At 44.3% G+C, this 72089-nt stretch overlaps 1 protein-coding gene across 1 annotated transcript; it reads left to right on the plus strand.

The window, feature by feature from the left end:
* The first annotated feature begins 9319 nt into the window (after nucleotides 1–9319).
* TRAPPC3 (trafficking protein particle complex subunit 3) lies at nucleotides 9320–45084 on the plus strand. Its single transcript, XM_073665930.1, has 5 exons — nucleotides 9320–9520; nucleotides 11798–11895; nucleotides 20362–20461; nucleotides 36529–36711; nucleotides 44087–45084. The coding sequence occupies exons 1-5, from the start codon at nucleotides 9359–9361 to the stop codon at nucleotides 44204–44206; spliced, it is 663 nt and encodes a 220-aa protein (XP_073522031.1). The 5' UTR covers nucleotides 9320–9358; the 3' UTR covers nucleotides 44207–45084.
* Nucleotides 45085–72089: the final 27005 nt, after the last annotated feature.

A 72089-nucleotide genomic window follows, 5' to 3' on the forward strand; every position in this document is an offset into this window, starting at 1 on the left:
CCGATTTACCGTATTTTTTGGACTATAAGACGCACCTAGGTTTTAGAGGAGGAAAATAGGAAAAAAAATATTTAGGCAAAAAATGTGGTCATGATGCCCTGTTATAGGGGAGGGTATCTGCTGCTGACACTGGTATTGGGGTAATGTCCCCAATTCTGTTAATATCCTCCATACTGGTATGTATGGCCCCTCCTTCCTGGTATACATGGCCCCCATCCCATCTTGGCATACGAGGCCCTCATCCCCATCCTGGATTGCATAGCACCCCTTGATCCCCTATCCTGGTATTCATGGAACCCCTTTGATCTACCATCCTGGTATGCATGGCACCCCCTGATCACCTATCCTGGTATGCATGACAGCCCTTGATCCCCCATTCTGGTATGTATGGCACCCCTTGATCACATATCCTGGTTTGTATGGCCCCCCTCATCCCCATCCTGGTATGCATGGCACCCCTTGATTCGCCCATCCTGGTATGCATGGCACCCCTTGATACCCCATCCTGGTATGCATGGCACCCCCCTGATCCCCATCCTGGTATGTATGGTGTGGTGCCCCTGAGGGTTCAGTCGCCACAGAGGTACTGCACCTCACCCAGAGGTGTGGCGTCTCCTTTCTCAGGTAAGGAGGGAGTGCTGCCCGGGACCCCAACACCCGCATTCAACACTACACTACTCCAGGCCGGCTGGAAGGGCATTATGCACTACTTCTGCTGCCCTGTCCCTGGCTGGAGTGGGGGGAACCAAAGAGAGGGGGAACCAGTAGTGGGTGTGGGTGGAGGATGCACCATGATAGGAGGTATATATAGGGAAGCTATCTTAGAGTAGAGAGTGAAGTTCAGTCAGTGAGTAGTAAGGAGAGGAGGGGAGCAGAGTCTCTTCAGGAGTTCTGCTCCATGACTGGGGCCTAGTAAGAGAGGCCCAAGAGGGGAGCAGAGGAGAAAGGCTCCGGTAACGTAAGAGATCCCAGGGGTACGGAAGGAGCAGGAAGCCACCCGTACGCCCGAGTCTGCCAAGTGTCAGAGAGATCAGGCCGCAAGAAGGGAACCGGTCCCTGGACCAGTCGTGTTACTCCAGGTCTCGGCTGGAAAAACCGGAGGCTTCTGCACTTCCATGGTGCAGTTGCTACAACATCCCCCTAGCCGCCGTGAAGGGCACCAAATAGGTCCGGGAACTCCATGTTACCCAGAGGGACTTCAGAGTACCCGATCGGGACTTTGTGTGGGGAAGCGCAGGGCAGGAGGGAGAAGACCCGGCGCGAGAAGTCGGTCTAGTAAGGAACATAAAGAAAGCGAGGTTCCGTCAAGCGCTCCTGATATACTTGAGAAAGTGCTGAACCCCTTGTCTGGTAGATGCAGTGCAACGTGGGAGGCAGAAACCCGTACAGTGTACCTGAGGAACTTGAACAGAACTGTGAGTAAACTCGGATGACTGCACTCCCCTGCCTCCGTCAGTTATTTCCGCTGCGCCATCCCTCTCTTCTGCACTGCAACGCCCAGCAACACCATCTGCACCTACACTGCCCCGAGGGCCCGCTCCGCCTGTGGGGAGCAGAAACATATCAGCTGCCATCCCATCACCCCCGGAGGTCTGCAGCAGCACCGGTAACCGTTACCGGGAACCAAAGGTGGCGTCACGAGACAAACTGTACACTAAAACCCCCTTTTCAAGAGAGACCCCAGAGTACGGGCCCGGGAGCCGACTGCCGTGACATCCTAAACAAGGTAAAAGGCCCGGGTACCGAGTCCCCTATATCCCCCTGGGCGAGACAGTCTCTTCCTGGCGTCACGAACAGGATTTCGTGCCCGTTATCACCGGGTACTGTGTGCCGTATTTGAACTGTATTTCTTCACTGAATGTGGCGCCCGCCCCAGAAGAACGGGTGCCATTATGTGCGTGATCAAAGACAACAATATGGAACCTCCCATCATGGGCCGGGTCCCAGAATGGCGCCAAAAACACAACCCGCCCCTTGCAACTGTGACCGTCCGCATAGATGTGTCCGTCAAGGCGGGGAGGACGTCCCTGGGAGTAACCAACAGCAGGCTGCCATGGAACCGCCCCCAAAAAGGGAGGGGAGGAAGAGAGAAGAAATGGAGACAGGGTGTGGTCTTAACCAGTCTAGACAGACCGCACCCGGCAGCCAGAATGGAAGGAGGTCAGGACCAAACCTCCGCCTCTGGCCTGCAAGAGCTGGCGACCCCCCTCACCCTGGAGGGAGCGACAAGCAAGCTGTCCCCAGAGGATGCCGAATTCTTCCACGCAGAGGTGCAGGAGCTGAGCCGCAGAGTCGAGGAGGAAAAGGACATGCCCCCGCAGTTCATGACTGATGACCCGGCTGGGTCAGCCAGCAAAAATCAGGAGTACCCCCGGCGGGAATATCACCACTAAGCAAAAGTGAGTGGACACACTGTAAAATAGTTACCCGTAAGGGTACAACCAGTTATTAGTGTGAAAACTGAAAAATTATGTGTGCATTTGGTTACCCGTGAGGGTATACAGACTGCAGGCTGAGGACTGTGAGCAGCCAAAAACTTTCCAATGTATATAGTTGCACTTATTAAAGTGCCCTCTATTGGTCTTATATTTGCAACCAACCGACCTCAGAACAAAAACCCGTTGGGCGTGGCCGAAAACGTGGTCCAGCACCAGGATCACTTAAGCCCTGCAGCCACGCCCAGGGCCTACGTGGAGGGTTTTCGGACAGGTCCCTCATGCTGCTAAAAATGTTGAAAATGTTTTACATGAGAAAATATGTATAGGCAAGTGAAAAGTTTTATATTGTTGTTGCTAATGTTAACCTGTAACGTTTAAGAAATGTGCCTCCCATAAAGGGAAGTAAAAGTTTTATAATCTTCTAAGTGATGCATCTGAAAATTTTGTATGTCTAAAATACCGTGTTTTTGCTCAGTTCCAGCCCGCGGACGTGCTGTGTTTTACCAGGGGGGAGTGTGGCGCCCCTGAGTGTTCAGTCGCCACAGAGGTACTGCACCTCACCCAGAGGTGTGGCGTCTCCTTTCTCAGGTAAGGAGGGAGTGCTGCCCGGGACCCCAACACTCGCATTCAACATTACACTACTCCAGGCCGGCTGGAAGGGCGTTATGCACTTCTTCTGCTGCCCTGTCCCTGGCTGGAGTGGGGGGAACCAAAGAGAGGGGGAACCAGTAGTGGGTGTGGGTGGAGGATGTAGAATAGAGGAGCACCATTATAGGAGGTATATATAGGGAAGCTATCTTAGAGTAGAGAGTGAAGTTCAGTCAGTGAATAGTAAGGAGAGGAGGGGAGCAGAGTCTCTTCAGGAGCTCTGCTCCATGACTGGGGCCTAGTAAGAGAGGCCCAGGAGGGGAGCAGAGGAGAAAGGCTCCAGTAACGTAAGACATCCCAGGGGTACGGAAGGAGCAGCAAGCCACCCGTACGCCCAAGTCTGCCAAGTGTCAGAGGGATCAGGCCGCAAGAAGGGAACCGGTCCCTGGACCAGCCGTGTTACTCCAGGTCTCGGCTGGAAAAACCGGAGGCTTCTGCACTTCCATGGTGCAGTTGCCACAACCTCACCCTAGCCGCCGTGAAGGGCACCAAATAGGTACGGGAACTCCACGTTACCCAGAGGGACTTCAGAGTACCTGATCGGGACTTTGTGTGGGGAAGCGCAGGGCAGGAGGGAGAAGACCTGGCACGAGAAGTCGGTCTAGTAAGGAACATAAAGAAAGCGGTGTTCCGTCAAGCGCTCCTGATATACTTGAGAAAGTGCTGAACCCCTTGTCTGGTAGACGCAGTGCAACGTGGGAGGCTGACACCCATACAGTGTACCTGAGGAACTTGAACAGAACTGTGAGTAAACTCGGATGACTGCACTCCCCTGCCACTTCAGTTATTTCCGCTGCGCCATCTCTCTCTTCTGCACTGCAACGCCCAGCATCACCATCTGCACCAAAACTGTCCCGGGGGCCCGCTCCGCCTGTGGGGAGCAGAAACATCCCAGCTGCCATCCCATCACCCCCGAAGGTCTGCAGCAGAGCGGGTAACCGTTACCGGGAACCACAGGTGGCGTCACGAGACAAACTGTACACTAAAACCCCCTTTTCAAGAGAGACCCCAGAGTACGGGCCCGGGAGCCGACTGCCGTGACATCCTAAACAAGGTAAAAGGCTGGGTATCGAGTCCCCTATATCCCCCTGGGCGAGACATATGGCACCCCTTGATCACCCATCCTGGTATGTATGGCACCCCTTGAGCTCCCATCCTGGTATGCATGGCACCCTTGAGCCCCCATCCTGGTATGTATGGCACCCCTTGAGCCCCCATCCTGGTATGCTTGGCACCCCTTGAGCCCCCATCCTGGTATGCATAGTACCCCTTAATCCCCATCCTGGTATGCATGGCACCCCTTGAGCCCCCATCCTGGTATGTATGGCACCCCTTGATTCCCCCATCCTGGTATTCATGGCACCCCTTGAGCCCCCATCCTGGCATGCTTGGCACCCCTTGAGCCCCCATCCTGGTATGCTATGCTTGGCACCCCTTGAGCCCCCATCCTGGTATGCATGGCACCCCTTGATCACCCATCCTGGTATGCATGGCACCCCTTGAGCCCCCATCCTGGTATGCTTGGCACCCCTTGAGCCCCCATCCTGGTATGCTTGGCACCCCTTGAGCCCCCATCCTGGTATGCTTGGCACCCCTTGAGCCCCCATCCTGGTATGCATGGTACCCCTCAATCCCCATCCTGGTATGCATAGCACCCCTTGAGCCCCCATCCTGGTATGTATGGCACCCCTTGATTCCCCCATTCTGGTATTCATGGCACCCCTTGAGCCCCCATCCTGGCATGCTTGGCACCCCTTGAGCCCCCATCCTGGTATGCTATGCTTGGCACCCCTTGAGCCCCCATCCTGGTATGCTTGGCACCCCTTGATCACCCATCCTGGTATGCTTGGCACCCCTTGAGCCCCCATCCTGGTATGCTTGGCACCCCTTGAGCCCCCATCCTGGTATGCTTGGCACCCCTTGAGCCCCCATCCTGGTATGCTTGGCACCCCTTGATCACCCATCCTGGCATGATTGACACCCCTTGAGCCCCCATCCTGCTGCTCACAAAAAAAAATAAACAATCATACTTACCTCCTCTCTCCTCCAGCGCTGTCCCGCTCTGCTGCTGACACTCTCACTGTGTGCGCCGCACATGGCAGGGCACGCATGGCGTCCCTGCCAAGCGCCCTCACACAATGTGAGAGCGCGCACACTGTACCGCAGCGCGGCTCCTGCTGCGCTCTGCAGTCTGTGTGCCTGCTATTAAAGACCATGGATATTCACTACAACCCATGGGAGTGGGCTGTAGGGAATATTCATGAGCTTTAATAGCGGGCACACAGACCGCAGAGCGCCGCAGGAGCCGCGCTGCGGTACATTGTGATGGCTAGTAAGGAAAATAAATGGGCGTGGGGAGCAGGGAATCTTCGCTTTCTTTAGTAGCGGGCACAGCACAGGCTGCAGCAGTCGGCTGCTGCCTCCTGTGCCCCACTGATCCCCCGCTGCTGCTCCCCCAGACCTCCTACCACACAGAGCCACAGTATGTACAGGGAGATAGTATTCGGACTATAAGACGCACCCCCCACTTTCCTCCAAAATTTTGGAGGAAATAAGTGCATCTGAGGCTAAGTGCCCACGTTGCGGAACTGAAGCATATTTTTTACGCTTCTCCCTGGCGGGAAAATCGCATGCGGATTTTACATGCGGTTTTCCCGCCAGGTAGAAGCGTTTGTGAGGCGTCTTTGCATGCATTTCCGCATGCGGGTTATCAAGCACTTCTCCAAGTGATTTAAGCATCACTTGGAAAAGTGCTTGACAACTTGTTCACACTATATAAATCCATGCAACCGGCATGGATTTATATAGTGTGACCAAGTAATAGTTAAAAAAAATGAATCAGAATGGTAAAAAATAAAAAAAATAAAGTTTATACTCACCTTCCGATGCATTCTCTGCCCAGTCCGGAGTCTTGAGCGGCTCACGCTGTTGTGTGCAGGACCAACAGTGAAGTCATTGAGTCATGTGATGGGTCACATGACTCAATGACGTGGCAGGTCCTTCACACAACAGCGCGACGGAGGGAAAACATCAGAAGATAAGTATAAACTTTATTTTATTCTTTTTTTTACAGGTTCTTTGGTACCCAGGTCTGGATGAGAGTCTCCTCTCATCCAGACTTGGGTACCATCCGCACATTGATTCCGCTGCGCTTCCGCAAAATTAATGAACATGCTGCGGATTTTTGACCGCAGCATATACGCTGCGGAGAAATCCGCAGCATGGGCATTGACATTGCGGAATGCCATTGGGGACCATGGGGTGCGGATATACATGTGTTTTACAAGCGTTTACGCTGCGGAAATTCCGCAGCATATACGCTTGTAATACGCAACGTGGGCACGCAGCCTTATACTCCGAAAAATACGGCATGTAGCAGCTGAGAAAGGTCAGGAATCAGCCCAGAACTACACGGGAGGACCAGGTCAAGGACCTGAAGAGAGCTGGGTCCACAGTCTCAAACATTATCATTAGTAACACACTATGCTGTCATGGATTAAAAACTTGCAGGGCACACAAGGACCCCTGCTCACGCCACATGTCCAGGTCCATTTGAAGTTCGCCAATGACCATCGGGATGATCCAGAGGAGGCATGGGAGAAGGTCATGTGGTCAGATGAGACCAAAATAGACTTTTTTGGTATCAACTCCACTCGCCATGTTTGGAGGAAGAAGAAGGGTGAGTACAACCCCAAGAACACCGTCCCGACCATGAAGCATGGTGGGGGAAACATCATACTTTGGGAGTGCTTTTTTGCAAAGGGGACAGGACGACTGCACCGTATTGAAGGGAGGGTGGATGGAGGGCATGTATTGCGAGATTTTGGCCAATAACCTCCTTACCTCAGTAAGAGCATTGAAGATGGGTCATTGCTGGGTCTTCCAGCATGAAAGATCTGGAGAAGATCTGTATGGAGGAGTGGGCCAAAATCCCTGCTGAAGTGTGCAAACATGGTCAAGAATTACAGGAAATGTCTGACCTCTGTAATTGCAAACAAAGGTTTCTGCACCAAATATTTAAGGGAATCTGTCACCCCCTATTTGACCAAGAAGGAGAGTGATGGGGTGCTACGCCAGATGACCTGGCCTCCACAGTCACCAGACCTGAACCCAATTGAGATGGTTTGGGGTGAGCTGGACCGCAGAGTGAAGGCAAAAGGGCCAACAAGTGCTAAGCTCCTCTGGGAACTCCTTCAAGATTGTTGGAAAACCATTTCCGGTGACTACCTCTTGCAGCTCATCAAGAGAATGCCAAGAGTGTGCAAAGCAGTCATCAAAGCAAAAGGTGGCTACTTTGAAGAATCTAGAATATAAGACATATTTTCAGTTGTTTCACACTTTTTTGTTAAGTATATAATTCCACATGTGATAATTCATAGTTTTGATGCCTTCAGTGTGAATGTACAATTTTCAAAGGCATGAAAATACAGAAAAATCTTTAAATGAGGTGTGTCCAAACTTTTGGTCTGTACTGTATATATATGTATATATATATATATATATATATAATGTGCATCTACATGTTATTGCTTCATCCCTCTAGACCAGGGGTCTCAAACACGCGGCCCACGGGCCGCATGCGGCCCCTGAGGCTGCTTTATGCGGCCCGCAGGCACAGACCCCTTGACGATCCCGACCTGGTCCAGGAGGAGCCGCCGACAGCAGCGCTGAATTGCCACACAGAGACTGTTTCCCAGCACTGCATTTCCAATGCCAGCCGCTGGCCAATCAGAGGCCAGCAGCTGATATCTGCGTGTCGGCGCAGCGAGTATGACGTCATTGCCATATGCAGATGTCAGCTGCTGGCCTCTGATTGGCCAGCGGCTGACATTGAAAATGCTGTGCTGGGAGACGGTCTCTGTGCGGCAATGCAGCGCTGCTGTCGGCGGCTCCTCCTGGACCAGGTCGGGATCGTCAAGGGGTCGGACTCTGTGGTGCCTGCGGGCCACATCTGCAGGAAGGCCGCCGAGGGAACGGAGGACAGGTGAGAATCATCTTTTTTTTTTTCTATTTTATGTGTGTGAAGAACAGCACAGGGGGCACATAGCCACAAGAGGGGACCTGGATGGGGCACATAGCCACAAGAGGGGACCTGGATGGGGCACATAGCCACAAGAGGGGACCTGGATGGGGCACATAGCCACAGGATGGGGACCTGGATGGGGCACAGAGCCTCAAGATGTGGACCTGGATGGGGCACAGAGCCACAAGATGGGGACCTGGATGGGGAACATTGCCACAGGATGGGGACCTGGATGGGGCACATAGCCCCAAGATGGGGACCTGGATGAGGCACATTAGTACAAGATGGGCGCCAGGATGGGGAACGTTGCCACAGGATGGGGACCTGGATGGGGCACATAGCCACAAGATGGGGACCTGGATGGGGCACAGAGCCACAAGATGGGGACCTGGATGGGGCACAGAGCCACAAGATGGGGACCAGAGCCACAAGATGGGGACCAGAGCCACAAGATAGGGACCTGGATGGGGAACATTGCCACAGGATGGGGACCTGGATGGGGCACATAGCCCCAAGATGGGGACCTGGATGAGGCACATTAGTACAAGATGGGCGCCAGGATGGGGAACGTTGCCACAGGATGGGGACCTGGATGGGGCACATAGCCACAGGATGGGGACCTGGATAGGGCACATTAGTACAAGATGGGGACTTGGATGGAGAACATTACTACAAGATGTTTTCCATTATTACTATATGATGCTAATTGTAAGACAATATTACTGTATGTGGCCAATTGGGGGAAATAAAATTGTAAAAAAAATAAAAAATAAAATAAAGCATGAAAAAATATTGGGCACTAAAAATGCTGTTTTATATGTAAACTAAAGTAAACACAAAAAAGTGCACGTTTATTATCGCCACATCCATAACGACACAAGCCATAAAAAAATAAACACGGCAAAAATGGTATCACTAAAAATGTCACATTGAACAAAGAATGCGGCCCCCCAAATTCAAATTTTTTCCATGTGCGGCCCATATACCCAGCCGAGTTTGAGACCCCTGCTCTAGACTATAAAAGGCCTGTAATATTTCCTCCTGCGCCTCAGTATGAGCCATCTCCAGCAGTGAGGAGACAGAATGCAGTTTCCACGAGCAGCCTCGGTCCACACTGAGCTGCTTTGCACATCGCAGTTGCTGAGGGAGGAGCTCACAGGGACAGCTACATTCTAGTCTCTTCCTGACCCGGAAGCAAGAGCTTCCATCTCATAATCGCGGAGGTTACAACCCTCACGTGACTGATCACATGACCGTGACATCACCAAAGGTCCTTCAGCTCCAGGCTCCGGACGCTCCTGACTCTGCGCTGTTTTTCTGGCTGACATCTGTTATTTCCTTTGGCGGAGGATCCTGGGAGACGAGCACAATGTCGCGACAGACCAACAGAGGGACCGAGAGCAAGAAGATGGTGAGGGGGTGCGGGCGGCTTATGGCGGTGCCAGGCCCCAGAGGTTGTCACCGTGGTGACTGTGTGTCAGGCACAGGCTGAGGAGTGGACTGCCAGTGAGCCTGCTGTGTATAGCGTCTGTGGATGCTGCAGATAGGACACGCCATTTCTTACTGCTTGTGGTAGTCTGCCCACTGCGCCCCAATTATGTGCCCTACTGCACCCAGTGGATTAGGAATTTACAGGGTTAACTTTACTAACGTGCGCATCCCCAGTACTGTGGCTCCATGTTTGCTGGGTAGTGGACTGTATGAAACGCACCTAACAGTTGGCAATGTGATAACATATGAACATCTAGGTAATCAATAGAAAATATCACAAAAGAGGAGCAAGTAACTCACAGGGAAAGATGTATAGGATGTGGGTGTAATAGATGGTACTATCCCTAATATAAGATAAATAGTACATTATGAGTATAGCAATAGAGGTGTAAAACAAGTATTATATTGTCATATACATCCAAGTGGATTTAAAAAATGTCATTGTATATAAATAAACACACCAGCAAATACGTCATACATAGTACCAACAAATAAATAGGAAGGATTTTAGTTAGTATTAATACCCTGCAGCTCCAACGTACTTTTCGCCAGGTGGCTTTCTCAAGGAGTATGCGCCATTCTAGTGGTCCCTGCAGCTCCTCATGTGCCGGCCATCGTCCGTGGGGCCTGTGCCGCCCATCACTGCGGTCACATGCTGTCCTAATCTGCATCATCACGGACACCAGTGATTGGCAGCAGCAGTCCTGTGAACGATGTATGTGCTGGTCCAGCACAGACTATAGGAGCGGCGACTGATAGTAATTTTCTTATGTTATCACAGTGCCATTTGTTCTGCAGGAGTCATTTAATCCTGAAAAAAAAAAAACTTTAAAGGGGCTTTCCACTAGGTACTCCTCGGGGTACTAGGTGTCAGGCCCTCACCAATAGGATTTCAGCTGTTTAGTCCTGTACAGTAACATGGCCAAGAAATCTGAAGGAGGGAACGTGTTTACCCTGCTGTAACTTCTTTCTGCGTATGGCACACCTTGGCCGTGTTCTAGTTTCCAGTGCGCTGCTTGTGCGTGAAGCATGTTTTTGTGATTTTCTGCTGTTTCATCTCATGTTGCTTCTCTATGAGCATTGCACTTCCGGGCTCCACCTTGCTGGCTGTTTCTATTACGGACATTAGACCTAACTCGCCTAACCACTGTTTTCCTCTTTCCATCTGCCCACTGCACTCATTGTATAGTATTGGTATTTGCCATTCATTTCACCTACTGCATCTCTGCATCTCATGGTACGTGTCTGCATACACTTTATCCCACTACTTATCGCATATTTCTATTTCTTTCACATCTGTGCTTTTAATGCAGTTTTCAAAAGTCATCATATTCATATTCCCTGATTTGGTGTATTATTTTTTTTTTTTCTTTCATTTGACTTTTAGATTTTTTCAGATTATACTTTGATTCTTTGCTTGGCCCTGCATTTGTAGCATTCAACGTTGTTTTTCTTTATAACTTTATTTTTCTGGGTTCACTTGACTATTTTCGATGGTGTTTCTTTGCATATCTATGGGATGCCAGCTGTGTTAGAGTCAATGACAAGCCTATCACATGCAGCGCCTACATCACTATTAAAGCGGTTGTCTTTTAAAGTCAACGCTTGTTCATATACTCCATTTTGACAGACCTGTCCCATTACATGCACAACCATTGATTTGAATGGCTCAATTGTATTGATAAATGTTGCCTGTGCCAGATGTGACTTTCCCCAGTGATACAGACGATCACAATGCTGCTTTGTTTTAAACAGGGTTTGTCTTGATAAGACAAATGCCTAAATATTAATACAGATGAGCTGGGAAGAGTGGGCCGCCAGATTGTGCCCTTCTTATGCAATCTTTAATGGTTAATGAGTAGGTTTATCAATTTCCCAAGTTTATTTTACATAAGCAGATAGACATCAAATTCTACCATATACACCGCATCCAACGGTCTGCCGTAAATGCCGCAGTTTCTGCAATGAGACGGTCTGTCGGTACCTATTAGCAGGTTTATAGAATACCTGTTCCCCTGGTTTAGTACACTCTTGGCTCTATACTTTTTCTTCCATCCTTTTTTCCTCTTTTATGATTTATTTGCATGCATCCTGGCCTTCCTAATTTACTGTAACCTTCTTTATTGCATGTGTATGTGATGTGGCTACACTGAAACACTTGATTTTATTAATTGGATATTTGTTTTGTCCCCACTAGAATTCTGAACTTTTCAATTTGACCTATGGATCCCTTGTTGCACAGCTATGTAAAGACTATGAAAATGATGAAGATGTCAATAAACAGTTAGAGAAAATGTAAGTAACTTTGGTAAGTCTTTATAACATTGACATCTATGACTTAACTTGCTTTCCAAAAATGTATTTCCATAACATAAACGGAAGTCTTGGGGATCATTTTCTATTCTGCATATAAAATTTATTTTTGGTAGTATATCAGTACAAAACTTGGCATGGCCAAACATTTCAGAGCAGCCCCTCACTTTCTTGTTTGACAGAGATGTCAGTCAAGCGAGAGGTAGGCAGAGATAAATGGATAACAAGTAGGTGCAATGGAGCACTGAGCTGCTTGGCCACAGCCTGGGTGCACAGAGCACTTGTGCTTGGTTTCAACAATCATTTTATGCCAACAGACTTTTTTTTAACGGATAAAATAGACTAGTATGATTACACTCGCTTTGCGTTTGGACTCCATGCTCAAATTATATGTCAGGAACTATACAAAAATACACATTTGTAATCTGAATTTGCCTAGAGGGGCACACCAGGAAATTAGTCTACCTCATTTAATTCATTGTAGTAGCGGTATGTGCAAAATAACAACAGATGTTAGTTCGTGACTCCACCCAATAGACAATACAGTGGTGGCCAAAAGTATTGGCACCCCTGCAATTCTGTCAGATAATACTCAGTTTCTTCCTGAAAATGATTGCAATCACAAATTCTTTGGTATTATTATCTTCATTTAATTTGTCTTCAATGAAAAAACACACAAAGAATTGTCCTAAAGCCAAATTGGATACAATTCCACACCAAACCTAAAAAAGGGGGTGGACAAAAGTATTGGCACTGTTTGAAAAATCATGTGATGCTTCTCTAATTTGTGTAATTAACAGCACCTGTAACTTACCTGTGGCACCTAACAGGTGTTGGCAATAACTAAATCACACTTGCAGCCAGTTAACATGGATTAAAGTTGACTCAACCTCTGTCCTGTGTCCTTGTGTGTACCACATTGAGCATGGAGAAAAGAAAGAAGACCAAAGAACTGTCTGAGGACTTGAGAAACCAAATTGTGAGGAAGCATGAGCAATCTCAAGGCTACAAGTCCATCTCCAAAGACCTGAATGTTCCTGTGTCTTCCATGCGCAGTGTCATCAAGAAGTTTAAAGCCCATGGCACTGTGGCTAACCTCCCTAGATGTGGACGGAAAAGAAAAATTGACGAGAGATTTCAACGCAAGATTGTGCGGATGGTGGATAAAGAACCTCGACTAACATCCAAACAAGTTCAAGCTGCCCTGCAGTCCGAGGGTACAACAGTGTCAGCCCGTACTATCCGTCGGCGTCTGAATGAAAAGGGACTGTATGGTAGGATACCCAGGAAGACCCCACTTCTTACCCCGAGACATAAAAAAGCCAGGCTGGAGTTTGCCAAAACTTACCTGCGAAAGCCTAAAACATTTTGGAAGAATGTTCTCTGGTCAGATGAGACAAAAGTAGAGCTTTTTGGGAAAAAGCATCAACATAGAGTGTACAGCAAAAAAAAAAGAGGCATTCAAAGAAAAGAACACGGTCCCTACAGACAAACATGGCGGAGGTTCCCTGATGTTTTGGGGTTGCTTTGCTGCCTCTGGCACTGGACTGCTTGACCGTGTGCATGGCATTATGAAGTCTGAAGACTACCAACAAATTTTGCAGCATAATGTAGGGCCCAGTGTGAGAAAGCTGGGTCTCCGTCAGAGGTCATGGGTCTTCCAGCAGGGCAATGACCCAAAACACACTTCCAAAAGCACTACAAAATGGTTTGAGAGAAAGCACTGGAGACTTCTAAGGTGGCCAGCAATGAGTCCAGACCTGAATCCCATAGAACACCTGTGGAGAGATCTCAAAATGGCAGTTTGGAGAAGGCATCCTTCAAATATCAGGGACTTGGAGCAGTTGTAATACTTCAATAACTTTTTTTATTTTTTACCATTCTTTCGGTCACAGTATATAAATCCATGCCGTTTGCATGGATTTATATAGTGTGACCAAGTTGTCAAGCACTTTCCAAGTGATGCTAAAATCACATGGAAAGCGCTTGACAACCCGCATGTGGAAATGCCAGTGAAGAACGCTTCACATCCGCATGTATTTGGCAGGAAAAACGCATGTACAATCCGCATGCGTTTTTTCTGCCAGGGAGATGCAGAAATTTTCTGCATCGTGGGCACATAGCCTTACACAAGACAAAGGGCGGCTCACACAGGAGACGGCACTGATAAGTCTGTATTATAGAACATCTAAAAAAGGGGTATGAATAGGTTGTGCACCCAAGATGATGAGGCTAGGATAATGGGCCAGCTTCCATCATAGTGCAAAATAACTGCGTGTGTCAATCCTGTAGGGCAGTGAAGGACAAGCAGCTAGACTGAACACAACCTAAATGCGGTGCACTTGGGAACAAAAGACGGAAGTACGGCTCAATGTGTGGAGGATAGAACAGATCAGTAATATGGTAATGACAAACTTACCTAAGGAAAGAAAATACTGATCAAAGAAAAGTTAGTTCATAGCCATGTCAGAGTCTTCTGCTGGGATGGCCCCCACCCCAATATCAATTGCCATATTGCAAAGTTTTGCAGGGAGGGTAATCTATTTATAAAGATATTGAGATTAATATAAGGCCTCATTCACTTGTCCATGTTGGATTTATCTGTTTTTTTCATGAATACCACACATACCTATTATAATCTATGCTGCTGTTCACATGTCTGTTTTTTTTCTCAGACTGCGTGTCTGTGCAAACGACACGGAGACATGTCCTTTTTTTCCGCAGCACGGGCAATACAAGTCTACAGATCCATGAAAAACACGTACATCACATGGATGGCATGTTTGTGATTTATTTCTTTATCCATCCGTGAAAGACTGATGACACACTCATGGTAAAAACGGACTCCCTGATGACACCGGTACCATTTTTTGATTTACGTGTTTAAACATGGATGTGTGATTGAGGCCTAACAAAGGTTAAGGTTCTTCTTGTTTTCTTTCTACTATTTAAAAGTCCCACTTTTGGAATATTTACAGTGGGTACGGAAAGTATTCAGACCACTTTACATTTTTCACTTTGTTTCATTGCAGCCATTTGGTAAATTCTAAAGTTAATTTTATTTCTCATTAAAGTACACTCTGCACCCCATCTTGACTGAAAAAAACAGAAATGTAGACATTTTTGCAAATTTATTAAAAAAGAAAACTGAAATATCACATGGTCATAAGTATTCAGACCCTTTGCTCAGTATTGAGTAGAAGCACCCTTTTGAGCTAGTGCAGCCATGAGTCTTCTTGGGAATGATGCAACAAGTTTTTCACATCTGGATTTGAGGATCCTCTGCCATTCTTCCTTGCAGATCCTCTCCTGTTCTGTCAGGTTGGATGGTGAACGTTGGAGGACAGCCATTTTCAGGTCTCTCCAGAGATGCTCAATTGGGTTTAGGTCAGGGCTCTGGCTGGGCCAGTCAAGAATGGTCACAGAGTTGTTCTGAAGCTACTCCTTTGTTATTTTAGCTGTGTGATTAGGGTCATTGTTTTGTTGGAAGGTGAACCTTCGGCCAAGTCTGAGGTCCAGAGCACTCTGGAAGAGGTTTTCATCCAGGATATCTCTGTACTTGGCTGCATTCATGTTTCCTTCAATTGCAACCAGTCGTCCTGTCCCTGCAGCTGATAAACACCCCCATAGCATGGATTCTGCCACCACCATGTTTCACTGTTGGGATTGTATTGGGCAGGTGATGAGCAGTGCCTGGTTTTCTCCACACATACCGCTTAGAATTATCACCAAAAAGTTCTATCTTCGTCTCATCAGACCAGAGAATCTTATTTTTCATAGTCTGGGAGTCTTTCTTGTGTATTTGAGCAAACTCTATGCTTGCTTTCATATGTCTTGCACTGAGGAGAGGCTTCCTTCAGGCCACTCTGCCATAAAGGCCCGACTGGTGGAGGGCTGCGGTGATAGTTGACTTTGTGGAACTTTCTGTTTTTTTTCAGTCAAGATGGGGTGCAGAGTGTACTTTAATGGGAAAAAATGAACTTTTTTAGAATTTACCAAATGGCTGCAATGAAACAAACAGTGAAACATTTAAAGGGGTTTGAATACTTTCCATACCCACTGTATATGGAGGCCTGATGAAGTGAAAAAGTGTATCTATGGGTTCTACTTTTGATTGTCAATAGGATAAGCAGAATGGATTTATCATTAGTGTTGAGCGAGTATGTTCTATTAACCCTTTCGCCGAGTATGCTCGGGCCGAGCTGCGAGTATTTACAGCTACTCGGTGATATGGTTGAATCGCTCCCGTGTGCATGATTTGCAACTGTTTGACAGTTTTATTACATGTGAGGAATGTCTATTTCTTACACATTCCTCACATGTAATAAAGCTGTCAAACCGTTGCAAATCATGCACACGGGAGCAATTGAACCTTATCACCGAGCAGCTATAAATACTCGGCGCTCGGTCAGAGCATAATTGGACCGAACATACTCGCTCAACCCTATTTATCATAACTAGCGCAGTGGAGCAATATAGAAACCAATGAAATTCCTGACTCCATTCATAAGTCTCAAAACTGATTATGGCTGCCTTCCCCCGTATGCCACAGTTAAGAGTAGGGGTGTGAACCAACACATACCGTAATTTTCGGACTATAAGACGCACTTTTTTCCTCCAAAATTTTGGAGGAAAGGGGGGGGGGGGGGGTTCGTCTTATTGTCCGAATGTACTATACTTGTTGCTATGGATGAGGATGGGGGAACGGCAGCGGCGGAGGAGCAGAGCACAGGAGGCAGGAGCACCTGCTGCAGCCAACCCTGTGCCTGCTGCTAAAGAAAACGAATATTCATTGCTCCCCACGCCCATGAAGCACTGAATATTAATTTCTCCTTAATAGCTCGCACAGTATCAGCAGTAGTCGCGGCTCCTGCAGCGGCCGGGCGATCATGTGTGTCGTCTATTAAAGAACATGAATATTCACTACTCTCCACTCCCATGGGTGTGGGGAGTACTGAATATTCATGCTCTTTAATAGCCGACACACGATTGCTGAGCAGCTGCAGGAAGCCGGCGTCTGACACTGTGCGCGCTATTAAGTAAATTAATTTTCACTGTTCTCCACGCCCATAGTCCCAGCATGAGGAGCAGTGAATATTCTGGCAGCTGATCTCAGCATCTCAGGGCGCATGGCTGTGATGTCAAGCACTGCTCACATGGTGAGATCAGCTGCTGGCAGCAGAACAGGACACAGCGCTAGAGCAGAGGGAAGGAAGGTGAGTAGAATCCATTTATTTTTTTGTGTGCAACGTGATGGGGATGAGGGCCATGTGTAACAGGAAGGGGGGGACATATATACCAGGATGGGGAATATTAGAACAAAATTGGGGGACATTACTCCCATAACCCTTACAACTCCTTAGTTATAATTTTTGTTTATATTTTTTAGTGCACTTGGACTTTATATATAAATATATTAATTTGTATAAACTGATAACACTTGATTATGTATGGTTCATAGTGTTTATGCTCGTTCGCCTCCAATTTTAACCTTGTTTTTATTTATGTCTTGTATATGTTTTTTTTTTATCTTTGTCTTTTTTTGTTTTGTCAATTGGTGCTCCAACAATAAAGTATATAGTTACCAATTTTTGGGTGTTCATTAATTTTGGAAAATAATCCTCTAGGTCTCATCCTATTATGCATGCCAGAATCCCACAACCCTGAAGTTTGGACATGACTTTTGCTACAAAGTTGGGTCCTCTAGAAGGCATTAGGGACCTTTGTGACCTTAAAAAAATAAATAAATAAATACATTTACCTGTCTGAGGTTGCCCACTCTCTTCTTATCTTCTTAAATATAAAAAAAAAGGGCAGCCCCAGACTGATAAGTATTTTTAAATCATTGTCGTCAGTGTAATACAGGGTAGGTCCACCAGAGCAAGAGATACATTTTCATAACCGTTTTCAGCTCTAAGTGATAATGGTTCTGAACAGAGAGCTCTCCTTCAGTCAAGGGGATACCAAGGAATAAAAATGTATGGCTTTTACTTAGAATAGGGCCATGAATTTCAGATAGAGATCTGCTTCTAGAGATGCAGGGAGATCCGCTACATTGAAGGGACCATGTTGCTGTAGAGAGTGATGTCTACTATTTTTGTTTACTAGGCACATCTCTGTCCTTTTTAGTAGTAGCTGTGCCTGGTGTTACAACCCATTTCAGCCTACTCACATTGAAGTGGGAGGAACTGAGCTGTAATACCAGACACAGTCACTAGTAAAAGTGTGGATCTGTGCTTGATAAACAATGAAGGGGACACAGGGCTCATTGGAGGACTGTGGACCCTTTAATCAGCTGACTAGGTGAGGGTATTAAGAATCTGATCCCCACTAACCCAACATTTATGGTCTATCTGAAGGATAAGCATATGAAAATGTTTCTTAACTGGACATTCCCTTTAAAGTGAATGTATGCTTTTGAATACAGTTTTATTTCTTTCTATCAATCCTTACAGCAGTGTAAAGTGCATAATGGTGGGTGTGTGTGTGCTTGTTTTTTTAATAGAAAATTTAATCCACTACACAGGTTTAAAGACAACCTGTTAGGTCTCCTGACTGTTCTCAACTGCCAAAATAGAGGTGCATAGAGCAGTTCCTTAATTCCAGTGTTTTTATGTTCCTTACTGATGCAGTAATCATTCTTGAATGTACTTTTATCAAACCTTGTTGCATATGCTAATGAGGTAGGACTAATCTGGCAAGGTGTGACTTCCATCAGACTAGTCCTGACACAGACCCTCTAATCACAACTGCATAATGGTCCTATAATAACATGGAGTTCATAGATTCTGTCCATCACGCCCAACCAGGTGTGATTAGAAGATCTGAGGCAGGACTAGACCTGGGGAAAGAGACACCTTGCCGAACTAGTCCTGCCTCATTAGCATATGCGACCAGATGGGATAAAAGTACATTCTTAAATGATTCTTGCATTTGGTGTAGAGCATTTAACAACTTAATGAATACAGAAATTGTCCTGTGTACCTCTATAGTAGTGGTTAGGAACAGTCAAGGAACTGACAGGTTCTCATTAAAGCAAATCTGTTAGTAGGTTTTTGCTGTGTAATCTGAGGACAGCTTGATGTAGCAGCAGAGTCACAGATTTTAGCAGTGTGTCATTTATTAGGTTGTTTGCTTTTGTTTCCATAGAGTGAAGGGTTTATCAGCAGGACATTATCACTGTCTAGGACTGGGGCTCCTGTGAGTCCTGGTCCAACCACGCCCCCTCCTCTGATAAGCAGCTTACTGTCAATAGACAGTGTATACACAGAAAGATGTGGTGTGGGCAGGGTCAGCTTCCTGAGCTCTGCTACATCTAAGAACACAGTGTCACACATTCTGCACCCAGTAAACGAAGTGATACCTCGTTGGAATCGGGGTCTCTTTTCCTACATTATGCACCAGGGCAGCTTTATTGATAACAAATTACTGACAGTCAATGGACTCTTATACTGCACTCCTCAACATAGAAATTACAACGCCAAGAAGGAAAAGGTGTAGAGTTATGAAGTTTACAGGATTGGTAGACATGTTAATGATCTGTCAATGATGAAAAAATGGAAACAATGTTTTCAAAACCTCTAATTTTATTCAGTATCGATCATGAGTGACACCCTGAATGTGACATAAATGTGCCACCGTGGCCTGCCGCGTCTCCATGTTTCACATCTGGGACATCATTGGTCAGCAGTTGCAAAGGGAGCTGCCAGCAGCGGATCTTGATGATTTGTGTGTCCAAGTGCATTCAGCTTAGCAGAACATTCCTCAGACATCCATTAATAACATCATTGATGGCATGCCTAGATGTGTAAGCGAGTGTATTTATGCGTGTGGTGCTCGTACTTGGTACTGAATAAGTCTCATTTTTTATTCTTTTTTTTTTATTATTTTGTTTCCATTTTTTTTCATCATTTCCACATCATTATCATATCTCTTGATCCGGTGATTTCCATAATTTCACCACTTTTTCCTTCTTGGTGTTACAATGCCAATATTGAGGAGTGTATATCAGTAAGCTTCTGTGCTCCCTGTAGGGGCAGCTGCAGGAAGCATACCTGGCTCATTGTAGAAGGAAAACAACTTTGACCTCCATGAATGGTCTTAGAATAAAAGGTTGAGACTCACTTTAAGGTCAAAATTGTCTCTTACATTTCAAGATTGTATGTAAAAAAGATTATTAGCTATTTGCACAAAGATAATTTATTTTAAGAGTCTGGTTTAATAAGTCTTTCAGACTGTAAGCTTGCGAGCAGGGCCCTCACTCCTTTTGATATCTGAGTTATGCTTATTCTGTAACGTCTTTATTGTCTGTACAAGTCCCCCCCAAAATTGTAAAGTGCTGCGGAATATGTTGGCGCTATAGAAATAAAACCTATTATTATTATTATGTGTTCTTTTACCTTCAGTATTTCCTTTTTCTCCTTCATTTGACTTCTTTATCTGTCTCAGGGGATACAACATAGGTGTGAGGCTGATTGAAGATTTTTTGGCTCGGTCTAGTGTTGGAAGGTGCCATGATTTTCGTGAAACGGCTGATGTTATAGCTAAGGTAACAATGTTGTATCCTTGTCTTACTATTAATATTTCATTGTCTTGATATTTTAAAACATGACCTTATTTATAATGGTTACTGTTATTGGAAATTTCGTTATACGCCTGCAGGTCACACAAGACAACTGCTCCAATAATAACTGTACAGCTGTGTTTCTGTCAAATTTCCGACATAGTTTATAGACACGAGTGTGTAAATTGAGCCAATCAGAGCGAAAAAACAAGAGCTTTAACTGCCTTGTTGCCTATGGCTGCATGAATTATTGCTGTAGAAGACCCCGACATTCACACGCTGGGTCTCCCGTCTCAGACCTGTAATAAGGAATGCCATACATAAAGCTGTATTTATGTTTCCATGTGCTAATGCCTCTTGGGTTTCTTGTGAAAGTTATTTTGCGTAGTAGTCTTGGTACACGTGTCCTCCAAGGCTCCCCCTTCCGTCTCTTCCAGTGACTTCATGACCTACTGCTTTGCACGTGCGGTCATTGGTCGCCAGATCAGCAGGGGCTCAGTCTGTTTCACATTATGTGTTTTTCTGCCAGATCCTTTGGCAGCTTTCTCGGGGATCAGAACATGTATTTACATTTTTCATTTTTAAGACCGTAGCTGCCGTATTGTGTACATGGGAGCGGTCCGACTACATATTTTTTATTTTGCTGACATTAAATTAGTGTGTACTTGATCTCTGAATCCTTTCTGTGGAATGTGTCTGCGTGTATGTACGCTACATGGAAAAAAGTATTGGGACGCACCTCTAAATCATTGACATCAGGTTTGTTATTTAGTCTCTTAGCCACAGGTATATACCTTCAAACACCGAGCCATGGCGTCAACCTTTACAAACATTAGTGAAAGAATAGAGCTCACTGTATTGAGCATGGTGATATAACAGGATGCCACTGTTGTAACAAGTCAGATTGTGAAATTTCTTCCCTCATAAATATTGAGCAATAAACTGAGTGGTGGTATTGAGAATTGGAAAGGTTTAGGAACCACAGAAATGTGGCCTCGTAGTCAAGACCTTCAAAAGTTTGAGCTAGGTCACCGAGTGCTGAGTAGCATAGTACATGGCATTACATCAGCACCTATACTGTGAGGCTATGTGCCCACGATGCAGAAATGTTCCTGCATCTCCCTGGCAGAAAAAAACACATGCGGATTGTACATGCGGATTGTACATGCGTTTTTCCTGCCAGGGACATGCGGATGTGAAGCGTTCTTCACATGCTTTTCCGCATGCGGATGTCGAGCGCTTTCCAAGCGATTTTAGCATCACTTGGAAAGTGCTTGTCAACTTGGTCACACTATATAAATCCATGCTAACGGCATGGATTTATATAGTGTGACCGTAAAGAATGGTAAAAAATAAATCTATACTTACCTTCTGATGTCCCCCGGAGTCCTTGCCTCTGCTTGCCGGCAGCTCGCGGTAGATTTAAGGACCTGCCGACATCAGCGGCCGCGTGACCCATCACATGACTAAATGACGTTATGGCAGGTCCTTTAATCTACCGCGAGTTGCTGGAAAGCAGAGGCAAGGACTCCGGGGGACATCAGAAGGTAAGTATAAAATTTTTTTTTTATTATTTTATTCTTTTTCTTTACAGGTTCTATGGTACTCTGGTCCGGAGGAGAGTCTCCTCTTCTCCAGACCCGGGTACCATCCGCACATTGAAACGCATGTAATTCGCATGTACAGATCCAGTGATGTGGATTACATGCGTTACAATGCAAGTCAATGGTGGCGAAAACGCCGCGTTTACGTAAAATTATTGTTAGTGCTGCGGATTTTTCCACAATGATAATCCGCAGCGGAAACTTTTGCAGCATGTGCAAAGCACATGCGGATTATCATTGGGGAACATGGCAGACCTTCTACCAAGCGTTTTTTAAGCGTTCTGCAGCTGAATTGCCGCTGTGGAAACACTTAAAAAACGCATAGTGGACACACAGCCTGAGCCAGGAGTTCTATGGCATGATGTTCCTTGGCTGAGGAGCAGCTGCATGTAAGCTTTACATTTTCGAGTGTTGTAAAGCACGCCACCATTAGCCTCTGGAGCAGTGGGCACCACTGGACTCTGGATGGACAAGTCGGGGTTTGGCTAATTTCAGGAGAACATTACATGTCTGACTGCATTGCAACAATTATAAAGTTTGGGGAAAGAAAATACTATGAAGTTGTTTTTCAGGGGTTGGCTTAGGCCCCTTAGTTCAAGAAAAGCAAAATCTTAATGCTTAAGCATACCAAGACATTTTGGGCAATTGAATGCTTCCAATTTTGTGGGAACCGTTTGGGAAAGGCCCTTTTCTCCCTTCTCTATTCCAGTATGACTATGCACAAATCAAGGTTCATACAGGCATGGTTTCGATGTGTTTGAAGTGTAAGAACTTGACTGGCCCATACAAAGCCCTAATTTCAAGACTATTGAATACCTTTGCGCTGAACTAGAAAGGTGATTGAGCCAGGTACTCTCATCCAACATCAATATCTGATCTAGCAGTGGTCAAAAAATGTCCACAGACACTCTAAAATCTTGTAGAAAGTGTTCCCAGAAGAGAGGAAGCTGTTATAGCTGGAATGTTGGGACCAACTCCATATTAAGGCCTTTTGATCTAGAATGGGATGTCCTAAAAGCTCCTCGTTGTCTCAATACTTTTGTCCATATAGTGTGTATATAAAATGTGTGTGTGTGTGTGTATAATGTATACAGTGGCTTGCAAAATTATTCACCCACCCACCTTTTCATTGCCATTTTTCGTGTTTTGCTACCTCACAACCTGGAATTTCACGGGTTTTTTTTTTTTCTTTTTGAGGGTTTGCATCGGTTTATGTAAATAACATGCCTACTACTGTGAACATTTTGGTTTTCTTTTTATTGTGAAGCAAACAACAAATAGGACAAAATAATTGAAAACTTCAGTGTGCATAACTATTAACCCCACTTAAGTCAGTGCTATGTAGAGCCTCCTCTTGCGGCAATTACAGCTTCAAGTCGCTTTGGATAAGTCTGTATGAGCTTTCCACATCTGGCCACTGGGATTGTTACCCATTCCTCAAGGCAAAACTGCTCCAGCTCCTTCAAGTTAGATGGTTTCCTCTCCTGAGCAGCAATCTTCAAGTCTGACCACTTTCTCTCAATTAGATTAAGAATTAGATTAAGGTCTGGGCTTTGACTAGGCCACTCCAAAACATTTACACGTTTCCCCTTAAACCACTCGAGGCTTGCTTTGGCATTATGCTTTGTGTCATTGTTTTGTTAGAAGGTGAACCTCCGTCCCAGTCTCAAATCACTGACAAACTGAAACAAGTTTTGCTCAAGAATATATCTGTATTTCGGACTATCCCTATTCCCCTAGACTCGGACCATTTTTCCCTGTTCCTGCTGCCGAAAAATATCCCCACACCATGATGCTTCCACCACCATGTTTCACTGTGGGGATGATGTTCTATGGGGTGTTGAGCTGTGTTGGTTTGGTGCTATAGTGCTTACCTTAGGGGACCAAAAAATAGAATTAGTCCTTACCGGTAATTCGGTTTCTAGAAGCCTTCCACGACAGCATTGGAGGATGTTGTCCACGCCCTATTGGGGGACAGGAACATAAAGAGTTTAAAAGCCCCTCCCCACTGTCAATCCCCAGTGTTTACCAAGATCACCTGGAAAAAATGGTTACCTGACAGTTATATGTAATCCTTAGGGAGGGAAATTCGTGCTGTCGTGGAAGGCTTCTAGAAACCGAATTACCGGTAAGGACTAATTCTATTTTCTCAATACGCCTTCCACGACAGCATTGGAGGAATACCAATACCAACATTATTTTATTAGGGAGGGACAATAGCTTGTAGGACTTTCCTACCAAAGGCTAAATCCCTAGTGGAAGATAAGTCTAATCTACAATGTTTGGAAAATGTATGATGGGAAGACCATGTAGCTGCCCTGCAAATCTGCTCAGCAGAAGCGCCTGCTCTTTCAGCCCATGAAGTTGATGTGGATCTGGTAGAATGAGCCTTTAAGGCAATCGGTGGATTCATCTGTTGGTTGTTATAGGCTTCCCCAATTGCCTTTTTTGATCCAGTTTGCTATAGTGGATTTAGCTGCCTTCCTTCCTCGCTCTGCCCTGAGTGCTGTATAAATAGGTTCCCATCCAATCTCCAAGACTCAGTTTGTTGAAGATAATAAAGGACAACTCTGCGGACATCTAGGAGGTGGAACTCTGCTTCCTTTGAATTGGAAGGTTTCTGGCAGAGGGAGTGAAGGATGACTTCCTGGGAACGATAGAAATTCGTAACTACCTTTGGGAGAAAGGAAGGGTCCAGGCGAAGCGTAATTCTATCTTCGGTCACATTCATGTAAGGTTCTCTGATGGAAAGGGCCTGCCGCTCTCTTACTTTCTCTGCTGAAGTGATGGCTACTAAGAAGGCAGTCTTATGAGAGAGAGTCTGTATTGTGCTAGAGGATAGAGGCTGAAAGGGAGAGAGGGTTAAATCCTTGAGTACCACATTTAGATCCCAGGATGGGACCTGAGACTGAATTCTTGGGTGAAGTCTGAGTGCTGAAGTTATGAATCTCTTGATCCACCTATTCGACCAAGATTTGGCCTCTCATATGGAACTTAGGGCTGAAATCTGCACCTTAAGAGTGCTGGGTTTGAGACCCAACTCCAATCAACTCTGTAGAAAATCAAGGATCCGAGCGATGTTGGGATGTGAGGTATCAGGAATATCTGGGGCTTACCATGATAGGAATTTTTTCCATATTTTGCCGTACATTGCATTGGTTACTGGCTTCCTACTCTGAGTTTTTATAACTTCTTCCAAGAGACCTTTGGATCTTAAGATCTCGGCTTCAGTAACCAGGCTGCCAAGTTTAGCCACTGAGGATTGGGATGGAACAGGGGGCCTTGAGAGAGAAGGTTGTTGCCCTATGGTAGTATCACCAGACCCTCTAGGCAAAGTACTGTGATGGCCCCGAACCAAGGCCTTTTGGGCCACAGAGAGGCCACCAGAATTGTTGCCACTCTCTCTAACCTGACTTTCTGGATGGTTCTTGCTATCAGCGGTATTGGAGGAAACGCATAGACCAGCTTGAAATGCCAGGGATGGGCTAGTTCGTCCAAATTCATGACATTGTCTCGTCTGTCCAATGAAAAGAAGAGCAGTTTTGCGTTTAACCGACTGGCAAAAGAGATCTACCTCGGGGAGACCCCATTTTGCTACCAGTGACTGGATATCTGAGGATTCCAGCTCCATTCTCCTGGCTGGATAGCTTTCCTGCTTAGAAAGTCTGCTTGAACGTTGTTTGAGCTTTTCAGGTGGATTGCTAAAAGTGATAGGAGATGTTGTTCTGCCCAAAAAAATATTCGGCCTACGATCTGTTTTTGGCCGTTTACCTTCATACCTCCTTGATGATGAAGGAAGGCAACTGTAGTCACGTTGTCCGAGAGAATCTTGATGTGAGAGCCCTGGATTAGGTTGACTGCCGCTCTGAGCGTGTTTTCTACTGCCATTAGCTCTCTGAAGTTGGAGGATCTGGCACTGATCTCGGGACTCCATCTGCCTTAAAAGGGAATCTGGGCCACCATAGCTCCCCAGCCTCCTAAACTGGCGTCGGTAGTCACTGTTATTAGAGGGTCCTGGGTCCAAGAAATCCCCCGCTGAAGATTTCGGGAGCTTAGCCACCAAGAAAGAGAAGCTTTTATCCGACCCAAGGTCCTGAACAGTTTGTTTAGTTAGTTCCTTGTCTGTTCCAGGATCTTAGGATATGATCCTGGAGGGGCCTTGAGTGGGCATGGGCCCACGATGCCGATTGGATACAAGCTGTCATAGACCCCAATACAGACATTGTCGCTCTCAACATTGCATTCTCTTGGTGTCTGAAGTTTGAGATTTTGGATCTGAGAGCTGTCTGATGCTCCAGTGGTAGAATGGACATATGTTTGTTGGAGTCCAGCAAGGCACCAAGGAATTTCCTCCTTGATGAAGAGAGGAGTTCTGACTTTTTTTTTTAGGTTTGGAACCCAACATAATGACCGAAGGGTTTTTAAGGTTATAGAGACGTGAAGATTGAGAGTCACCACTGAAGGAGCGACAATCAACATGTTGTCCAAGTATGGAATTATGCAAACGCCCTGTTTCTGGATAAGTGCAATGACTTCTGCCATAATCTTCGTAAACACCCAGGGTGCTGAAGAGATGCCGAAGGGCAGTACATTGTACTGGTAGTTAACTGTTATATTGTCTGAGGACTGCAAACCGCAGGTACTTCCTGTGGGACGGATGAATCGGCACATGGTAGTACGCATCTTTTAAATCTATGGTTGCCATGATGAAGTCTTTCCCTATTAGAATAGTTGATTTTATAGACTCCATCTTGAATCGTCTGTATTTGATGTGATGGTTTAGGGATTTCAGGTTGATTATGATGCGTGGGGTCCCTGATGGTTTCCGCATCAAGAATATTTTTGAGTAGTGACCCACCCCCTCCCGGCCAGGGGGGACCAGAGACACCACTCCCAAATTTAGAAGGTTTTTTAGGCAGACCGATGGAGTTCCTGAGCCCCCCAAGAAGGAAGGGACGTGACCCTCAGGATCTGAGGGGGGCGACTCTTGGATTCCAATAGAAGACCCTCCTCAATGGTATTGAGGATCCACTGGCAAGAAGATATTGCCTGCCACTGGGGAAAGTCGAGAGACTCCAACCACACACACACACACACACACACACACACACACACACACACACACACACACACACACACACACACACACACACACACACACACGGACCAAGTCATTGCCTGTCCTGCTGCTGGTGTTGTTGCTGGGGTACAAGGATGTTACGACCCTTGCCACCTTTAGGATAGCTCATGCACCCAGATTTTCCCTCTCCTCTTTACTGAGAGGGGTGACTTTGGGAAGGCCGAAAGGAACGTTTCTTAGCCGGTTTCTGTTTGGGAAGGGTTTTCTTCCTGTCTGAGGCCTTTTCCAGGATTTCATCCAGGGCTGGGCCAAATACATGTTTTCCTTGGAATGGAATGGAATGGAACAGAGCTTCACTTTAGAGGTGACGTCCCCACTCCATGTTTTGAGCCATAGTGCACGGCGAGCAGTATTGGATAGGATAGCTGCTCTGGCCGCGATCCGGACTGACTCAGCCGAGGCGTCCGCTAAGAAACCTGTGGCTTTTTGAAGGAGAGGGATGGAGTCTAGCAGGTCTGCCCTGGACGTGCCCGGAGACAGATGTTCCTCTAGTTGGGTCAGCCATTTGAAGAGGGATCTGGCCACACAAGTCAAGGAAATATTGACTTTGAGAGAGGCAGAGGAGGTTTCCCATGATTTTTTAAGGACTCTTTTTCCATTTTTCGGTCCAATGGATCCTTTAATTGAGACGAGTCCTCAAAGGGAAGTGAGGTTTTCCTCACTACCCTAGCCACCTGGATGTCCACCTTAGGGACTTCCCACTCAAATCCTTCACCCTCTAGCGGAAATCTGTTTTAATTCCGAAGGGGTGGTGAGACTATTTTCCCGGGATTCCCATTCCTGTCGGATGAGATCTCTACCTCATGGACTGGAAAATCTGTCTGCTTTTTTGATCTAAGGCCCCTAAACATCTCGTCCTGAACCGAACAGGGAACCTCCACTTTCTCAAGCCCCATAGTGCCTCTAACTGCGTCCAGTAGTTCCTCTAAGTTGTCCCAGGAAAAATAATATCTACCAGTTTCTACTTTTTTGGCAGACCCTACGGATGCCAATACCTCAAAATCATCAGAGGCTGAGCTACTAGCATCCATAGAGACCACATCTGAATCTAATTCTTGATTTTTTTTTTTATTTTTTTTTATTTTATTTTTTTCTTTTCTTAAGGGGGGGGGGGGCTGGAGGGGGAATAGACAGGCAGGGCAGCAAAAGAAGCTTGGACCTCCTGTCTAACAACCTGGACCTCCTGTTTAACGAGTGATCTGAGCTCCTCAATCAGTGAGGGGTTTTCTTCTCTAATTATTTTATCTGTACAGGGCTGACAACTTCTTATAGGATGAGGACAGTTTTTTTTTGTACAGATGCCACATCTACGGGGCTGGTCTTTATCCTTCTTAGAAGCGAGGGCCTTGTCTTCCTAAGAAAGGGGAAGAGAAGGGAACCCATGTAACTAGAAGGAGGGGAGATATAGTGTCATCTAAAAAAGGAGGCTGAGAACCCCATAGTGACCACCCAGGTACTACTCACTGTAGCCGAGGGCGTGCTGGGCTCTGCAGATGCAGGGATGCTGGACCTGTCACCTTCCATGGTGGGAATAGCCTTACCTTTTGGCGTCTTCAGGCGGGTTTTAAATAAAAAAAAAAAACGTGCCTCCCAGCAAGGGACCTCAGTCCCATCCCCTTTCCGGTCACTTAAGGGCCAATCCAAGGTTTGTATGGGCCTTGATGGTCCCGGATCAAAACATTCAGTGTCCCATGTGGAATGCCCAGACCGGAGCGATGGGACCCGCGGTGACGTCACCTGGCGCACGAGCGCTCAAACCGCCTGTCGGCTCCCCGAGCGCTCCACCACACGCGTCTCAGCGTGGAACGCTCACTCCGAAAGCGACAGGGCCCGGGGCGACATCACTTCCGGTGCGCGCGCGGCGCCCAGGCCCCCAGGAAAGAGGAGATGCCGGAGAGCAGGAACGGCCTCCAGCATGAACGATCCCCTGGGCTTGTTTTACCCTCTGTGGGGTGCAGGAAGCCAGGATGGTCCCAAAGGGAGCAGCATGGAGGGAGCACCCCGACCGACCACTGCCTGGCAAGTGCAGGTAAAATACAGCACTGCAGGATCTCTCCATGCCCCAATGGGGACAGGAAAACACTGGGGATTTACGGTGGGGAGGGGCTTTTAAACTCTCTATGTTCCTGTCCCCCAATAGGGCGTGGATAACATCCTCCAATGCTGTCGTGGAAGGCGTATTGATAAAGTTAAATTTTGGTCTCATCTGACCATAGCACCTTCCTCCAAACATTTTGAGGAGTCTCCCACGTCTTTTTTGGCGAACTCAAATCGAGCCTTACAATTTTTGTGTGTAAGTAAAGGCTTTTTTCGCCCACTCTTCTATAAAGGCCAGCTCTATGGAGTGCACGGCTTATTGTGGTCATATGCAAAGATACTCTCTTCTCTGCTTGGGAACTCTGCAGCTCCTTCAGGGTTACCTTTTTGGTCTGTGCTGCCTCTCTCTGATTAATGCCCTCCTTGCCCAGGCTGAGTGTTTTGGTGGGCTTCCCTCTTAGCAGGTTTGTTGTGGTACCATGTTCTTCCCATTTGATGATAATGGATTTGATAGTGTTCTGGGTGATCATCAGAGATTGGGATAATTCTTTATAACCCAACCCTGACTTGTATTTCTCAACAACTTTGTCCCCAACTTGTTTAGAGACCTTGGTCTTCATGGTGTTGTTTGGTTAGTGGTGCCTCTTTCTTAATGGTGATGCAGCCTCTGTGCCCTTTCAGAAAAGGTGTGTATGTATTGACAGACCATGTGACACTTAGATTGCACACAGGTGGACTTCCTTTCACTAAACATGTGACTTATGAAGGTAATTGCTTGCGCGATAAATTTTTAGGTGCTTCATAGCAAAAGGGGTGAATACATAGGCACATGCCAATTTTAGTTATTTGATCTCATAAATGTAATTTACCTGTATTTTTCTCACTTCACTAACTTAGACTATTTAGTGCTGATGCATCACATACATTATAACCTGTGTTTAAATATTTTTGTAATCAGATATAACAAAATAAGTAAAGCCAAGGGGAGTGAATACTTTTTCCAGCCACTGCATGTTATATAGTAGAAATTCAAGAAAAACAAATTTAATGCACTGTGCCTGGATTTTTATGTAATGGTGGGTAGGTTGGTTACCACAGATTCACAGGTGGGCCATAAAATTTGACTTTTCATTTACTGGCTTAGAAAATCATTTGTGAGAGCAAAGATAAGGTCTACAGACCCAATTCGTCAGAAGAATTCAGTGATGGATTTCACCATGAACAGCATTCTGCACCTGGCTGTGTACTGTGATAGATGCTGCAGGAGTCAAACGAAGCACACTTGTTTTATTTTATTGGATGTAATAAAAAGGCTATCTAAGGTGTCTATAGTCTACGTTTCATACATGATAGAGAATGTCCATTTTGGATATGTCCCCTTTAGTATATTCTAATGAATGAAAACCAAAGTAAACCTCTGGTAAACAATCCTGTGACATACAGTATAGACCAAAAGTTTGGACACACCTTCTCATTTATAGATTTTTCTGTATTTTCATGACTTTGAAAATTGTACATTCACACTGAAGGCATCAAAACTATGAATTAACACATGTGGAATTATATACTTAACAAAAAAGTGTGAAACAACTGAAAATATGTCTTATATTCTAGGTTCTTCAAAGTAGCCACCTTTTGCTTTGATGACTGCTTTGCACACTCTTGGCATTCTCTTGATGAGCTTCAAAAAAAAAATAGCATTTTTATCTTCATTAATTTGTTCATAGATTTCTAAAGTTTTGAAAGTCTGAATTTTAGGCTTGTATGATACATTTTCTTATCATATCTCTGGTTAGAAAACATAAAGAGATGGGAGAGGCACAGCTTTGTTTAGAATGGTACAGGCTTTAGTTTGATATGTCACAAGATTATGTTTGTTGATATTTTGTTTTTGAGGAGTCAAATTCAAAAATTTGATGCGCAATTTTGAAAAAGCAATAGGTTATAAACTTTTCAAAAAAGGCATAGGTGTTGCATGTATTTGGTTACATTTGTACAAGGATTCAAGTTGGGCTCTCGTTTGGGATCATATTTTTAAGTGTGATTTTCAAAATACAGTCTCATCCTAATTATATGTTTAATACTAAAGTAAAAGAAGCAATATTAAATATTTAAATATACGTGTCAATTTTTTTATTATGACACTAGACATGTCATTCAAGTTTTTAAACAGAGTATAGTACTTAAATCATCAAGCTTTAAAATAAAACAAAATGAACTAGTCTGAACAATTAAAGAAGTTGTCCACTACTTTATATGAACCCCCCAATGTATCCACCCCAGGGCCCAGAAGTGTTTTTGTAAATACCTTGCGATACCTTTTCTGCCTCTGAGCGGCGCTATCGCTGGCCGCTCAGAGGCATCACGTGACCCATCACTGATGTCACATCAACTGAGGTGTGACATCAGTGCCATGCTCCCTGCGGTGGACGCTGGGCTGTGGGCGGGGTTACCCCGTGCTTCACACCCAGCATCCACCACGCATTTTCCCAGTGAATGAGGAGAGGGAGAGTGCGCTGTGGATGCTGGGTGTGACACTTGGGGTAACCCCGCCCACAACCCAGCAGCCACCAGTGGAACGCAGAAGAGCGACCCTCGGCTGCAGCCTGGACTTGTGACGTCATCGGATGTCAGAGCCGGCTGCAGCCGGGGGTCACATGAGGCCTGTGAGTGGCCAGTGATAGCGCGGCTCACAGGCAGAAAAGGCACCACAAGGTATTTAGAGAAACACTTATGGGCCCTGGGGGAATACATTAGGGGATCATATAAAGAAGTGGACAACCCCTTTAATAGTAAGTCTTTAAACTGAGCTTTTATCATCAATTTGTCCCTTCTATTGGGCGAGATTTAATCTTGTCCACAATCTCTTACTAACAATGGCCATTTCCTTTTGTATCAGTATGTTCCGCTGTTATGGTGTTAGGATCCACCTGAGTTATATCTAATTTTTGTTTACTTATAATATGTCTGGTTTTCTTGGTACATAAAGGATGGTGATGGCCCAGAAGATGCAAGAAAGTTACTTGTGCTTCTTCATTAGCATAATCTTTGGAGAGTCCATTGGCAAGCCACCAGTGCCGATCATATTCACAGGTCACATAACCAGTTATGTCATCCATTGCCAATCTTGTGCCATCTTCAATCACTTCATGGACTTCACTGTCATTGCTGAATTTTAAGCATCCTTGTTTTTATTTGTGTTTCTCTCAATGGAATGAAAGTGTTATTGCTGAGCCCCTTCAATGGGTTCTGCTTCCTTTAACCAATGTTCTAACAAACTCTCCTCTTCTTTGCAGTTCTGGTTTGTACAGTACATGAACTGTATGTTAGGAATATTTTTCTCACTCCAGTTGAAAAGTTGCATGTGAGATTTGGTCTGAATATGGTCTTTGGCGGCTTGCCCGATCTGCAAGACGTTTCACGGTGCCTCCTAAGCCATCACGTACACCTTTGCCATGAGCTGTGGCAAAAAGTGTATTCATTAATTTGTTCCTTTTTTATTGTAATTATTGTTATATTGCGCACCCCTTCTGGGGTGTGCTTGAGGTACTCGCCTTTCTAGAATCTGCTCAGGTTGTCTCCATTACTTGACAGATCCAGGAGATGTGACTGGATTGGTGGAGAGCAATCTTAGCTGGAGTATTTGGTGTTTATGAAGCTCATCTCATGGTCCAGTCAGCTGTTTGTCATGTGAAGATGCAGCAGAAGCATCTTTCCACCCTTCCAATATCTTAAAAAAAACTTATGTTTTTTTTTTTTTTTTTATGTTGAAAAACATAGACCCTACACTTAGACCACAAGCTGAACTGATCTAAATTCAAGATTTTCACATTGACACTGTTTAAATAGGTTTTTTTTTGTTAAGTATGATCCCATTGAGAGCCCAACTTGAATTTTGGTACAGATGTGGCTAGGAGCATAGGAGGTACATTTGAATGTTTTGCAAATTTAATATCCTATTCATTTTTCGGAAATGCGTTTTGAAATTTTGCGTTTGATTCCACATGGGTAAAATATACTCTTGTTACATATCTGTTGAAAGTCTGTACTGTTCTGAGTTGAATGGTGTTTTCCCATTTCTCTAACTTGTTTCTTGCCTGAGTTATGAGGAGAAACGTAAAGGTATGCAACACAGACATTTCACATTTTTTCACAACTTTTGAAAATTAATTTAATTTAAAAAAAAAAAAAAAAAAAAAATTTATAGAATTTTTTTTTTCTTCACATTTTTTATCCTCTAACGCAGTATTACCAAAAAGAATTAAAAATATAGTGGTAAAATTCATTGGTTCACTTGACATGGAATGATTAAGTTTACAGCAAGCAGTCAAGGAAATCAGACAGGTTGGCTTTCAGCCCATCTGCTCTTATTGTTTATCTGGAAATAGACACTGCCATTAGCAAATGATTCTGTTTTTCTAATGTTGGGCTATGTTCTCATGTCCAGTAATCATCTGTTTGAATGGATCCAGCAGCAATCTGTTGGCAAAAAAATTGTGCAGACACACAACTTTTTTGTCAATCTTAAAAAAATAAAGAAACCATTTCAGCTGGATCCGTTTTTTTAAAATTGAAGCTTATGGAAAACGGATCCATAAATGGCCATCCATTTTCCTCCATTTGAAACTGATCCGGTAACCCAAAAATGGATACTTTACAATACAGGGCTGTGGAGTCGGTGTCCATTTTGGTGGAGTCGGTATAAAATGAACCAACTCTGTCTCCTAAAATATATAATAAATTGGGTTCAGTAGTACAATGCAGTATGTGCTGTAAATTTTTTCATAAGAATTTGGGAAAGTTATGAAATGTCCTATAAATGTCTGTTCTGTTCCTGATCTAAGTATCTCGGCTTTTAGTTGAGATGAATCTTTGCTGCACTTTATGTACATGCTCAGTAGTGAGGCCGGGCTGTGGAGTCAGGAAAACTGAGTCTGAAGCTTACCGACTCCACAGCCCTGTTTCCAAATGAAAGAAAAACGGATGGCTATTTAACAGATCTGTTTTCCGCAGAATTCAGGGTTAAAAAAAAAAAAATGGGTCCAGCTGAAATATGTTTATATTAAGACAGACAAAGTTGTCTTTGCACAACTTTTTTGCCAACGGATTGCTGCTGGATCCGTTCTAACTGATGAATACTGGACATGTGAACATAGCCATAGTTTTGCTTGAAACTTTTTTTTTTAGCCTAATAACATTTTAAAGGGATTCTATCAATAAGAGAAACACTCCTAAGCCATCTATATGTACACACAGGTTATAGGAAGTTGATTACAAAATGATACCTTGATATATGCGATCTCATGTGTTATTCCAGAGAAAACCTTTTTTTTTTTTTTTTTTTTTTTTTTTTTTTATGTAAACGAGCTGTTAAGATTTTTGGGCCGGACACGGATTTCCCTGAGAATCTACCTCCAGAGCTTATCTTAAATAAAAGGAGGGGTCACCAGTATGCGACATGTAATGACTGACACTTATCTCTGATCTCACTGCAGAGCTGTGTCATTATGAATGCAAATACAGGATCGCAGATGAACGCAGTACAGCACAAGTGAACTTTGTCTAGTCACAAACATTTGCAGTAGTACTTGTCCTCGCAGAGTGCTGTTAACTCTGTTCAATGTGATTATAACCTATACAGTATTATAGGAATTATATACTTAACAAAAAAGTGTGAAACAACTGAAAATATGTCTTATATTCTAGGTTCTTCAAAGTAGCCACCTTTTTGCTTTGCACACTCTTGGCATTCTCTTGATAAGCTTCAAGAGGTAGTCACCGGAAATGGTCTTCCAACAATCTTGAAGGAGTTCCCAGAGATGCTTAGCACTTGTTGGCCCTTTTGCCTTTACTCTGCGGTCCAGCTCACCCCAAACCATCTCGATTGGGTTCAGGTCTGGTGACTGTGGAGGCCAGGTCATCTGGTGTAGCACCTCATCACTCTCCCTCTTGGTCAAATATCCCTTACACAGCCTGGAGGTGTTTGGGGTCATTGTCCTGTTGAAAAATAAATGATGGTCCAACTAAACGCAAACCGGATGGAATAGCATGCCGCTGCAAGATGCTGTCGTAGCCATGCTGGTTCAGTATGCCTTCAATTTTGAATAAATCCCCAACAGTGTCACCAACAAAGCACCCCACACCATCACACCTCCTCCTCCATGCTTCACGGTGGGACCAGGCATATAGAGTCCATCCTTTCACCTTTTCTGCGTCGCATAAAGACACTGTGGTTGGAACCAAAGATCTCAAATTTGGACTCCTCAGACCAAAGCACAGACTTCCACTGGTCTAATGTCCATTCCTTGTGTTCTTTAGCCCAAACAAGTCTCTTCTGCTTGTTGCCTGTCCTTAGCAGTGGTTTCCTAGCAGCTATTTTACCATGAAGGCCTGCTGAACAAAGTCTCCTCTTAACAGTTGTTGTAGAGATGTGTCTGCTGCTAGAACTCTGTGTGGCATTGACCTGGTCTCTAATCTGAGCTGCTGTTAACCTGCGATTTCTGAGGCTGGTGACTCGGATAAACTTATCCTCAGAAGCAGAGGTTACTCTTGGTCTTCCTTTCCTGGGGCGGTCCTCATGTGAGCCAGTTTCTTTGTAGCGCTTGATGGTTTTTGCAACTGCACTTGGGGACACTTTCAAAGTTTGCCTAATTTTTCGGACTGACTGACCTTCATTTCTTAAAGTAATGATGGCCCCTTTTTTTTCTTTACTTAGCTGCTATTTTCTTGCCATAATACAAATTCTAACAGTCTATTCAGTAGGACTATCAGCTGTGTATCCACCAGACTTCTGCACAACACAACTGATGCTCCCAACCCCATTTATAAGGCAAGAAATCCCACTTATTAAACCTGACCGGGCACACGTGTGAAGTGAAAACCATTTCCGATGACTACCTCTTGAAGCTCATCAAGAGAATGCCAAGAGTGTGCAAAGCAGTCATCAAAGCAAAAGGTGGCTTCTTTGAAGAACCTAGAATATAAGACATATTTTCAGTTGTTTCACACTTTTTTGTTAAGTATATAATTCCACATGTGTTAATTCATAGTTTTGATGCCTTCAGTGTGAATGTACAATTTTCATAGTCAAGAAAATAGAGAAAAATCTTTAAATGAGAAGGTGTGTCCAAACTTTTGGTCTGTACTGTACATGCCTATATAGATGACTTAGGAAGGTTCATCCTACTGACAAATTCCCTTTAATAATTTGTCACTAACGTTACTGGCCTTTTATAGAAGTTGTTCCTTTTATTTCTTGTGCGTGTTTTTAGGTGGCATTTAAAATGTACCTGGGAATCACACCTACGATCACAAACTGGAGTCCTGCTGGTGACGAGTTCTCTCTCATTCTGGAAAACAATCCTCTTGTGGACTTTGTGGAGCTGCCTGATAATCATTCCAACCTTATCTATTCCAATATGTTGTGTGGAGTTTTGCGAGGAGCACTGGAAATGGTAAGGCCGCCTTGCAGTCATTTGGTGCTTCTTAAGATGCAATTTTACAGGGTAGAGCTTATTTGTTGGCATACTGTGAAGTATCTTTTGATATGCCACCCCCAAGACTATCACTTGCTGCTAAAATAGTGTATATCATTTTTTTTGCCAAATTAGTAGTGTTAAAATACCATCATAAATTGTTCAACTTATAACAATATACAGTGACAATATTCAGTAACAAATCTGCTCTATATGTAATCTGATAATGATACAAATGTTCAAAAACTACTATGCTTTCAAGAAACAATAATTAGGCCATGAGATACCTGTTTCCTCAAATGGAAAGCACAAACATTATAACAATATATATACAGGGTGGTCCAAAAGTAGGTGGCCAGAAAATAACATTTATTTTGATTTATATATAAAATTATATTTACTAACACAAGCATAACATTGACAATTAAATTTAATTCTGAACAATACAAAAGCCCTTAAATTTTATCAACGCAGGTGCTCAAACTGTTTTCCATTACAATTTGCACAGCTTTGAAGTCTGCCTCTTACGCTTCGACAAACTTTTTTGCACAAGTCTCTTTGGGTATTAATTTCTTGAAATGCATCTCTTATGTAATTTTTCAAATCACTGACACTTTTTGCTTTTCGACTATAAACTTTGTCCTTGAATACTCCCCAAAAGAAAAAATCCATTGGGATCAAGTCTGGTGAACGTGCCGGCCAATCCTTTTATTAGGAAATGTTTCATCAAGATACTCGCGGACTACTCTTGAATAATGTGGAGGGGCCCCATCTTGTTGGAAATAAAGGTGATTTGAATTAGGCTGTTGTTGTAACTGGGGAACAACTCGATTCATTAGAATTTCAAGATACTTATCTCCTGTGACTGTTCCATCAAAAAATATTGGTCCTAAAACGCCAAAACTTGAAATACCACCCCAAACATTGACACCAGGCTCATTTAGTTGTTGCTCTAATGTTAAATGCATGTTTTCATTATACCAGTAAATACAATTATGTCTGTTAATATGGCTGGATAATTTGAAAGAATCTTCATCACTCCACATAATGTTATCTAAAATTACTGGATTTTCTTCAGTTTCGTTAAGCATAATGTCACTAAATTGCAGCCGCCGGTCTGGATCATCCTCCAATAAACCATGAATTAGACGTGGACGATAAGCTTTCCACCCAATAGATTTCAGGATTTGCATGATAGAAGCTCGTGAAATTCCCAATTCCAAAGAGGCTCTTCTGGTGGACTTTTTTGGACTCTGAACAAGTGTTTCAGCAACAAGTTGTTTATTATCTTCGGTACAGAGTGTTTTGGGTCGACCAGTTTTTGGAGCATTAACCCCTTTACAGCCTGGGACGCATTAGTACGCACCAGGCTGTAACCCCCGGTTCAGTGAGGGCTCTGGCGGTGAGCCCGCACTGAACCGGGCACATGTCAGCTGATTCTTACAGCTGACATGTGCCCTCAACAGCTGCAGGTGGAATCGCGATCCACCTGCGGCTGTTAACATGTTAAATGCTGCTGTCCATCTCTGACAGCGGCATTTAACATCGACGCGCCGGAAGCACGGCCTTAGCCCCGCCCATCGGTGACCCCGTCACGTGATCGCAGGTCACCAATTCGTGGGCATGACAACCCTGGGTCTGCAGCAGATTCCAGTGGTTGTCATGAGCTGATCGCTATGAGCGTCACCTAGTGGTCGGCGCTCATAGCACAGGACCATTTCTGCTACATAGAGGTGATCTGCTGATCACCTCTGTGTACCAGAGGCGATCAGACAAGTGCTGCTTCTAGTCTCCTATGGAGACTATAGAAGCAAGATAAAAGTGAAAAAAAAAAGTTTTTAAAAATATTAAAAAAATATAAAAGTTTAAATCACCCCCCTTTCGCCCCATTCAAAATAAAATAATAAACCGCACTTGGAATTGTTTTCCCTTTTTCTCGTACATGATATGGTAAAACCAGTAATGTCGTTCAAAAGTACAACTCGTCCCGCAAAAATAAGCCCTCACACGGCCATATTGATCAAAAAATAAAAACGCTATGGCTCTGGGAAGAAGGGGAGCAAAAAACGAAAATGCAAAAAAACGGAAAATCCCAGAGTTGCGAAGGGGTTAAAGATTGAGCCAGTGGTATTGAATTTGTCACTAATGTGGTAAATGGTTTGTCTCTTTGGGGCTTGAGTACCAAATGTTTCAACCCAATTTGCTCTAACGGTTTCAGCATGTTGAGATTTCTAATACTCTGTTAAAATCCATTTTCTTTGATCTGTATTTAAATTATTTGCCATTATGTGTTATCTGAATTATCTGAAAAGAAAACAGATTTGGGGAGATCTATTTGTGAAAACTAGATCTGTGAAACTGGCTCAGTTGCCCTTAGCAACCAATCAGATTCCACCTTTCATTTTCCAAAGAGTCTGTGAGGAATGAAAAGTGGAATCTGATTGGTTGCTAAGGGCAACTGAACCAGTTTCACTTTACACCATGTTTGATAAATCTCCCCCTTCATAACCTTATTACACTTTCTGTCCACCTACTTTTGGACCACCCTGTATAATGTTCTAGGGCTTTTAGTCATGATTGATTAACCTGTTCCCAGCATCCACCACAGGTGTGCTGCTGATATGGGAGCACATGTATGGAGAGATCTCAGAAGATGAGCACACTCCAAAATAGTGGGTGATACCTATATTACACAGCTGAAACCCACCTTTCAGTGATGCGGTGAGAGCCAGTTTTGTTATTTGGAGACCTTGGCATCTAAGTGGACGGCCCATCTTGAAAGATAAACACCATAAAAAGAAAAATTTACAAAATACCTGTGTTCATTTTTTTTTTTTTTTTTTTTATGTTGATGTTATCTCCTCTTCGCCTTTCCACAAAAAATCTATTGAAAGTCATACGTACTCCAAAATGTTACAAATAAAATCTACAGATTTACCCACAAAAAAAGCTACCAATGGCTTCTTCAACAATAAAATATTAATGGCTCTTTTAATGACAAGGATGAGAAAACAAAAGTAAAAAAAAAAAAAAAATGGCTATTGTGGTAATGGATTCAAATATTAGTTCCTGTACCTTCCAAAACTAAAGGTAGAGAAAAAGTAGGCTACCGGTCTCTCTCTCTGTTTTTTCTGTTCTAAAGGTCGTCTTACACATTCGGCTACGGGAGCCTTCCTTCCTGGCCGCGTTGGCAGCGTCTTTCTGAGGGCCAAAAAAAAATGTGATTCATGCAGAACTCCCAAGTGAACTGATGAGTTTGTCCATTTTTTAAATCCCACACAATGGCCAAGTCTTCAAGGCTATTGAGTTTGGCTTAAGAAATTCTGTTGGAGCAAAAGGAGACCTAAGATGCGGACTTAGCACTTTATTTACTTTATTTGCCTCATTGTACTCAATGGCTCTTTCAGACCTTCCATCTCAATTCCATTTTTCTGGCCTTTAACCCCTTAGTAACTGAGCTAATTTTTGACCTTAATGACCAGGCCAAATTTTTAAAATCTGACCTATGTCACTTTATGTGGTAATAACTCTGGAACACTTCAATGGATCCCGCTGATTCTGAGATTTGTTTTTTTCCGTGGCATATTGCACTTTGATAGTGGTAAAATTTGTTCAATATGACTTGCATTTATTTGTGAATATATCACAATTTTGGTGAAAATTTGGGAAAAAATAGCAATTTTCAAACTTTCAATCTTTTATATCCTTAAACCAGTCAGTCATGCTGTACAAAATAATTACTAAATAACATTTCCTGTATGTCTACTTTACATCTGCATAATTTTTCAAACATCAATTTATTTTGTTAGGATGTTAGAAGGGTTAAAAGTTTAGCAGCAATTTCTCATTTTTTTTCAACAAATTTACAAAATTTGTTTCTTTAGTGATCGATTTAGACTGCCGGGCCTTTATATTGGAAACTCACCAAAAGTGATACCGATTTATAAACCGCCCCCTCAAATACTACAAAACTGTCATCAGAAAATGTTTTAACCTTTCATGTGCTACACAGGAATTAATGCAAAGTGGAATGAAAACCAAAAATAAATGTTACCTCTAAAATATTGCTTTTGCCCCAATTTTTTCATTTTTGAAAGCGGTAAAACCAAAAAGTGGACCCCACAGTTTGTTACCCACTTTCTTTCGAGCGCAGCAATACCCCATATTGTAGTCAAAAAGTTCTGTTTGGACAAACATTTGGTCTCGGAGCGGAAGGAGCAATATTTGAATTTTGGAACACAAATTGGCTGAAATAGATTGCAGGCAACATGTCACAATTGCAGGACCCCTAAGGTGCCTAAACAGCAGAAACCCCCCATAAGTCACCCATTTTGGAAACTACACCCCTCAAGGATTTTATCCAGCGGTATCGTGAGGATTTTGAACCCAAATGTACTACACAGAATTTGATAACATTAGGTCGTCATATTGAATAAGTTGTCATTAGTGTTGAGCGCCAGTGATCGCTACTCCAGTTTGCATTGGGTGCTCGGGTATGCATAAACTCGAGTAGCGAGCACTAGTTGTCATATCGTAATCATGTTTTTTTTTTTAAACTTTTGAAAAAACCTTAAGCGCAACCGTAAACGGCAAAGAATGAAAGAAATAAAAATTATATAATTAATTAATCTGACTGAGGGGATGACACAGGGATGATTTACTAATTATTGGGCTTTTGATCACTGTAATAGACCCTATCAAAGTGATCAAAAGTCTGGAACCAATAGGAAATTTACCTTCTGTTGCTCAGTGCCCTACTGGCAGATCTCAGCGGGTGCACTACTGCGCATGCACCCTCCATTTTTCTTCATGAAGAGGAGATGGAGTGCCGGGGGATGGCGGAGGTTCTGAGTGGGGACTTGGCTTGGGGATATCATTTCTCTCTCTTCTGACATGCTATAACATGTCAGAGGAGAGAGAAATTATTTTTATAGCGGAAACACTTTTTTTTGCGTGATTGGGGACGGGAAAAACCGGCCCTGATCATGTTCTCCAGGGTCTCCACCACCCCTGATAGCTGAGACCACGACTATTTTCAGACTCTGGGGGCGCTATAGACTTATTCCCGATCGCCGGTTTAAAACGGTGAGGAGCGAATAAGGCCCCTTAGCAGCCTCCTTTTTAATGCCTATCGGCTGCCGTTAAGGGGTTAAATTAAAAACCCAATGAAATCAGGAAACATGGTTTGAAATAAGCGCTAGATACATATGACTATTTCATGTGTATTGGGCTCTTCTCTGATGGTAGATGTCAAGAACAGAGAAGAATTGGACATGCCTGAGTATTTATAACTGGAGACGAGTTGCTGCCAGAATTTGTGTGGTGTAGATGCTACCCTAGAATAAAACAACCCAATCTGCAAAGTTTTTTTCCAAGGTTTTAGTTATGGTTTGTGATACCCTCTTTGGTGTCTCATGAAATGTATACATTTATCTTATAACCTTTTGCGTGGTGCACTTTGTAGAATTCAGTTCATCTGTTTCACTGGGGGTAGGAAAGAAAACCTTCTTTCCATATATAATCCTTAAATTAGCAGGATATGCCCTTCAGTATTGGAGGTTCTTGTTTCAGCCTTTTATATGTTGCCCACTCCTTCTGTAAGGCCAGTTTCACTCGGCAACCGTGTGCTGCATCAGGAGCACACGTACCGGCGCCTGGGAATTAGTGTACAGTTAGCGCTGTTCCCAAGCGCCGGGTGCTGAATGCTGCCCTTATCATTGTCCCTTATTCGTGCTGTGATCTGCATGAGCAAGGGACAATATTGGGAGTAGCAGTCTGCTCCCTCAGTGTCCATGTATAAAAATAAGAATAAAATAATAAAATCCTTATACTCACCTGTCCAGAGATTTCCCCCGCTGTAATCCTCTGACCGCTGTTGCCGGGGAGAATGAGCCACTCCAGCGCTGCGCTGAGCTCAAGAGCAGTGTCCTGTCACTCAGTGAGCTGCTCTCCCCGGCTCCTCTGCGTCAGCGGATTACAGCGGGGGACATCTCCGGACAGGTGAGTGTAAGGATTTTATTATTTTATTCTTATTTTTACACATGGACACTGTGGGAGCCGACTACTACTCCCAACATTGCCTCTTGCTCGTGCTGATCACAGCACGAGCAAGGGACAATGATGAGGGCATCGTTCAGCACCCAGCGCTTGGGAACAGCGTTAACTGTACACTGATTCGCAGGCGCCGATACGTGTCACACTGATGACACCTGGATGTCATGGGACATTTTGCGTGGGACATTTTGCGGACCTTGCAGCGTGTAAAAAAACGGACATGTCTACGTGTGGAAACACACTGACATGTGCGCAGACCCATAGATTTGAATGGGTCTGCATGTATCAGTGTCTCCAGTACATGTAGAAACTGTGACCACACGGACGTGTGAAAGAGCCCTAAGGCTGTTGAAAAAGGTGACATGCTTATTTGTCTTGCCTAATAACTGCAGCGGCAGAACTTGATCCCTGTATTTGAAATTCAGGAATCTTTAAGTAGGAAAGATCGCAGAGGAACTCCAGGAAGTGAGGCCCAGGCCAGTACTGTGTGCCCTCACCATTGTGTAGGCTGCTGAAAATGGAACTGTAGGGAAAGACTCTGGTCAATTTATACACAAAGGCTTGCAGAGCTGGGTTCATATCTCACTAAGGGCAACATCTGCAAGGAGTCTGTATGTTCTCCCTGTTTGCGTGAGTTTCCTCCCACACTCCAAAGACATCCTGATAGGGAATTTAGATTGTGAGCCCCAATGGGGACAGTGTCGATAATGTCTGTAAAGTGCTATGGAATTAATGACACCGGATAAGTGAGTAAAATAAATAAAGGCATCTGGTTGTTGGCCTTTGGCAATCTTGGAGTACCAAGATCCAAATATTGTCCCTGCTAAGCCAGATCCTTAAATCTTTGGCTTTTTGGTGCCAGAGAAGTTTTCTGCCACAGGGAGGAAATTGGTTCAGTGAGTGGGCGAGTGTGCTGTTCGGAGTGCTTAACTTGTACCTTCATCTTGGGTTGACAAACATGCAAAGTCCTTAAGCTTTTCCACTGCTTCCATTTAGGTTTTGCAGCTCATTTTGGAATGTTTTGAGCTTCTGAAGTCCAGTATAAAAATAAATATAGATTCAGTCTAGATAAATGTCTGCAGAAGAATATGGAGTTTTAGGTCTCCAGCATATCTTCACATGCCGGAAGTCTGCTAGGGAAGTGAAAACCAACCTTTTTAGCAGAAAAACTCTATAAACATTATTTTACACTATCCAATAGAATAAAGTTAACATGTCACCTCTGATACATTGTGGATGTGACTATCACTTTCACCCGTAGCATGCTGCCATGATCTAATATATATCAATTCTTTTCCAGGTACAAATGGCAGTTGACGTTAAATTTGCTCAGGACACCCTGAAAGGCGACGGTGTCACAGAAATTCGAATGAAGTTTATCCGAAGGATTGAGGACAACTTACCTGCAGGAGAGGAATGACCAAAAGACCAATGCCTACACTGACCTTGTAGCAGTCTGAACGAAAGAATTGTTTCTAGCCCATTCATCTTGGAGAGACTGTCATTTTCACATGGAAGTCTTAGACATAGTTACTTGATTCCTTTAAGGTTCTACTTTCTGAGTTTTCTTATTCCACTTCATTGTGAAATTCTCCAGTATTTTCTTTTACTCTATCGATGAGAACATTCATTTTTTAGGCCCAGCGGTATGTTTCTCTTACAGATTGCTGCAGCATGTTCTGCAGAGTTAAAGTGCTGTTCATGACTTTATCTTACTGAAATGTGTTATTCTGACTTATTACCCTATGTTTTAGCAGACAGTACTGTTTTTCTCACTAAATATAATGAATCAGACATGTAGCATCTCTTCCACTCCAATTGCCCCATGTAACTGTGTTATATCAGTGTGAAAACCAATGCCTGAACAGCAACTCACTGCTTCTTCATTGATTTATACTTACCCATAGAGGAATGAGTCTGTGGCCACGTTGCGTCTGCTTCTACCTCAGAACCCATCTGGAAGCAGAAAAATTCTGGCATAGCTCCAGTACCAATAAGTAACCTTAAACCAAACAGCTATCCCATTATTGGGATGACAACATGGCACATAGTATTGGCATCCAGACACAATGAACGTGCTTAGAATGTAATTGTACTTGTCTTATTGACTTGAATCTCCCAGCTGGTGTCAGCATGGGATGAAAGCTAATTTGTAGAACGACGGGTCTGCTCAGAGAGAACAATCTAGTTCTCCTGATTTCTAGAGTGAATGCATTCTTATGTAATACTTCTGTTTTGTCAGCTTCAGTTTTACATACAAAATTGTGTAACATGTTTGGAATAAATACTTTAAAGATGGTGTTTGTAATTAGTTACCACTTTTCCAAATGTTTTTGTTTCTTATCAAAAAAAGATTATATTTAAATGTTACCTTCTCTTCCTGTTAATAATTTCCTATTTTTGGCTATAATATAGAATATAAAAATTATAGATAGATATCTATCAACATTATTACTGTTCACTACTCAGTGTGTTGCTTTTTGTTTTGTTCTTTAAAGGGGTTATTTCATGTAATTAATTTGGTAAAATTGTAAAGTGCTGCTAAAAATCCTTAGTGTCGTCAAGAGCAGAGCGATTTTTATTTCTAGAGTTTACATCTCATTGCCTAGATTACTGGCCACCGCAGAGGTAAAAGCAAAAGGTACGTTCCTGCTCACCCTGATTTGTAGTTGCCAGCAATCCTCTGCACAGATAAGAGACCACTCCTGCTTGATGTGTGGGGAGACCACGTAGAAAAGGGATAAATCCAGCCATTTTTTGGATAAAAATACGCAAAAAAAAAAAGCTTTATTCCAACATCAGCATTCGCGTGACCTGTCACCATCATGGAAGGTCCTTTTAGACCATCACGAGCCGTACAAGAGACCGGACGCAGCAGAGAAAAGACCGGGGGACATCGGAAGGTAAGTATAATCTTTATTTTTTATTTTAAATTATTTTTTTAAAAGGTTCTATGGTACCTGGGTCTGGAGGAGAGTCTCCTCTTCTCCAGACCCGGGTACCATCCGCACATTGATTCGCTTAATATCCGCATGTGCACATGTAGTCATGCGGATATTAAGCGATTCAATGCAAGTCAATGGCGGCAATTGCGCTGCATGTCTTCAAAATTAATGGACATGATAATCCGCATGTGCTCTGCACATGCTGCGGAAATTTCCGCTGCGGATTATCATTGCGGAAAAATACGCAGCATGTGCACAGCACATGCGGATTATCATTGGGGACCATGGGGCACGTATTACCAAGCGTTTTTTAAGTGTTTTCGCTGCGGAAATTCCGTGGCAAAAACGCATAGTGGGCACGCAGCCTTAGTAAGGTCAATCATTCTATGAAGAAACAGCTGTGGATCAGGTAGCCCCTATTTTAAGGGTGTAGCCAGCAAATTCATTTCTCCTTAAAAGCCTGAGAAATATGGGTCATTTTCAGACATTGTTCAGGAGAGCAGCGTACTTTGATTAAAAAGTTGATTGGAGAGGGTAAAACAATGATAGGCTGTTCAGCTAAAATGATCTCCAATGCTTTAAAATAGAAAGCAAAACCAGAAAGACATGAAAGAAAACGGAACACTACCATTCGAATGGATCGAAGAATAGCCAGAATGGCAAAGTTTCAGCCAATGATCAGCTCCAGGATGATGAAAGACAGTCTCAAGTTACCTGTGAGTACTGTGATCGTTACAAGACGCCTGTGTGAAGCTAATCTCTTAAGCAAGAAGTCCCTGCAAAGTCCTACTGTTAAAAAAAAAAAAAACACACGACATATACTGGAGCGGATACAATTTGCCAAAGAACACATCAACTGGCCTAAAGAGAAATGGAGAAACATTTTGTGGACTGATGAAAGTAAAATTGTTCTTTTTGGGTCCAAGGGCCGCAGACAGTTCATCAGACGACCCCCCCAAATTCTGCATTCAAGCCACAGTACACTCTGAAGACAGTAAAGCATGGTGGTGCAAGCATTATCATATAGGCATGTTTCTCTTACCATAGTGCCGGACCTGGTGAGAGTAATGAGTTTATATTGAACTCTGTAGCGGATGAGTAACCAGTACAACGACTGGCACAGGGTAGAAGCATCGGTGCAGCGGTTGGAGAGGAATATTATCCTGGCTGCTGCATTCAGGACGGATTTGAGAGAGGAGAGTTTAGTAAGAGGAAGACTGATTAGTAGAGAGGTACAATAGTCCGGACGAGAATGAATAAGAGCAACAGTAAGAGTTTTTGCAGAGTCAAAGGTAAGAAAAGGTTGAATTCTAGAAATGTTTTTGAGGTGTAGATGACATGAGCGAGCGAGGGATCAAATGTAGGAAGTGAATGAAAGTTTGAATCAAGTATGACCCCAAGACAGCGGGTATGTTGCTAGGGAGTAATGGTGGAGCAACACATGGAAATGGCAATATCAGGCAAAGGTAGGTTAATGGAAGGAGGAAACACAAGGAGTTCAGTTTTTGACAGGTTCAGTTTCAGATAGAGGGAGAGCGTTTCTTGATGAACATTTTTATAGGCCAACCAAATCTGCTTCAGGAAGTGCTATTTTTTACTCTGGTTTTGTAGATGGGCGTTTTCTGCTTTTGCGATTAATAAATGGACATATTTAGAGCTTTTTTGGCAGAAATCTCTCAAGAATTCATATATTGCTTTTTCCACGCTGAAATATCACCCTATGCATTATAAACTTCCTAGGAGTTTTTATGTAAATTTGGGACAATATCTGCTCCAAAATCCTCATAAAAAACTATGTAGTTACCCTTTGGAAAATCTACATTGAAAATAAATTAGAAAAAAACAAGCGTTTTTGCTAAAGATTTTGTTGGTGTTTTTCATGCCTTAATTTCATTCAGCACCATGTGTACTACAGACATGTTTTCCCATTGAAATCAAGATACATTCACATGACTGTTTGATTTTGTTCTCTGATTTAGTGCTAATCTGCAGGCAAAAAGCATTTAAATGATTTTTAAACTGTTTTATTGGAGCAGTGGTTACTGGCAGAAAAGTTTTATTCTCCCTGCAGCCACTTGCTTCCAGTTATCGAGACGTGCAGGAGCGGGCTGTTACAGTCACCGGTCTCTAAACTGTGAGCGTACTGTAATCCCTTCCCTGCACCTTGACTGACACCCTATTCCGCATATCCACGCTGCACAGCAGGCTGTCAAAGTGTTGGAAGTGATTATATCCTGCTAGTAAGCGAGATGACTATAACAGCTCCCTGCATCGTCCCGATGACTGGAAGCTAATGGCTACAAGGAGACTATAACTTTACTTTCTCCCTGTAGCTGTGCTACAGTTTATTTTCAGAATCCCACTATATTTGCAGGTAATTAGCATTTTTGTAGGTGACAGGTTCCCATTATTTACCGTTATGAGAACACAGTAACTTGGGGGAAGTATTGGCTCTCCTTAAAGCAATCAAAAAAGGCGAACTGACACTAGTAGTAAAGCTGTACCATAATACATGTAAAATTTAATAATGTAAGATACATCAATCCAAATGCAAACTATTATTTTAAGATTGCTAAAGGGTTATTCCCAAAAGAACTTTGATTGCTGAGGGTCTGACCATTGTGACCCCCACTAACCCAAGAATGGGGCTCAGCAGCTTTATCTTGAATTGGGCAGAGGTGTGCCCAATCCACTCTCAGTTTTCTGTGAGGCCGTCAAAAATCTGTACAAAACCAAGCACTGTGCTGTGGATAGGGGATAACCTGTGATTTGAAAATAACCCTTTAACAACATGCCTTGACACCTCTGAAATGTAGTTGGTCAACTGGCAGTGTCTTATTGCCATATTGTGGTATGATTTTTTACTAGTCGCTGCATATATTGATTTATATTTGCTCTTATATGGACTCTATCAGCACAGAATGACTGTGACCTTCCCACCTGCTTGGTTTCCATCTATTTTCACCCTTCTCTGACCTGATGAAGCCAGAGCTGTCAATCATAGAAGTCGGGTGGTGTAGATAGCAGGAAAACAAACAGGTGGGAAGGTGTATATAAATTAATGGCCTCTCCTTCAAGCATAGAGTGGGGGGACCTAGTTTGAACATCATCCTGTGTTGATAGTCCCTTTAATGTTTCCTGTTGTGCTCCTTCTGATGGTGAATGTTGCAACTTCATTTTTTGATTAAATTATTTGTCTCTCGAAGACAACCCATTCGATTGCTCTATTAGGACACATGGACATCATTGTTCTGTAAGATCATTTCTTGATTTTGCGAAAGTGAGTTATCCCTGTAGGATATGTATTATATGGACGATCATCCACCTAATACAGTAAATATATCGCTAGTCAAGGTTCTCTTGGCAAAATCAACTTTTTGCAGCTTTTTTATTGTAAAAACCCACCACTCTATACTTGCATATGACAATACTAAGGTATGAAATGAATTGGATAGTACTCAGTAGAGTTGGTGCTAATTTATTTTCACATCCCACTCCATTGATCACAACAAGGGTCTGTGACTGTTAGAATAGTAAATGGAGTACTCTTACCTTACAGCATCTGGGGCTCATCTTTTGATCTATTGGCCTTGCGTGATGATATTTTTGCAGTGTGACGCACATGTGATGTCGCGCAAGGCTGACTAATCAGAAGATGAGCCCTGGAGGCCGTTAGGTTAGAAGCAGTGCTCCCTCTTATGCCAGTGGCCACACACCACTGTTGTGGATGATGGAATGGGACATGCGAATCGATTTGCACCAACTCTAGACTATTCAGGATTCACTGGATATGAAATCCAATTACACGGGTGTACATGTGGTCTAACAATATTGCCCAGGGATTGTACATGATGCTGCTGTTTGCCATTAAATTAAGTTACATAAGTACAAAGAGATGCCACCTAAAATGATCTTTAAATATCTGTGATGTCATTTAGATCTTTCCATCACTTTTACATATTCTAAATGAGGCTGTTTACGGCTGGTAATTTGCTTAGCATTTTGTGTAAAAGTATTCCAAGTCCTAATTAAACCAGAATGTTTCAGCAGCAACACTGCAGCCCTTTTTTTCTGAATATCGGCAATGCTCCAAGTTCACAGATGACTTCTGCTGTCCAAATGACAGTTCAAAAGATTCTTGATTTAATATAACATTTATCCGTAGCTGCTCATTGAGTTTAGCAATGTGACTTGAATTCATTTTCAATACCACAAATTACTAGAAATATATACAAATTCCTATTGTTAGTGGTCCAAATGTTCCCAGGAAAGACATACCACTCTAATGGTGTTAAAGGAACATCATGCTTAAAATTATTGGGATCTTGGCATGGGCTGTATTCTAGGCAACCCAAAAATGTAATATGGACCAGTTTGTGCAGACAGCTATAATTTGTGATTAAATACTTCATATCATCGGGGAGTATGGAGTGCGGAAGCTAGACTATTCTAAACATTTGCAAGAATAATTTTCTTTTTGTTTCTGAAATTCTTGGAAAGGTTCTGTTACTTTACGAGACGTTACCCCACAAACTAATCACACTTTCCTGGCAGCTTTCATTTTATTAATTTACACATGTTCTGTAATTAGCTCTGGCCTTCTTTTCTAGTTCTGGAAGTAGCCGAACCTCTTACTGAAACACATCGGATACACAGCCAAGGTTTTAGTATCCCTGCAGGACGTATTAAAGGATCGTTTGTCCTCTAGAGGAGTTGCTTACGAACAATGTGCCTATGTGCGCCTGGTAGCACAGGGGTCTTTATAGAATATGTAATTAGATAACAATGTTTTCCTTGACACTGTGTAAAAAAAAGTTCTATTAATGGACTCTGGCCAGAATGAAACTTAGGACTTAAGAGTATTCAAATGAATTCAATAGCTTCCTGATTAGGAGCACATAGCAAATGTAACCGGAGGAGCTATGGCAGTTACATAAACAAGGGACTGATGGACAGCTCTTATTCTAATTATTTCCACAACTATACAAGCTCATGAGATATCCAGCTATATCCCTTGACACATGAACTTTAATAGTAGTTTAAACCTATCAAGAGGGGTTTATGTTGAATGATGCCTAGTGCCGTACCTTCTTTTGGGCCCCCAACATGGTGTACTTTACTTTCACTGACTGAACAAATAAATGCATCAAACTGACGAATTAGACGTGTCCAGTGTCCGATTGAAGAATATTGGGCCAACCAGAGGATTTGATTCTGAGGGCCAACCTTTCTCCTCCACTCAAGAGCCCCATAGCAGCTGCAAGGTTTGCACTATGAACTCTCCTGAAGGAGAAGCCAGGGCCCACCAGAGGATTCTCCGGTTCTCTGGTGGGCCAGTCCAACCCTTGGACGTGTCATACATTGATTAAGTAACACTTCTTTGCAATTGTGAAGGTCACAGGCAACAGGAGCCTGGTGATCAAAGAAGATCCCCTTAGCAAGACGGACTAATGTGCCCTGCACTGCTTATAAACTAAGGCTATGTTCATATGTCCAGTAATCATCAGAAGAGATCCAGCAAAAATCCATTAACAAAAGTGTTGCAAATATAACCTTTTTGTCCGGCTGAAAAAACTGATTTCAACTTGATTCGTTTTTTTTTAACATTGAAGTTTATGGAAAACGGATCTGGTAATTAGCCATCAGTTTTTCTTTCACTTGAAAAGGATCAGTTTAATTGGAACCAAACTGATGGCTATTTAACTGATCAGTTTTACCTAGACTTCAATGTTAAAACAATGAATCCAGTTAAAATCTTTTTTTCTTTTTTTTTTTTTTTTTTTTAAGCTGGATAAAAAATGTTGTACCTGCTCAACTTTTTTATTAACCGATTGCTGCTGGCTCCATTCTAACTGATGATTACTGGACATGTGAACATAGCCTAAGGCAGGCCCTTAATCTTGTTGCATATACATATTGATTTTGTAGTCATTTGCATGTATGACCCATAAGCCACAATAGATGGTCACAGGCATAAAATAACCACTAATCATTTCACCTACAGTTATCAGTTTCAGTTTCTCCATTAATATGTATGCTGAGGCTGGTTGAATGATTATATCTGCCGCAAATGGCGACAAGCTACTGTCAGACATATTGGATACTGACGATTCTTCTCGAATTAAGATAAGCTAGGTACTGTTAGGATAAATTCTCTCTATGTCATGGCATATCAAAGTCCATGTAGATGTAGGCTATATTCACTTTTTAGTTTCTGTTAATAATGGAAATCATGATGCATTACAGAATCCAGGGCTTGCCAGACCACATTGCTTTATGATGAGGTTGGTCATGCTTCATTATCAAAAAAAAAAAAGAGCTGCATTCACGGTTTTCCTGCCTATGATCAAACAAATTTGTCAGAAGCTGTGACATAGATTTTTAATGACATCTCTTGAATTTTGAGGGATACCTTAATTTAATCTAATGTCTATGGGCAATTTAAAGTAATTGGTGTATGGATGTCACATAGGGTGGTCTCCATCTGTTACCACGCTCAGTAAGCAAGGGCTGAAAGTCACGGCAAAAATGATTTCTCCCTCTGGTAAATATTACAAGAATGGCCGAGCGATGTCATTTGTGATGCAGGTGAATGATGAGGAATGGCATTTTACTTTACCCAGTTGATAATAGTAATGAGCATTTACCATATTCTGGTGGCCATTACAAAATTATCACTTAGCCAAAGCAGTGAATTAAAGGTGCATTCCCTTAACATTACCAGTATATTTGCAGCTTTAAGTAATATTAGGCTAGGTATTTCTTTTTTTCTCAGAACCTCAAGTCATGGGTTTCTTGCAACATTTTATAGAGAAATATTTTTAGAAAATAGTGACAAAACAACATTAAAAAAAGCAATGTGTAGTGTTATCCTTTTACACCCACAGGATTAATATATTACCAGACATCCCTAATAACACGTAAGAATAGTAGCCAATCTTTTTTCCTATATGTCCTGGACATAGAGTTCTCTAGCGTACAGTTTATTCTTGGTAGATACGTTTTTTTCCTTCACCCCATCACATTCTGTTCGCTCTTGCTTGGCTAGACTTTTGTAGACTTATTGGCACCATTCTGGTAGTGTGACTGCCATGAACTTGAGAAATTTCACATGTCACCTTGTTAAATGATACAGTAAAGGAAACAGCTGAAGACCGACTTGGGCAGAACATGAGTCTAAGGAGTTCCACCACCTGGCTCCAATAGAAAAACATTAAGACCATGCTATGATTACATGTTAGATTTTATTTCGAAGACTTTGTTAATACATTAAAAAGTATGATCACCTTTAAGCATTTACTTTTATGTACAGACAATGCCTTCATAACATTTTAAAGGGGTTATCTGAAACCTAACTGAATTTAATATTCAATGTAAAGAAGTAAACACTGTGACAGAGTCACTGGTGTGATATACGAGGGGAGCTATGTGTCACTCAGGTTGCTAGCCTGTGTGAACTGAAACCTGCAAAATTTCTGCCAGCATGTTATATGCTGAGGGTTAACTCACTAAAGGGTGTGTGGTTTTTATGTGAGGGTGGGGAGCCATTCATCCTACCTCAGGGTGTGGCTGAGCAAGGTTTAAATGCTCAGTCACCATTGTTTTTTCTGTTGTTGAGTTTGGAGAGGCAAGGGCTCCAGACTGGAAGGCCACAGCTCAGAGAGGAGCTTAAAGCTGGGACTACAACCTGTGTGGGCGAACCCTACACTGCTATGGAATGTGCTATTGTTTATCTTTTGTTTTGTTGTTTTGCCAGTAAGGCTGTGTTTATATTTGCTGAAGCTGCAGGGCTTTATGTTACATAATAAAGCCTGCAGTGAAAATACGGTTCCTGAGTCTACTTCCCGAAGCGGCCGAGTGAGGCGTCTTATCAAAACACGTTTCTAGAATATTTCAATTAAAAATTCCCTAAGTCTTCCTTTCTACTTTAACTTCTTATGTAAGTTTTTTTTCTTACTTCTGATGATGTCTCATTTGAATATCTCAGCATCCACTGCAGATTCCCAAGTAAGAATTCTGGGTGCTGGTGTAGCAGTCACTACTTCAACTGCTGTTTTCACCCTGAAACAGATTTTCATCAGAGGTGATCATTTCAGGGGCTGGGCTATTCTCTGCTTTACTGAGCATGCGTCAGTTGTCAGTACCAACACATTCTCAGTATGATGTCCATGCTCACTGCAGTGGTACTTTCATTGCGCACTAACAGTTCACTCCCTCGCCAGCTCTAAAGCGTAGTGATGAGCACCATTGTGAAATCTTCCCCTCCTAACAGTATTTGCACTCCCCCCCCAGTCTCTACTTAAAACACTTCTTCCAACTTCTAGCCATTTTTCCCCCAGCACAGCGGCACCCTCCCCATTGAGGTGTAGCCCACCCCTATTAAAGAGCCTGTAGCCAACATTTACGTCAGTCCAGTTCTCCAGAAACCCAAAACCTTCCTTCCTACCCCTATTTCTTAGCCACATTTTTTTTAAATCAGTGAGTACACGATGGCCATACTTATACATGGATGACTATGGGCTGTGAATTATACTACATGGATGACTATGGGCTGTGCATTATATTATATGAAGGATATAGGCTGTGTATTATAGTAATATGGAGGACTTTGGGTTGAGCAGAGGCTGGACAGACATCTGTCTGAAATGAATTAGTAAATCCTGTATTGAGCAGGAGGTTGGATCAGATGACCCTGGAGGTCCCTTCCAACTCTAACATTTTATGTGTCTATGTTTAATTATATTATATGAACGATATGGGCTGTGTATTATACTAATATGGAGGGTGCATTATACTATATGGAGGACTATGGAGAGTGCATTATATTATATGGAGGACTATTGGGTGCATTATAATATATGGAGGACTATCCCTATCCTGGTGTGTATGGTATCCCTCATCCTGGTATGCATGGCACCCTATCCCTCACTCCCAATCCCGGTATGCATGGCACCCCTTACCCCCAATTCTGGTATGCATGGCACCCCGAATCCTGGTATACTGGCACCCCTCATCCCTATCCTGGTGTGTATGGTATCCCTCATCCTGGTATGCATGGTACCCTATCCCTCCCTCCCAATCCCGGTATGCGTGGCATCCCTCACCCCCAATCCCGGTATGCGTGGCACTCCTCATCCCCAATCCCGGTATGCGTGGCACCCCTCATCCTTATCCTGGTATGTATGGTATCCCTCATCCTGGTATGCATGGTACCCCATCCCTCATCCCGGTATGCATGGCACTCCATCCCTCATCCCCAATCCCGGTATGCGTGGCACCCCTCATCCCCAATCCTGGTATGCATGGTCCCCTCACCCCTCAATCCTGGTATGCGTGTTACCCCTCACCCCCCAATCCTGGTATGCGTGGCACCCCTCACCCCCCAATCCTGGTATGTGTGGCACCTCTCACCCCCCAATCCTGGTATGCGTGGCACCCCTCACCCCCCAATCGTGGTATGCGTGGCACCACTCACCCCCCAATCCTGGTATGCGTGGCACCCCTCACCCCCCAATCCTGGTATGCGTGGCACCCCTCACCCCCCAATCCTGGTATGCGCGGTACCCCTCACGCCCCAATCCTGGTATGTGTGGTACCCCTCACCCCCCAATCCTGATATATGCATGGTCCCGTCACCCCCCAATCCTGGTATGTGTGGTACCCCTCACCCCCCAATCCTGGTATGTGTGGTACCCCTCACCCCCCAATCCTGATATATGCATGGTCCCCTCACCCCACAATCCTGTTATGTGTGGCCCCCTCATCCCTTTCACACTGTACACACATACAAAAAAAATAAACAGTTATACTCACCTTTCTTCTCTGTACTCCAGTGCTGCGGTGTCCTCTTCTGCCGGAGGCCGGGGGAGGAGTGCGGCGCCGGAGCACCGCGCTGTCCGGCGCCATTTTGCTGAAGACACACTGTAAATGTGTCTTCAGTAAAATGGCGCCGGATAGCGCAATGCGCACGTGCCGGTCCGAAGCCTTCACTCCGCCCCCGGTCTCCAGCGAAGAGAGGCGCCGCGGCAACGCTCCTACCGGTCAGGTAAGTATGGCGCCGGAGATCGCGGTATGCGTTAAGTGTCTACGCATACCGCGCAATCTCCGGCTCCATACACCTCCTCTTACCTGTAACGGCTGGATGCCTGCTTCTCTCTGGAGCCAGACTGCGCGTCACACATGCGCAGTCTATCGAAGCTTCAGACAGAGACACACATCCCGCCTTATATTATAGATTAAGTATGAACACCTCAAACAGAAATATACCGTAAGCACTTATACACCTCGGCATGCTACATTGTCTGAGGAATAGACATCAACCCAAAACAACGGATATTGATCGAGAACTTATACCCATAGTACTGGGAAAAACCCAATAACATTGATGGGATAAAATATTTTGGCAGAATGTCAAGGAAAACAATAAAGAAAAATTATAATGAGAACAATTATTAAAAAATAGTAAACAATTTATTTGTACATAATAAATATCGACAGGTAAGTCCAATATAAGTCCAATAAAAAAGAGTAGATACATAAGTGACAGGTAGATGATGAGGATACCAAAAAATAGGTCCACATAAAAGACAACAGAGTATATATAATTATAAGACAAGTGTCCGGGCAGCAAAATGTAAAAACATGAAGATGGTCAAAGATGTTGAAAAAATATAAGTAAAATAGTTTAAAGAGAACCTATCATGTCCTGTCTACTATCTCCACTGCCCCCATGGCTTTGTTAGTGATGCAATGTGCATCACTAACAAGCTTTTTTCATTAAAATTGTTGGTATTATAATGATTCTATAACATTTTAAATACTTATATCCTACCTGCTCTTTTTCAGTCACAGGGGTGTGATCCTCATATTCAGTCAGGGGCGGGCGCAGGCGCAGTGAGGCTGTGTAGTTCGCCGCTTCACTGCACATGTGCTATGACCCGCTGCTCCCCACTCGTGCGCAGTGAGGCTGTGTAGTTCGCCGCTTCACTGCACATGTGCTATGACCCGCTGCTCCCCACTCGTGCGCAGTGAGGCTGTGTAGATCACACGCATGGGGAGCAGCAGGTCATAGCGCATGTGCAGTGAAGCTGCGAACTAGATAGCCTCACTGTACATGCACGGGGACCTGCAGCCGGGCATGTAAAACTGCGCATGCGCCCCACAAATATCAGCGATGGCTGGGAGCAAATTTCAAATACGTGGGCGGCGCCAGCAGTGACTGAATGCAGCGCCCACACCTAACTGAATATGAGGATCACACCCCTATGACTGAAAACGAGCAGGTAGGATATAAGTATTTAAATGTTATGGAATTATTATAATACCACCAATTTTAATGAAAAAAAAGCTTGTTAGTGATGCACATTGCATCACTAACAACGCAGTGGGGCAGTATAGATAGTAGATAGGACATGACAGATTCCCTTTAAACCACTGGACAGCCCCCACATGAAAGGTGACAACCCCTCATAATAACAACTGCCAATTAATCAAAATATAACAGTGTAGAGTGAACTGCTCTATGTGAAGTCACAGAGTGAGGATCAGACAGGTTAAAAGATAAGCGACCAAATGCATGAATAAAATTTAATATATGAATTACCAATAAAAAAAAAGTGTCCTCGTGTGAGTTCTAACACCCCGACGCACGTTTTGCGTGGACTTTCTCGCCCCTTTACATAGTTGTTATTTTGAGTTGTGTAAGAGCATGCATTTCTGTGCATGGCACTGCATTTGATATTGGTTACATCAAGATGTTTTGAATTTTTTTTCCATTTTTTTATAGCTTGATTGCCATTTTTCTATGACCTTTTCTTGTTGGTTGTGCAATTTCAACGTTGACAAGTGTATTCCCAAATCACCAGGCATGTCAGGGCATCTTTCAGCAGGTTTATCTACAATTTGGGCAATATTTGTCCTCAAACAAAAGTTAAAAAGCTATGTTTCTTAGGCTGCATAGTTAATAATATAAGGTGAATATGATAGTGACTGCTATCTCAGAACATCATCACTGCAGCAGAAAAGGAGCAAATTAAAAAAAAAAAAGTTTAAGGGGGACTTCTCACCAGGTTTTCCCAATATAAAGTAATGCCACCACCTTTAAGTCCTCTTTTACAACATTCTAGTAAGATGTATGTATGTCTCCAATCTTCTCTGCAAGGCACAAAAAAGATCTTTTATTATACTCACAGACAGCATGCAAATGGTAGAGAAAAAAAAGTCCAGCATCCAATATGGGAAAAAAACAACATTTTTTGTGAAAACAACCTTTAATGAAAAATCTGGTCATCTAGCTTGTGAAGCCTTCTCTTCCTCTTCAGGACCTGCTCGCCAGGTTCCAGGGGACCAGCAGGGTCGTGTTGGTTGAAGAGCCTCTCTTGCTTTTCTCTCGCTTGAGCCAGACTCCTCTCCACACTCTCCTGTACCTTCTTGTACTGTAGTCGCCGTTCCGTATCCCAGTCCGCATCTGGGGAGGTGTCCTCGGGTGTCAGGACTCCCATCTCCCGGTCTACCGGCAGCTTACCTGGTCTTGCTCGCATCAGGTAAGCCGGGGTGCAATTTGTAGCATTCACCGGGATATTGTTGTATAAGTCTATCAGGTCTGGCAGCTTCTCCGGCCACTGGCTGCGTTCCTCCAGGGGCAACGTCTTGAGGAGATCAATGACGATATTATTCATTTTCTCACACAGCCCGTTGGTTTGCGGGTGGTAAGGCATTGTCCGAATCTTCTTACAGCCGTAGAGGTTGCAGAACTCCTGGAAGATTTCCGCCTCAAACGCTGAACCTTGATCTGTCAAGACCTGTTCCGGATACCCGTGTGGATGGCAGAAGTGTTGTTGGAAGGCTCTAGCCGCTGTTTGGGCTGTTAAGTCTTTAACAGGAACCACCACCAGAAACCTGGAATAGTGATCCACTATTGTCAGGGCATAGACGTAGCCCAACCGGCTTGGAGCCAATTTCACATGATCCAGAGCTACCAGCTCAAGAGGCTGCCTGGTGACGATGGGCCTCAAGGGTGTCTTCTGGCTGGTACGGTCCTTCCTTCTGAGGTTACATGGGCCGCAGTCCCTGCACCACTTCTTTATGGCCCCTCTCATACCGATCCAGAAGAACCGCTCTCTCAGTAGGAACTCCTGTTTCTTCCACCTGAAGTGTCCCGCTCTGTCATGGTAGGCCTCCAGGACCATTGCTGCATCTCGTCTTGGGACCACTACTTGCCAGGTCAGCTCGTGCGTCCGGTGGTTAACAAGCCTTCTGCACAGCTTACCTTCGTAGAGGAATAGCCTGCTTTTCTCCTTCCATAACTGCTTGGCTTCCTCTGGAGCGTCCGGGCTAGGGCTAGCGTCTGCCTGGGTTAACATGTCTTTCACCAGTCGAATTGCAGGGTCACCATCTTGCGTTTCAGCCCAGCCGTGGTGGGGTAAGGGGTTGAACATGACGGTGGTTAGGTCTTTGTCTCTTACTCATTGAGAATACTGAGTGGCCCCATACCGGTGGAACGCAGGGAGCTCTACTGCCTCCAGCTCTTCCGAGTCTTCTTCTCCTTCGGGTAGGTGGGGCATTCTTGATAGGGCGTCTGCATTGGCGTTGGTTCTGCCTGCCCGGTATTTGATTGTGAAGTCATAATTTGATAGCCGGGCCATCCACCACTGTTCTAGGGCACCTAGTCTTGCATTGTCCAGGTGTGTCAATGGGTTGTTGTCCGTGTACACAGTGAACTTTGCGGAGGCCAGGTAATGTTTAAACCGTTCTGTGATGGCCCACACCACTGCCAAGAATTCTAGCTTGAAGGAGCTGTAATTCTCCGGGTTTCTTTCAGTGGGCCTCAGCTTCCGGCTGGCATACGCTATCACTTTTTCCCTGCCCTGTTGATTTTGGGACAGTACGGCTCCTAGCCCCACATTACTGGCGTCGGTGTGGAGGATAAAAGGCTGGCCATAATCAGGGTAGGCCAGAATTTCATCCCCCGTGAGGGCCATCTTCAGCTGGCGGAAGCAATCCTCTTCCAACTTATCCCACTTGAAGGGTGGCTTGTGACTTCTGGATTTAGACTGACCTATCAGGAGGTCCTGCATTGGAGCTGCCATCCTAGTGAACCCGGGGATGAACCTTCGGTAGTAGTCTACCAACCCGAGGAATTGCCTCACTTCTTTGATGTTAGAGGGGCTTGGCCAGCTCTTGATTACTGTAACCTTGTCGGGGTCGGGGGCTACTCCCTCTGCACTCACCACGTGTCCTAGGTACTGTACCTTCGGTTTCAACAGGTGACACTTTGAGGGCTTCACCTTCAGGCCAAAGCCTGCCAGGGATTCGAACACCTCTGCCAGGTGTTTCAGATGGTCCTCGTAGGTCTTTGAATATACAATCACGTCGTCCAGGTAAAGTAGGACCGTCTCAAAGTTTCGGTGCCCTAGACAGCATTCCAGAGCCCGAATGGCATACAGTTGAATTCACTTAATACCATCGGGGTGGTGAAGGTGGTCTTCTCCTTGTCAGCCTCTGCCACAGGAACCTGCCAGTACCCGCTAGTAAGGTCCAAAGTAGAGAAGAAATTAGCTGATTTTAGTGCGGCCAAAGACTCCTCTATTCTAGGCAACGGGTATGTGTCTTTATGGGTGATACAATTGACTTGTCTATAGTCCACGCACATTCTCATAGTACCGTCTTTCTTTTTTACCAGAACCAAGGGGGCTGCCCATTGGGGCTACAACTGTCTCTAATGACCCCGGCTTCTTTCATTTCCCTCAGCATGCCCTTTGCGTTCTGATAGTGTGCGGGGGGTACAGGTCTGTATCTTTCTTTTATTGGTGGGTGGCTCCCCTTGGGGATGTGGTGTTCTACCCCTTTCACTCTGCCGAAGTCTAGCGGGTGCTTACTAAAGATTCTCTCGTACTCCTGAACCACCCGGTAGACTCCTTGTTTTTGGTGCAAGGGAGTGGAGTCAGCACCCACATGGAGTTTCTGGCACCAATCCTCCTTGTGTTTCTGGGAGCCATTATCCTCCATCGGGGTAGATGGAGGCAAGGGTTCCACGACCCTGAGAGCATTGTGTTCGACAGCAAACAATTTGGCTAATGTAGCGTACCGGGGCAAGTGTACTTCCCTTTCCCCAATGTTTAAGATCCGGACAGGCACCCTTCCATGGCGGACATCAACCACCCCCGGGCTGTCAAAATGGTGGGCCTGCTGTCTGAGTACACGGGTTCTACCATGGCTTGGTAGTCTCTTCCTCTTAACCCGATTGCAGTCCGACACCAGATCATCATTTCACTTTTGGGAGGCATGGCAATGGGGAACGGGTCGCTCATCCTCACGCTACCGATCTCACCACCAGACAGTTCTACCTATTGCCGTCTCATCAGGGCTCTTATCTCTTTCTGGAGGACCCTCTGTTGGCTGGAGCTAGCATTCATCGCCACCTGCTGCAAAATTACAATTACTTCTGAAAGACAATTTTCAATCACGTTAGTACCCAAGGTTATTTTAGGGTGACTTTCTCGACGGTCAATGTCCACAATAATCACTCCCTGTGCCGGCAGTTCAACCTTACCAATCTTGATGGTCATCTCCCTGAACCCCACCTGCGGCACGGGTTGACCATTGCTGGCGATGATGCTCAAATCATCGTCTGGATAACGGGTTATATCAGTGTCACTCCAGTACTGCTTGAAAAGTACTTAGGGGATGGTAGTCACTTGAGAACCGGTGTCCAGCTGTGCACTCATGGGGATACCGTCCAGCACTATGGGTAAAACCGGGCGTCCCCCCACGTACTTATCGCGCCAATTAGACGGGCCTGGTGACCTTATGCCTGGGGGTTGGCCCTCTGCCCCAGGTCTGACCCGTTTAAAGTACAGTACCTGGCTATGTGTCCTGGCTGGTCGCAAAGGCGGCAAATCGGCTGTCCATCCTCAGCGTAGCGGTCTGCGGGCCTCCCTCTGAATGACGGGATCCTCTTCTGTCGACGCCACGGGACATCCTCCGGACTGGAAGCCAGCTTGATTGGTCCTGACGGGTCCATCTGTAACGACTGTACGGTCCTGGTCCATGCGGCAACTCTCTTTGTTAGTTCTTGGACCTGATGGTGCAGGTTTGCAGACGGGGATGGGTTTAGGACCTGCGCATCAGCCCGCACAAGGTCTGCAGGGTAGGGCGCCGCCCCCTGGTGGTACGTAATGGCAGGACGCCGGGAAGCTACAGCGCCACCTGGTGTGGGTTCTCGGAGCACCCGGATGGCCCTTTCTTTAAACTGTGCAAAAGTCAAATCGGGGTTCTGTAGGGCCATGAGGCGCAGCTGGGTTCTATGGGCGCTAGACAGCAGACCTTCTATGAACTGGTCAGTCAATAGTTTATCTGTATCCTGCACGCTGCCAGGGTCAACTTGTTTGATTGCTCCCAAGGCTTCCTGTAAATTTAGGGCATAGTCTCTGATGATGTCCTGTGTCCGCTGCTTACATCCGTAGAACTGCATTTTAATTTCAGCTGAGGTGCGGGTGTCAAAGGTACCCCACAGCCGGGCCAAAATGTCCTTTACAGTCCTTTTCTCCTCAGCTGGCCATGATTTTACCTCCCGCTGGGCCGCACCAGTTAACTGCCCTTCAGTATGCTGATTTTCTGTTCTGTTAGGGGATAGACTTTAAATAAACTGTACAGTCTTTACTTAAAGTCACTTAATGTATGGGATTCCCCTGAGTACTTGGGCAGCCAGGCCGCTCCGGGGATATAGGGCATGGAAAACGGCATCACCGCTGCTGCAGCCACGCTGGTGGTAGTGGGCCCCTCCGCTTCCGACATCTTCCTCCCCCCTAGTCAACCGTGGCCTACCTTCCGACGATCCTCTTCTGCAGGCCGCGGCTCCGCTCGCGATGCTCTGGGCGAGGACCTTGCGTCGCGGGGTGATGACGTCGGCGTCCGCTGGATCTCCTTCCAGGACCTTGCGCAGCGTCTGAACGTAGGGCGGGGCTTCAGGTCTCGCACGGTTTTTGGTGTCCACGCCCCTCTTCTTCCCGCGCGGCGTCCCGAAGATGGCGCCTTTTGGCGGGAAACGGCCCCGAATGGCGGGATACTTCACTCAGGTAAGTAGAAAGTCTTTTCAGGCACACAATACCCGTTTGTGGCGGCAAAAAGCTGACTCGCCCCCTGGGCCATGGGGTACTCAAGACCGGGTCTCTAGGTTGCGCGGTGCTGATGGGGGGGAAGTAGTGGCAACCCGGTCCCGTGCTCAGGGTGTCAAGCCAAAATGGTGACAATCTCTTTTTATATATATATACATGTGAAAGTCCGACTTCGCCACCCGTGGATTGCGGTCAGGGATAACCGCCGCTGCAGGACAGACCGCTGGGGCTGATGTTGGTGAGCAGCACAGGAATGGTATAACTCCCCACGGGAGAAGTGTAGCCCCAGGGCAGTGTAGGTGGATGTTGGGGGTGATAGTTCCGGCCGCGATAGTCAGAATGCAGAATCCACTTAAACAGTTCAGGGTCTTTATTGTAACAGGTGGTAATGACCCAACAGCAGTACCGGCTAGAAGGGGGCCTGGATGTCTGAGAACACTCGCGAAGCCCAGAGGGTCAGGGTGAGGGTGTAGGCCTACCGTGCTCTCTATGCTCTTTCTGACTAGTTCCCCCTTTAGTGGTAAAATAGCCCATTTCCCTGAGCGTGCCGTGTATTCTCACCCCTATGGCTTGCAACTTGGGCTCCTGTTACCTCTGTCCTCTCTTGGCTTTGCTGGTCCCTTCTGTTGTGGCGGAGCCTCCGGGCTTTTTAGGCCAAAGGACATGAAATCCCTCGCGGATTGGTTCTCTGCTGCTGGACTTAGAATCTTTACAGCCTCAGACCCCAATGTCCGGTAGAAAGTTCTCTATCTGCCAGGACAGGCTCTCCGCGCCGTACGTCCCTGGCTCATGGCTTCTCCACTGCCTCACGACCTCCTCAGCTGCAACAGAACTGTCCCTCCTTCTCTGGGACTAGTCTCACTCCTGAGCTAGGTCATCCAGTTCTCTCTAACCCTGCCCCCAGTTCCAGCTTTTATAGGGGCAGCCATCTCCCCCTACTGGCCTGGGACAGGAGGTGCTGTATGCTAATTGTCCCTAACCAGGGAACCTCCCTCCTGCTCTCAGACACAGCCTTTATTATTTGTGGCATCCAGGCCTGGTGTGACACGCATGCTTGCGGTGACGCGTTTCGAACTAAAACTAGTTCTTTACCATAGTCTAAGCATGGTTGCTTAAATAGAGAAAGGAAATAGTGAGAGGAGAAAAATGGGAGGGGCAAAGAACACGGAAATAGGGTTCATTATAAACCTTTTCATGAAGAACCCCCAAAAAGAGGTGGGGATAGAACACGCTTGTTAAAATTTAAGGAAGCAGCATGGATTTTAAAACTCAATAGTAAAATCCCCAATGAAATGAACATTCACTCTGATTTAATGTATATACACTGAGTTTGTATTATTTTGTATACATTATCATGCAAAGGTTTATAATTAACCCTATTTCCGTGTTCTTTGCCCCTCCCATTTGTCTCCTCCCACTATTTCCTATTTTGGAAGCTGTTTCACGTTTGGAGATGTGTGGCTGTGCAGTAGCTGCAGGAGGAGGAGCACAATAGAGAGTAAGGATGGGGCAGGCAAGGAGATGTGTGGCAATTTAAGGCCAGCAATGGCAGCCAAGGCAGCAGCAATATAGTCAAGAGAATGCCAAGAGTGTGCAAAGCAGTCACCAAAGCAAAAGGTGGCTACTTTGAAGAACCTAGAATATAAGACATATTTTCAGTTGTCTCACACTTTTTGTTAAGTATATAATTCCACATGTGTTAATTCATAGTTGTGATGCCTTCAGTGTGAATGTACAATTTTCATAGTCATGAAAATACAGAAAAATCTTTAAATGAGAAGGTGTGTCCAAACTTTTGGTCTGTACTGTACATTTTCATCTTCAGAATGAATCGGGGAAGAAGATGCATATTTTTTCATAACTGTAACACCTGCCTATATGCCCCAAACCAACAGTCCACAGATCTCTAACAACAGCCATGTCATGTTTGGTCTTCGGTGAAAGGTAAAATCCCGATAAAAAATATGGTGGCGATCTCAAACTTATGTGACCGTCAGGGGTGAAGATATCTCATAAATTGAGAATTTCATAAAATTATGAAGGGCTGGGGACATCCCACAACCCGGCCTACATAAAGTCATCATGGGGGGGTGTATGGGTATAATTCAGGTGCTGATAGAAGGTCAAGCCGAATTATGATCTGGGTTCCTGTAGGGAGATACACATCGGTGTATGCATGAATCCCGTTCTCTGAACGTCTCCAATCAAAGTGCTATCCTTCGGCTAAGTTGACTCATTTCTGTGAGCATCTTAGTAAGTTTCCTTCGTTATTCCTTTTTATTTTATGTAACTTTATATGTTGTATTGTTTTGGTGGTGGCAGCGAGTAATCTTGGGTTATCGTGGAGTTCGCAGTGACAGTATCAGGGGTATATACATATAGTCCATGCATTGGAATCAGAGGTGTATATACCATATGCTCACTGTTAGTTTCACAATAACCGGCCTATTAGTGGAAACAACCTGCGGCCTCCTTCGGTAATCGTCGGTCAATCGCGTAATTGTTCGGATGATAGGGGGTAGCCGAGAGCCAATCACTCTATAGATAACAGTGGGTGGGTTCAGTTATGACCCCCCTGGCTATGATTTTTTTGACACCTTCAATTCCCATTATGCCCTTAACATTGGTAAGGAGATATTGGGAGTTGTTGTTACAAGCTATCATCAACTGCGGACCATACAGGAACCACAGTAGTCTATATCATAAATAAATATTTGCATCCAGGTACTTTACAGGTGACATCTTCTCTGATTGGAGTAATTTCCATCCTTTACCGATGCCTGACGTCTCTGCTCCACTGCGGCACCAGCAGCAGTATGATGAAGTCAGCAGCGTGCTGACCTCATCATGTAGCTGAACGTCGAGGCAGGGGGCTGATGGGTGCAAATCTGCCCAAGTCCCGGCAACCAAGTGTTCCATGGCAGCCCTGGCAGCAGCAGTACTACAGTATAGATGACATGGTGGAAAGGAGCAGATGCCCAACTGAGTGTAGTTCATTAGCATTAGTAGCAACAGAACTGTATAGAAAACAGGCATTGGACAAGAAGGTAGACAGATCTTTGCTTAGGCGTAGTAGCTTGTGGTTCAGATTAAGGGGTGGCGAAACATCTGAGTGGGCCCCTAACCACTTAACCATGTGTACGATTATGGTGGCACTGCCTAGATATAGGAGAGCATCAGCAGATGACTATGCTGTTACTGAAAATCTCTATACAAATATTAACAGTGCTATTACCGTCACATATTAGTGACACCTCTTACACAGCAAAACGCTTCATTTGTGCCCTTTAGATGATAAAATTGTGCCTTAGAAAATATTAATGCCCTGTTCAAGTCCCCTAGAGAACAGTAAATCAGTGCCCCCAGTAGTCCCTCACAATGTATAGATGGACCCCAGAAGTCTAGTAGTCCCCCCTACAAGCACTATTAAAATTATATAAAGACAAAACATCTTATATTCACCTAACCATGTATCCTGAGGAGTCCACCGGCAGACAGGCCTGATTAATTTTGACAAATGTTAGGTTTTCCACACTTGTGACAAATAACCTTGTCCATTTTGGTGTGACAAATCAATTGGCTCCACTGAATACTCTCTCTGACATAACACTGGATGCTGGACACGACAATACGCCTATAGCAAACTGGGCCAGTTCTTGCTTCTGGTGCAATTTGCTGACCCAAAAGTCCATGCGATTGAGGCTTAGGGTATCTACCTGAAAAAAGGACACAGCCCATGTACAGCTGCACCTGGCTGTTCAACCGTTTCATCTGTATTTGCTGAAGTGCGCCAGGATGTCGCAATGGCAGAGAAAACATCTTGTCCATCATGTCTAATATATTATAAGCGTTGCTGCTGCCTCAACTACTTTTCAGAGCGCTAACGCTGGCCTAACGCTGGCACAGGCCAGGGGCGGTTGTGTCTGCATGAATTGTAGGGGAATCTGCTAATCTGTCATATGTGGCAGGTGTTCACTTGGCAAAAGTTTTGCGGATCAAATATTACAGCTTATTTTGTTAATAAACCCATTTGGACTCCCTTTCGGAAGCTCTAAAAAATTCCCCAATTTTGATTTTAAAGTGAGGGTCTAAGAGTGTGGCTATTCAATGCTCATCACTTGATGTTAACAACATGCCGGTCCTCTCGCAAGCATTGCATCATACAGCTTGCCATGCTCACCAGCATGACCGAGGGCCCCATTGTTTCATTGTCATCAACCCACTTTGACGGTTATTTGTCATGGCCAACATCGTCGCCATCATCATTTTCACTCAGTCTGTCTCGTTCTCTCCAAAATCTATGTCCCCCTCACATACAATGGCTGATGATTGTCTTCGTTCTATTATTCCTCCTCTTCCAAACCTTGAAGCATTTGACATGGACTTTTATGGTCCCCAACAAACATAGGACGGTGCTGAACAAGTGCAAAATTGTGTTCTCTCTCCATCTCCTTTAGCATACTCTTGTTTTTTCCAGGATAGATATTATCAGGAGCTTATCATTGATTCCACACATGCGCCTACTGACAAATTTTGTCACCTCTTCAAAGGGCTTCAGTAGGTGACACACATCCCTCATTAGCTGCCAGTGTCAGATCTCAGAGTAACCCATGTTCCAGTTTGATGTAGTCTGTCACTGCTTTACAGTGTCTGCACAAACGCTGCAACATATACAGCACTGATTTCCAGTGACATCGCAAACCAGGTGACACTCCAGAAGTTTGGATTTTATTTTGTAAAGCTAGGAGGGTGTTCTTTGCCACATAAAATCGATTGAAATTGTCTGACACTTTTTTGGTCATAGCCACCCCCTTCCTCAAGAGTGTATATTTGTGAAAGAAATATTGCACTAATAAATTCAGGATATAGGCCAAGCATGGAGCAAGAGTTACTTTGCCTCACCTTGAAGCAGCCAGAATGTTCCAGGTATTGTCGCGCACAACAATTCCAAACAAATGAATGAAGATATAATCCAGGAAATAATGAAAAGAAACTCAAAAGATTCCTCAAAAACTATCATTTTTATTACATATACATACAGGTGCATCTCATTAAATTAGAATATCATCAAAAAGTTAATTTATTTCAGTTCTTCAATATAAAAAGTGAAACTCATATATTATAGAGTCATTACAAACAGAGTGATCTATTTCAAGTGTTTATTTCTGTTAATGTTGATAATTATCTCAGTCATTATCTCAGTAAATTCGAATAATTAACAAAAAACACCTGCAAATGCTTCCGACACGTTTAAAAAGGTCCCTTAGTCTGTTTCAGTAGGCTCCACAATCATAGGGAAGACTGCTGACTTGACAGATGTCCAAAAGGCAGTCATTGACACTAAGTAAATGCAAAGTAAATTTTGCATTACATTTTCTCTGAAGAGGCAATTTGCATTACATTTGGAAATCAAGGTCCCAGAGTCCGGAGGAAGAGTGGAGAGGCACACAATCCAAGCTGCTTGAGGTCTAGTGTAAAGTTTCCACAATCAGTGATGCTTTGGGGAGCCATGTCATCTGCTGGTGTAGGTCCACTGTGTTTTATCAAGACCAAAGTCAGCACAGCCGTCTACCAGGAAATTTTAAAGCACTTCATGCTTCCCTCTGCCAACAAGCTTTTTGGAGATGGAAATTTCATTCCCCAGCAGGACTTGGCACCTGTCCACACTGTCAAAAGTACCAACACCTGATTTAAAAAACAACAGTATCACTGTGCTTGATTGGCCAGCAAACTCACCTGACCTTAACCCCATAGAGAATCTATGGGGTATTGTCAAGAGGAAGATGAGAGACACCAGACCCAACGATGCAGATGAGCTGAAGGCTGCTATCAAAGCAACCTGGGCTTCCATATCACCTCAGCAGTGCCACAGGCTGATTGCCTCCATGCCACGCCGCATTGATGCAGTAATTGATGCAAAAGAAGCCCCGGACAAGTATTGAGTGCATTTACTGAACATACATATCAGTAGGCCAACATTTCGGATTTTAAAAACATTTTTCAAGCTGTTGTTCTAAAGTGTTCTAATTTACTGAGATAATGACTTTTGTGTTTTCATTGGCTGTAAGCCATAATCATCAACATTAACAAAACATTAACTTGAAATAGATCACTCTGTTTGTAATGACTCTACATAATATATGAGTTTCACTTTTTCATTGAAGAACTGACATAAATTAACTTTTTGATGATATTCTAATTTAGTGAGATGCACCTGCATAAGTTGTGGGGCTTCTACTCACTCAGGTGCTTCGGGAGGCAAACAGGAAGCATGTTCCTTTAAATGTCCATGTCGGTTTATTACGTCATAAACCAGGAAAAAGCAAAAAGGAATACAAACAGCCTTTAGTTCAGGCAAAAAAACAAAGTAAGGAGTCCTTAAGGTAAAGTCTCTGGTTAGCCAGTCCTTTGGGCACACAGGCTGGGTAGCATCCAGTCCACTGGCTCAGTCGGGAGACCACAACACACAGGAGGCCTTCTCCCTCCAAACACACAGACCATGTGCCAAACAACGGCCTCCATTTTATACCTTAACCACACCCAGAGGTGAGGTATGTGGGTAGCTAGACCCGCCCATCTCTCCAACAACCGGTAACCCGGCTCCCAGGTGCACCAAACAGTCCACTGTCAACAAACACAGAAATTTTTTTGATTTTGCTCTCTAACACTACCTCTGCAGTCAGGACAAAGCTGGAACTGCAGTTTGGCCACAAATGCACCCCTTGTTTATCCAATTCTAGACTGTTTATCCAATTCTAGACTATCGAGAGTTAATCAAGTCTCTTTTTGTTTAGGAATTGAAGGACAGGTCCCAACAAAGTGTCCCTTTTTCCCACAAAAAAACATACGCCTTTTTTCTTGTGAATCTCCGGGGAGATTTATGATGTAGAGACACCCCCTAATTGCATAGGTTCCTCCACCTCCCCCAGAACTGGTTCAACCCTAGACTGCTCCCTTGGCAAAGGTACACAACCCCGACAAGAAGGCCCCGGAGAAGGAGGTCGCACCCGTCTATCCCGAAGGCGCCTATCTAGACATATGGCCAAAGACATGGCAGCCTCCAAGGACTGAGGGGTATCATATACAGCCAAGGCATCTTTCAACCTTTCTGTTAGCCCCTCACAAAATTGACTTTTAAGGGCTGAGTCATTCTATTTGGAATCCGTTGCCCATCTACGGAATTCCGAACTGTATGTTTCCACTGACCGAATCCCCTGCTGAAGGCGACGTAGCTTAGACTCAGCCAAGGCGACTCAGTCAGGGTCATCATAGATGAGGGCTAGAGCTAAAAAAAAACCCTCTACAGATTGGAGACAAACCGAATCCTGCGGTAATGAAAACGCCCACATCTGAGGATCTCCCTGCAGTAGATAAATCACAGTGCCAACCCGTTGCTCCTCATTACCGGAGGAGTAGGGACAAAGCTTGAAATACCATTTGCATGCCTCCTTAAACTCAAAAAACCTGTCCCTACCTCCTTAAAACCTGTCCGGGAGGGCAACCTTGGGTTCAGGCTGGACAGGCCTACCTGCAGAGACCTCCACATTGGCCTGTAACCACTGATACTGCTGCTGAACCTCACAGCAGAGGTCATTCACCTCCAGAGACAGACAGCGGAACTGCTCTGCGAGTTCTGCAACTGATCCCATACTAAAGAGAGTAAGGAAAAAAAAGGTGCATGCCCAAAAACACACAAAGACAAAAAAAAAACAAAATGTCAATCTAGTGTCGTTTTTTTTTTCTTTTCTTTTTTTTCCCCCAAAACGTGCTCGGCAGGCTAAACTGTCAAGCCAGGTGTGAGTGCAACACAGAGGGGAAAGGGAGCCCAGACACTAGGGAAAGGGGGAAGAGGTGACCTCCTAATCTGGACTAGCGTCACCCTGTCTCCCCCTAATGTCCCTGTACAGCCTCCGCAGCTGTCACCGATCACGTGCCTCGCCCTACTATTCCTGGCGTAAGGCTATAGCTGGGGATGGAAGGAGGTGAGCACTAGTCAACCTCCACTAGTATTCTAAAGACAAAAGGGGAAGACAACACAAGGGAATAACAACTTAGCTTTAGAAGAAACTCCAACAGGGCACACGGCCTCAAGACTCCAGAGAGGACGTGATGCTGCTTCAGCCAAGTTCCAAGTAGAAATGAGTATAACCGGCGACGGCCACCTAGACACACCAGGTATATATACACACAGACTAAAAGGAGGTAGTCGCTGGGTCCTAAACACAGCCTCCTATCTAGGCAGCTGTCTGCATTGCCAAACGTGGAGATCTCCTGCAGACAACTGCAGGGTGACTGTCTGTCACCTCTGACAAACCCGTGATAGTACGTTTGTGGTATATATTGGTTCTAATATATCCATCCTTATCTTTTTTGATATGCAAATAAAAAAAATATGATACTGTTGATATTGTGTTGAGATCTGAATGTTCTCATTGAGATTCCCCACAAATGTAATAAAATCAGCCTTTGAGTCAGATCACAGGATGAAGATGTCATTAATGTATCTGACCTAGAGGCTGATATAAGGACACCATCACCTGTCTTCGTCTCCAAAGATGACCGTCTGAAATAGTTAGGATGTAAGACAAAATACACAAGTTCTTTAATAAAATAATTATGTCTCCAGCACTCCACCACTCTAGTTCTTAAAAAATGTTTCACCGCCTCTATGCCCAGACTTTATGGTATGCTGCTGTATAGGGCCTCCACATATGGATGCCAATATAATGTTATCCCCAGCAGTCACCCCTTCCCAATTATTAAGTAGGTCAGATGTGTCTCTTAAAAAAGACAGTAAGGATGTAACAAATGGCCATAAAAACGCTGTCTATATAGATCCCACTATTCTTACTTCTTGATCCAATCCCCGACACAATGGGGCTCCTGCGCAGTAGAGATGTTTTTTCCAGCGTGGAATGCATATAAGACGCGAGGAAGCATGCACTGATCCAATGGCCGGAAGTGACGGGGGAACTGGTGTAGATCTAATGAACTTTAATGATTAAATGTAAATGAGCCTACTTGTGAATTTATGTGGAGTATGTAAATGGACTAGGTTTTATATGAAATACACTATCTTGGATCCCCTATCTATTCCTCCATCAAATATCTTGGCCTCCTGATGAACCACATATGGGGAAACACGTTAAGGCGTTAATGATGAGATAATTAACCCCTTGGTATCTTCATCTTGAATGTTAAGCACTGACACTTTACTGCAATGTAACCTCCTCAGTACTAGTGA

Source organism: Phyllobates terribilis, unplaced genomic scaffold, assembly GCF_046119375.1.
Source record: "Phyllobates terribilis strain yellow unplaced genomic scaffold, ASM4611937v1 Scaffold_2__4_contigs__length_985480577, whole genome shotgun sequence".
In the NCBI taxonomy this organism is placed as follows: domain Eukaryota; kingdom Metazoa; phylum Chordata; class Amphibia; order Anura; family Dendrobatidae; genus Phyllobates; species Phyllobates terribilis.

Bases quoted from the DNA above. Each gene is read 5' to 3' on its own strand.
- TRAPPC3 (XM_073665930.1), top strand. From the start codon at position 9,359: ATGACCGTGACATCACCAAAGGTCCTTCAGCTCCAGGCTCCGGACGCT. The intron at 11,896-20,361 runs GTAAGTAACTTT...TATCTGTCTCAG, and splicing joins AATAAACAGTTAGAGAAAAT to GGGATACAACATAGGTGTGA. The intron at 36,712-44,086 runs GTAAGGCCGCCT...ATTCTTTTCCAG, and splicing joins TGCGAGGAGCACTGGAAATG to GTACAAATGGCAGTTGACGT.